This window comes from Bos mutus, chromosome 11, assembly GCF_027580195.1.
Source record: "Bos mutus isolate GX-2022 chromosome 11, NWIPB_WYAK_1.1, whole genome shotgun sequence".
NCBI classification, from domain to species: domain Eukaryota; kingdom Metazoa; phylum Chordata; class Mammalia; order Artiodactyla; family Bovidae; genus Bos; species Bos mutus.
In genome coordinates this window covers 103556110-103617057 of record NC_091627.1, presented here as the reverse complement: position 1 = coordinate 103617057, position 60948 = coordinate 103556110, and the positions used below count along the sequence as shown (strand labels likewise).

General features: G+C 54.1%; 1 protein-coding gene across 1 annotated transcript; it reads right to left on the bottom strand.

Moving 5' to 3' along the window:
• Positions 1–632: 632 nt before the first annotated feature.
• On the bottom strand, positions 633–24625 carry FAM178B (family with sequence similarity 178 member B). Its single transcript, XM_070380007.1, has 5 exons — positions 23822–24625; positions 21786–21911; positions 4886–4963; positions 4435–4587; positions 633–2580 (listed from the first exon to the last, which is right to left on the bottom strand). The coding sequence occupies exons 1-5, from the start codon at positions 24083–24085 to the stop codon at positions 2548–2550; spliced, it is 654 nt and encodes a 217-aa protein (XP_070236108.1). The 5' UTR covers positions 24086–24625; the 3' UTR covers positions 633–2547.
• Positions 24626–60948: the final 36323 nt, after the last annotated feature.

Genomic DNA, 60948 nt, shown 5'->3' with positions numbered 1-60948 from the left:
AGCCACCCTTCAGGGATCTGGGGGCCTGGGGACCGAGGTGAGTGGGGACAGAGGAAAAGGACTTCCTCCCTCCACTTCCTCCTGAAGGAGGGTTATCAAAGCTGTCCACCTGGGAAGCTCTTCCCTTCCAGCCCCTCCCTGCCACCATCACCGAAGGAAGCAGGAAAGCATCCGTCATCACAGCCCCGGATGCTGCGTTTCCAGTGGCCTCCATCAGGATATCCCCCAGCCTTTTCCCAGGCGCTCAGGGATCTGGAAAGGGTGAGTGGTGAAGTTGCCAGCATCACTGTGAATTTCTGGCCTCAAGGAGGCTGACTCTTTCACTGGTCCTGGACTGATTTTAGAAGATCTGGTCAGCTCCAAGCCAGTTCCAGAGAGGGCCCATTACACGTCCCGAGGGATACCACACGCCCTTGGGTGACCTGAGTGCACACCTCTGCTCAGGTTACAGTGGGGCCTCTGGAGGGCCTGAGCTGGCACCCACACCTCCTCCCTCCTTGGTGTCTGTTTCTCTCTCGGGGGTGAGTGTGCTTGAGGGGAGGGGGCGGTGCACAAGAGCCCGGCCTGGAGAGGACGGGGTCCTGAGCTGGACACTCGAGCCCTCTCTCTGAGCCTAGCAGGGGCGGCTTCGAGAATTTGGAAAAATCCCCACTTCAGTTTCTTAGGCCTCCCTTGGCAGCGAGAACAAAGAAGGGAAATTTCAAAGGTGATTTCCAGGTTTCCAGAGCAAACTGAATAGCCGAGCACTAACCGTCAGGATGTGCAGTGTCAGGAGCCGGGGCCGCCCTGAAGGGGGCTGAGGAGGTGGCTTCCCGCAGCCGCCACTCTGTTATCAGAGGATCTCAGGCCTACCTGATGCTCCTGGGGCCTCAGCAGCGCCCTGGCTGAGGGGGCCTGTGACATGGCCAGGAAAAGAAACCAGAACTCCCAGGCAAGCTGCCTGCGCCTCCAAGCCTCCCTGGCAGAGAGCTTCTCCACCTCTCACCTGGCAAAGGCAGGGAGACAACCTGCATGGTGCCTGGCGCCCTGCTGTGAGCTCATGCCCTTTGAATTATAGATGCCCCTGACTCCCAGCAGCTCCCCAGGTGATGCAGTGGTAAAGAACACACCTGCCAATGCAGGAGATGCAAGAGACATGGGCTCGATCCCTGGGTCGGGAAGATCCCCTGGAATAGGGAATGGCAACCCACTCCAGTATTCTTGCCTGGAGACTCCCATGGACAGAGGAGCCTGGTGAGCTAGTCCATAGGGTCGGAGTCCGACACACCTGAGTGACTGAGCCCACACACCGGCTCACAGCATTCTGGGGACCCAGTGAGGACCTCCAACAAGCCCAGGGAGTGATGGGCTGCCCTTCCGGTCTGCAAACTGAGGCACTTGGCCTGGAAGGGCCTTTATTTTGGGGGAGTCTCTCTCCTCCTTAACCAGTCTTAACTTGGCATGACAGAACAGAGGAGAGGGACAAATAAACAGAGACAGTCACAAGCACAGCCATGGTGAATGCGGGCAGACGCTAGGGGCTGAGCTGGATCATGGGCACGGGCCCAGTGCACAGGGCTACTTCCTCTTCAACTCCTGTGGCCCCTGCAAAACCCTTTCCAACCTAGAAAGGCTGAGGAAGGGCCAGAGACTAGCAATGGATTCTCAGGGCAGAGAGAGAAAGTGATACCCAGAGAAAGTGATACCCATGGATATCCTGGGGGTGCCGAAGGATACCTGCTCTCAAAGGGAGCAGGTCGAAGACATCTAGCGCCCCTTTAGGGATCAGGGCCCACAAAACCTGATCTTGGGTAAGGCCAAGAGAAAACAAAAAGTATTGGGAACTAACCAACCCCGCTCCCAACACCTAAGTCTGGGAGTTGATTTCAGAGCTCAACAATAAACCGAATTAAGGGTAATTACAGCCCTCATCTACCATTTCACCCCATGGCTCTTCCCCAGTGGCAGCAGGGGGGTGGTTTCAGACTGGTCCAAACGGATGTTCCCCACCCCTGCTCCCAGGGTTTCTGACAGCTTTCAGGCCATAGCCAAGACTATTCATAAACCCTGAAGGTTTAATAAACAGTCCTCTGCTGCAGGGGGCAGGGCAGGGCCTGAGACCCAGTCACACAACTGGCCCCGGGTGAGAATTCTGCAAAGCACAAGCGGAGAAATCAGGAAACTGGACGCTGGGCACAGGCCCTCAGTAAAGGATCGGAGGAACTCTTCTAAACCACTGATGCTGAGACTTTAGTGTGCAGAAAGAACCCTCACATAAACAACACAGGGAGAAGTGGAGGAGGGTGGGGAGGATGGTGGCTGGGGGCTTGGGAGGCCCAGGGAAACCAGAGTTTTGGAGACGATGGTCTTGGGGAGCAGAGACAATGGGGAAGGGATGGAGACGTGCAAGGCAGAACCCTTGCCCAGCGGGCCTCAGGGCAGCGGGGGAGGCAGGCGCTCGCTTCGGCTGGTTGGTCTTCCCCTGGCCTCCATCCTCCATGACTCGTTACCTAGGCCGTGTTCAGTTCTTGCGAGCCAGAAGCACCAGGCCACCCTTGCCCTGCTCCATTAGACACCTTCCCAGAGGCTGAAGTACTGGGCCTGCGGCAAAGAGAAAAACATGGTGTGATGGCCTGGGCCCGTGGGGCCCACGGACCTGATGTTCCCTGACTCTCCATTGCCCCTTGAACATCCACCAAGGCTTCCTCCTGCCACTCGCTAAGCCCCAGGGCTCCGGGGGCTCCTGTGCAGGTGAGAATGCGGCAGGTCAACAGGCCGCCCGGCCACAGCTCTGCCTTGCTTCCCTCTACTGCCAGCTCGCAGGCCCAGGCGGTATGAGGGGAAGCTGGGGCCTGGCCCTGGCTCGGCCAGGCCGCCAATCATGTTTCCTTCTTCTCCTGACAAGCACACCGCTTCCCACCAGAGACCAGTGTGATCTAGTCCCTCAGGGGTGGAGGGTGAGGCTTGCTCTCCAGCTTTCTCAGAGACTTGTGCAATCTGAGACCCAAGCCACAGCTTGTGGCTGATGTGTCAGCCCCAAGTCAGAGGTTACGGGCCGCTGGGGGGTGGGGCACGGAGGGGAAGGAGAGCTGGGGGTTCAGGGGCAGTGGGAGGGGAGTTGGAGACAGAGTTCTTAGGAGACCCAGCTCATCTCTATCAGGGGCTGGGGGTGGGACGGCTGCTTATTGGCAGAACCGACAAGAGGCCAGAAGCCAGGCTGCCAGAGGGGCTGGACCGTGCTTAATTCTGCAGGCGTGCAAGTCAGGCTGGCTTGGTGCCTTGGTCTTGATATTTGCAAGCCACAGCCTGCGTGATGGAGCAAGCTGTTTAACCTCTCAGTGACTCTTCGCTAGCTTGACCATCTGTAAAATGGGATCGCAACAATACCTGCCTCATGGAGGGGGGCGGTTATGTGGATTTATGTAGAAGAGGATCTTTGTTCAATAAATACTAGCTATGAATATTATCACAAATCAATCCTAAAGGAAATCAACCCTGAATATTAATTGGAAGGACTGATGCTGAAGCTGAAGCTCCAATACTTTGGCCACCTGATGTGAAGAGCTGACTCACTGGAAAAGACCCTGATGCTGGGAAAGATTGAGGGCAGAAGGAGAAGGGGGCGACAGGATGAGATGGTTGGATGGCATCACTGACTCAATGGACACGAGTTTGAGCAAACTCTCGGAGATAGTGAAGGGTGGGAGCGCCTGGGTTGCTGCAGCCCATGGGGTCACATGCAAAGAGTTTGACACGACTGAGTGACTGAACAATTATCACTCCGAGAGTCTGAAAAATCAGGAGCGCAGGATCATTGCTACAAAAATTAGGAGGGACCAGAGCTGCTAAGAGTCGGGCCCGACTGAGCAACTTTACTTTCACTTTTCCCTTTCATGCATTGGAGAAGGAAATGGCAGCCCACTCCAGTGTTCTTGCCTGGAGAATCCCAGGGACGGGGGAGCCTGGTGGGCCACCGTCTCTGGGGTCGCACAGAGTCGGACACGACTGAAGTGACTTAGCAGCAGCAGCAGCAGAGCCGCCTGGGTGTGTTCCTCCCAGCAGAGTGGGAGGCCAACCTCAAGCCTGCAGGACAGCTGGGCAGAGGGTGGACAGCTGGTGCCTCTGGTGTCCCTTCCTGGCACCGCTCTCGACAAACCGGCCCTCTGGTCTAGGCGCCTCCCTCTCTCTGGGGTGAAGTTTCTCTTTGCCTTTCCCCAGGAGTCAGCTTGTCTGTGTCCCCCTCACTGCACCCTGCCTGCCCTGGGCACTTGCCCCTTGGTAAGAAGGACGACGGTCCACCAGGGATGCATCTCCCCCACCCCCACTGCCCTCTCCCATCTCCCAGCCAGGAGCCTGGCAGCTGCAGAGGGGGTAGACACTCTGCGGGCTCTGGTCAGTCAACTGACCACTTCCCTCCCCTTCCAAGCCTGGGGGCGAGTGGGGTGGGGGCACCACCTGGGGCTGGCAGTGTGCCAGCAGCTCCTGCCAGCGGATGTAGGTCTGGGCAGCTAGGTCCTTGAGTGTGGTCTGATGCATGGCCTGGGGGCTCTCCCGGATATGGGTGTTGATGTGGCGGTCCAACTGCATGCAGAGCAGCTGCAGCTCTCCCTGCAGAGGCCACGGGAGGGCAGGGAGGGCGGGCCACAGGGTAGGGGAGGGGAGCACGGAGTTAGAGAAAGAGGAGGATGGGTTTGAGTGACTGCTCAGCAGTGGGGCAGGAAAGGGAGGGGAGGCATGGGCGACTGGGGGCATGGGTCAGTATCCCTTCAGAGGGCCTGCTGGGAGGAGGATGAGGCCGGCTCCCCCAGGCCTGCTCTTTTCTCAGCCTCCCACTCTTTCCAGTTCCTGGCAGTGGGCTGGGCTCCTCCACCGCCAGCCCCAGCCCAGCCTCTCTCAGGAGACTCACCCACTGGTCTGGAGTAAGGTCCTGGCAGCTGACCACCACCCCGGCCAGGGTCAGGAGGCTGTGGCACAAGTAGCAGACCTGGGGAGAGACGGGCTTCCTTGACTCCACTGCTGCAAGCCCAGCCTGGGTTTCCTGTGCCAGCAGTGTCTGGGAGGCATCTTCCAAGAGGGGTCTGGGCCCCACTCACTCAGCACTCTCTAGGGCCCTGATGAATGACCATCCTCTCCTGCTTCAGTAAAGGAAGAACTCTCTGCCACCTGGAAATTCACACTGTCCCCCAGCCCTGGGGCTCCCGTGGACACCCCTTCACAGACAGATGTGCAGGTCAGTCTGGACACCCTCGCTGTGCTGACCTGAGGAGGCACAGAGGGAAGGAAGTCTGGTTGAGCATTTGCCCCCTCACCCACCTACTCATGCCCTTGCTCTTGCCCCCTGGACAACCAGGGGTGAACTTAGGACCAAGGCCAGTTCTATCTGATAAGAGGATGCTTTGATCCCCTGGTCCCCTTGGAGGCTGTTGGGGCCCATTCGTTTATGGGACATTCACCTGCTACACAGAGGGAATGAAGGGCAGGGCTCACCTGCCCCGAAGACGGGCGAGGCTCCTGCTGTGAAGACAGCCAGCTCCTGGCACCCAGCGGGCACACCCCTCCCCCACTCAGAGGCTCCCACTGCCTCGTCCCCTTCAGGCTCCTTCTAAGATAGGAAGGGTGGCAGGAAACACCCCACCGTGGTGCCCCGGGCAGATAAGCCACCCCGAGGCTGTGCTGGGAGGGGACAGACAGGCTCCAGAGGTGGCCAGCCGGGCTCCGGCTTGGTGATAATGAGGTGGGAGCTCAGAGTCAGCCGAGGTTCCCCTGTTCCCCCACTTCCCCTGCCCTTATCACCCTCCCCCTTTACAGCATCTGGAGGTGCCCCAGAAATAGTGACAGCCTCTTTGCACAGAGTCGGCGGCCTCCTAGGGGCAGAAGCTGGAGCCATGTTTGAGGACAGCAGACACTGTGGAGTGTAGACATTCTTCTCCCACTCAAACACCATGTGCAAAATCCGAGGACACAGGCCACCTGCCCCGCTCCTCCAGCAGCACCTGTGCTGCCCAGGCCCCAGCCTGCTCTTTAGCACAACGTCTGAGGCCTGCAGGTGGCCGATGCCATGGGCTGGCCGGGTTGGGACTTGACACCTGGCAGCAAGGGAAAAGTAGGAGACCACTGGGTGTGCCTCCAGGCCATGATGCCCCCGGGGGTGCTGGGGAACGATCCAGCATCCCTAGCCAGCTCCATCTGCAGGATTCCCCTTCCCCAGCCTGGCCTTGCCCTCGGAGGCCCAGGGCATTTGGAACTCCTGAGCTCTGCAGTCCTGGCAAACGGCTCTTTCCCGCCACCTCAGCCCCAGAGAGCAGGCTCAGGCCTGTGTACCAGACGCTGTACCCTGACTAAGACACCGCCACAAACACCCAGACGCTAGAGGGGAAAAGGTACTTCAGGAAGGCAATTGTCTGGTCCATGAATACTGAATGAATCTCAGCTTCGCCTTGGCCGGGAAGGAGAAAGGGTCCTTCCACCTTTCGGGGAAGGAGGTCGCGGCGATGTGTAGTAGTTCTGAAGGCTTCAGGGAGGAAGTGACTAAACCCAACCAGGCCCCAAAGGAGCAGTAGGATTTGAGGTGAAGATGGCCCTGTGGGGGCAGGAATCACACCAGCAGATAGACCCCAGGGGTTGATGCAAGAAGCTGAGGCAGGGCTCACTTCTGGGAGACCGATCGCTGCTGGGGAACCAGCTGAGCTGGAGCAGAGGGAGGGAGGGGCACCCTGGAAACAGCTGGCTGGCGGCACAGGGGTCAGACAGCGGGCAGTGGAGGCCACTCAGAGCTGCTCTGGAGCAGGGAGACCAAGCAGTGGGGGACAGAGGGGGTTAGGGGGCACGTGGGGAAAGCAGACACTAGAATCTGTTGGGATAGAATCCACCCAAGTGGAACCACCAATCTGAGAAGAATTACAGCTCCTCCTTCATCTTTTTTTTTTAAGATTATTTCTTTACACTGTGTGTGCTTTCCTCATATAATCAGAATATAATGAAAAAAATTTTACATTAATTTTAAAGGAGACAATGCCAATTATAACTGACCATGTCCAGTTCGGTCTGGGGTGCGTGTGGGGCGGGGCAGAGGGCGGAGACCTTGGAAAGCACCGAGCCCGAGGCTGGTCTTGGAGAGGGGCTTTGAGCAAGTGGAGGGAGAAGCTGAGAAGGGGGGACGCCAAGGAAAACATCCAGGGGCAATGACTGCAGGGAGGGTGGCTGGGAGGGGCAAGCTTGGGAGTGTGGCAGAGGGCAGAGAGAACCTGAGGCTTGTAAACATTTACTTGTTTACAGGTGACATGCCAGCTGGACCACTGGCTCAGGTGGAGGCTCTGGCCCGCCTTCCCCTGGCCCCTGACCCCCAACTCCTCTCAGAACTATCTTCCTGGCTGGGAGGCGTGGTGAGGGTGGGCCTGGGATCTGAAAACAGCCCTGGAGGGAAGTCTGTGCAGTGGGGAATTACTGAGAAAAAAAAAAACAAAACAGGTTTCACAATTTCATTCTTATGCCGATTCCCATCATTGAATCTGGAGGGAAAATCCCAGGAATACGATCCTGAATATGGGGCTTTTTTTTGGCAGGGGGAGGTGAGGGATTGGAAGGAAAGCTGACCTTTTCCAGTCCTGTGGCCACTGCTGAGTTGTCCAAATTTGCTGGCATATTGAGTGCAGCACTTTCACAGCATCATCTTTTAGGATTTGAAATAGCTCAGCTGGAATTCCATCACCTCCACTAGCTTTATTCGTAGTGATGTTTCCTAAGGCTCACTTGACTTCCCATTCCAGGATGTCTGGCTCTAGTGATGTGAGTGATCACATCATCGTGATTATCTGGGTCATGAAGATCTTTTTTGTATATTTCTTCTGTGTATTCTTGCCATCCCTTCTTAATATCTTCTGCTTCTGTTAGGTCCATACCATTTCTGTCCTTTATTGTGTCCATCTTTGCATGAAATGTTCCCTTGGTATCTCTAATTTTCTTGAAGAGATCTCTAGACTTTCCCATTCAATTGTTTTCCTCTATTTCTTTGCGTTGATCGCTGAGGAAGGCTTTCTTATCTCTCCTCGCTATTCTTTGGAACTCTGCATTCAGATACTTATATCTTTCCTTTTCTCCTTTGCCTTTATTGTCACCCTGCTTATTTAACTTATATGCAGAGTACATCATGAGAAATGCTGAATGAAGCACAAGCTGGAATATAACCTCAAATATGCAGATGACACCACCCTTATGGCAGAAAGCAAAGAACTAAAGAGTCTCTTGATGAAAGTGAAAGAGAAGAGTGAAAAAGTTGGCTTAAAACTCAACATTCAGAAAACTAACATCATGGCATCTGGTCCAATCACTTCATGGCAAATACACGGGGCAACAATGCAAACAGTGAGAGTCCTTATTTTTTCGGTTCCAAAATCACTGCAGATGGTGACTGCAGCCATGAAATTAAAAGACGCTTGCTCCTTGGAAGGAAAGCTATGAACACTCTAGACAGCATATTAAAAAACAGAGACATTACTTTGCCAACAAAGGTCCATCTAGTCAAGGCTATGGTTTTTCCAGTAGTCATGTATGGATGTGAGAGTTGGACTGTGAAGAAAGCTGAGCGCTGAAGAATTGATGCTTTTGAACTGTGGTGTTGGAGAAGACTCTTCAGAGTTCCTTGGACTGCAAGGAGATCCAACCAGTCCATCCTAAAGGAGATCAGTCCTGGGTGTTCACTGGAAGGACTGATGCTGAAGCTGAAACTCCAATACTTTGGCCACCTGATGCAAAGAACTGACTTACTAGAAAAGACCCCGATGCTGGGAAAGATCGAAGGTGGGAGGAGAAGGGGACAACAGAGGATGAGATGGTTGGATGGACATGAGTTTGAGTAAGCTCTGGGAGTTGGTGATGGACAGGGAAGCCTGGCATGCTGCAGTCCATGGGGTCGCAAAGAGTTGGACAAGACTGAGCGACTGAACTGAACTAAGGTGTGGGAACAGCAAGAAGGAATAAGTAATTCTGAAGAAAAGCCCTTTAAATCACCTTTTATAAGTCGATTTTCCAAAGGACAACACCTACCTGGAAGGATGACTGGGAGCATGTGAGGGTGACCCCTGCAGGTGGGCCTAAGTGAGCGGAGGCCCTTTAGGAAAGACTGCTCTGATTGAAGGGAATAAGGTACCACCTGTGGTCAGAAATCAGGACCCAGACAGCAGTCTTGACAGTGGTGCTTTAGGAAAAAGGGGGCTTCCCTGGTAGCTCAGACAGTAAACAATCTGTCTGCAATGTTGGAGACCAGGATTCGATCCCTGGGTTCAATCCCCGGGCAGGGCATGGCAACCCACTCCAGAAATCTTGCCTAGAGAATCCCATGGACAGAAGAGCCTGGTGGGCTACAGTCCATAGGGTTACAAAGAGTCAGACGTGACTGAGAGGCTGAACACTCTAGAAATAAGGACTTTGTTAGCAGCAGAGTCGCGTAGACCATTCCTCCACTCATACCCCCTAGACCCGCGGTCTCTGCTTTGAGGGGACGAGGGGAGGTAAGGCAGTGTGTGTCCTCTGGTTCAGACACAGGGACAGACCAGGGCACTGGGGGCCTGCCAGGATTCTCCTGAACCCCCAGCCTCCCCCAGGCTCCTCTCCCCGGCCCTGTTTCTGTGAAGGTCAGAATGTGAGCGCAGAGGGGGCTCCGGGAGGCCCTCGGGGAGATGGGGTGGTTCGGGTTGGGCAGGAGACAGTGAACAGCCAGGTGTGAGGGCTGCGTTTCCTGCTCCGTTTGAGCTGTGACCAATTCCTGAACTCAGCAAGCCCCATCCTGTCCTGCTGGCACCACAGAGACGTAGGGAAGGGAAGCTGGGCAGAGGCCAAGCCTTGGCAGGCCAGGGCCGCAAGCGCTTGGTGGCCCTTCCTCCAGCCCGCGCTCCCTTTGTTGTTGTTTCATCGCTCAGTTGTGCCTGACTGTTTGCGACCCTGCGGACTGTAGCCTGCCAGCTCCTCTCTCCTTGGGATTCTCCAGTCAAGAACACTGGAGTGGGTTGCCACTTCCTTCTGCAGGGGGTCTTCCCAGATCCAGGGATCAAACCTGAGTTTCCTGGGTTAGCAGGCGTGTTCTTTAGCCCTGAGCCACCTGGGAAGCCCAGGTCCTCAAGGGCAGGTGTGTTTGTGTATGCGGGGATAGGGGTCGGCGTGGCTTCAGGGTCACCCAGCAGTGCGGGGGGCATGCCCCTGGTAGGGGTTCGTGTCCCTCCAAGCCTGGACATCTTGTCTGTAGAATGGGCCCCTCCCCAGCTCCACAGCTCAAGCCACCCAGTCCCTCCAGACTGGCCGTGAGTGGAGGCTGAGAAGCCCCCATGGGAAACAGGGCCTGGAAACCTCAGTCAACAACTTGGGGAGAGGCAGAGTCTGAGACACGGGACGTGCCTGAACCCAATGCTGACAAGAAAGGATGGTCCCTTTCCACCGCGGCCAGCGGAGCCTGCGGCTTCCATCTTCTGGGTCTGGTGGGCGGGCTTTTCTGAGAAGAGCTGTGCTGGATGCCTCCTTCCCGGCTCCAGAGCCTGGAGGCCGCCCTGTCCTCCCCCTGGGGAAGGATGACAAGGCAGAGAGATAGGAGACAGGCCCGCAGGGCTTGTCACCGTGAGGGGCTGGGGGAGGGGAAGGCCACTGCCTCCTTTTCTGGCCCAGCTAGTTCCAACCCGGGAACTGCTGGCCAAGTCTCCGTTTGTAGAGCTTTCGTCATAAGATGAAGGGAGAAAGGGTGGACGTTTCCCAGGAAATTCATGCTTTAGAAAATTCCCCTCTAGCTAATGCCAAGGGAGCTGGCTGTGCGTTATTTACCCTAAGAAAGGGCAGAGAGGGGGAGGGAGAGGATGTCCCAGGAAGCCTCGAGAACTGTGCAGTTTCTCCCACCTCGGATCTGACCAAGAGCCTAGGATCACCCGAGGTAACCCTTTGAACCCAGCCCCCTCCCCAGACGCTGCCAGCCTGGGGCCCGGGTGAGGGTGGGGTATGGGAGACCTTGCCCTTGGTTGGGGGATCCTTCAGGAGCAATCCAGCCAGGCTCTGGGGTGGCTGCTGTGGGGGGTGGGAGGTGGGAAAACTCAGGCTGACCAAGGAACACCCGCTGGGAAGGACAGACTGACTCAAAGGACCTTCTAGCCAGTCTGCCGGGGCCCAGGAGCACACGATGCACAGGCATGGTTCAGCAAGCTGGCCTTCAAAGCCGACTGCTGCCCGGGCCCCTGCCTGGGGTGCCAGGACCCCAGAGCAGCTCCCCTGGGCTCGCCGCTCCATGCTCACAGGCTCTGGGAGAGAGGCTGTCCTGGGGCCACAGTCCACTCTGCTCTCAGCCCCATTTGGAACACCTGTGCCATAGGTCCCATCGCTACCACCTGTGGGTCCCCTCGGGGGGTTTGATCCCTTGGAGATGTTAGGTAGGTAGAATAGGGAAAAGGAGTCCAAAATGGCCGTGGCTAAAAAAGACAAGGAAGGTCCGAGGACCAGAGTGAAGACTTCAGGCAGAACAAACAGAACAAACAGCACTCCTGGCTAAGCCCAATTTGCATAGGGCAGGCCCAGGTGGAGGAAAAAACTTATAAAAGGAGGAGCCAAAGCGCTTTCTCACGGACTCTCTCTCCCGCGTGCATGCGCGTGTGCTCTCTCTCTCTCTTTCTCCCTCCCCACGCACTCCTCCACTCTCTTCTCTTTGAGTCTTGGATTCTCCTGCTATCTTCTAAATAAAATGGAGCTGTAACACTAATTTGCCTAAGAGCTGTAACACGGTTTGTCCAAGACCCGAGAGCTGTGATGCACCGAGGGCTTTAATGTCCGTTGCTCCAAATCTTTGTTGTGACAAGACAAAGAACCGAGGAACATACACTCACATGACATCTATAGAAGATAGAACATACACTCGCGTGACAGAGACACACACATGCTGAAGGTTGGTTCTAGTACCAGTGAAGTCTGGGAAAGACTGAACCATTTCAAGCCCAAGGCTAGAGCTGGGTCCTAATGCATTCTCTTCCTTGCTTTCTCCATTTGTCAAACTGAGCCCTATAGCCCCACTGCACAGTACCCTGACCCAGCACACTCCCACAGAGGCCACAGTAGATGTGGAAGCTGAGCTTAGAGAGGTCCCCTGACTGCATGACTACCTCCAGTAAGGCTTAGGAGTGAAACCGATGTGCGTACATGCTCCCTTAAGCTGGACGAGCTGTGAATGTTTCCTAACAGATTTAACCCTGGGGGCTGCAGGCCAGAGCCCCAGGAGAGGCTGGGCAAATAACAACAAAAATAACTAGTCATGAATAATCCTGAAGTGGGCCTCCCCGGTGGCTCAGTGGTAAAGAATCTACCTGGAGTGCAGGAGATGTGAGTTTGATCCTTGGGTCAGGAAGATCCCCTGGAGGAGGAAATGGCAACCCACTCCAGTATTCTTGCCTAGGAAATCCCATGGACAGAGGGGCCTGGCAGGCTACAGTCCATGGGCTTGCAAAGACTGGACACAACTGAGCGACCCCAGGGGCTCATCAGGTAAAGAATCTGCCTGCCAATGCAGGAGACACAGGAGAAGGGGGTTTGATCCCTGGGTTGGGAAGATCACCTGCTAAACAACAACTAGAGGAGAAAATGGCACCCCACTCCAGTACTCTTGCTTGGAAAATCCCATGGACAGAGGAGCCTGAAGGGCTATAGTCCACCAGGTCGCAAAGAGTCGGACATGACTTAGCAACTAAACAACAGTCCTGAGGTAGGGTACGTGCGGGGTCCCAGGCCAAGAGCCTCAGTGTGGTGACAGACAGATAAGAGGGGATGCACTTCCCTGGGCAAGCTGCTTCTGGACCTGTCCTGGAGGGTGGTACCTTCCAATACCTCTAGGATGCTATTTCTTCCTATCTTCTTCCATCCCACAAGTTAACTGCATGATTTATTCTTCTTGCTCAGGCTGCTCCTGCTCCAACATCACACTCTCTGACCTTGGCTTCAGTAAGCCCCAGAAGCAGCAAGTGGAGGGCGGTGCCCAAACGAAAGCCGAGTTTGAAAGTGACTGACCAGGGCAGGTCACTGGTCACAAGTCCCAGAGAGAAGGAAATGACAGGGACGCACGCAGCATCACCAGGAAATGACATGATGACACAGCACCTCTTCCCAGCCCAGGGTCCCTGAGAGCCCAGGCCACAGAGGCCAGAGAATAGACGTCACAGCCGCAGGCCTGCCAGACTCAGCCCGGGGGCCTGCGAGGCCAGACACTCAATGCTGTAAATGAAAGCGCCTCTTTAGGCAAGGGCGTGGGCGGAGCCCTAAACAAGGAGCAGGATGAGGCCGACAGGGTGATGGGAGATGGGCTGGCAGCCTCCAGTGGGACCAGGACTTCTGGCTCAGCCGCCAGGAACGGCCACCTCCTAGACAGCTGCTCTCAAAGCCCCAGCTGGGCGGAGAGATGTGATATGACGTCTCTGTTGAGGCTGTGAGAGGACCCCGGGGCCCAGCCTGGGTCCCCCTCTACAGATTCCTCAGAAGATGAGCCCCTCACCTGCTCTTTTAGCTGTCCACAGGAAGTGCGTTCACAGACCTGAGACCCTGAGCTCACTGGAAAGGGACGGAGGGATTCTTTTTCAGCTGTATCCTGAACTTGGAATTGGACCTGGAGTGGCCCTGGTCCCTGGGCTCAGCAGTGAGATACGGAAGGAACTGGGTGCCTTGGTGGGGCCAGGTGGGAAGGAGATGAGTGTGTTAGACGCTCAGTCGTGTCCGACTCTTTGAGACCCTATGGACTGTAGCCCGCCAGGCTCCTCTGTCCATGGGATTCTCCAGGCAAGAATACTGGAGTGGGTAGTTGTTCCCTTCTCCAGGGGATCTTCCCGACCTGGGGACTGAAGCTGGGTCTTCCGCGTTGCAGGCGGATTCCTTACTGTCTGAGCCACCAGGGAAGCCCTGTGAAAGAGATAAGCTGAGGCAAAAGCAGGAAGGCTGAGGGATTTTTGTTCCTGTGGATCTGCTGCAGGGGGTTATCTGGGAACATCTGCCCCGTCCAATGTCCACGGGTGGGAGGAACCAAGGGGCTGTAGGCAAACCCTTGTGAGCGCGCTCCCACCCAGCCTACTCTTCCTTTCTGGCTTCCTGCTGGCCATGGGGTCAGGGGAGATGACAGGCAGGGACTGACAGCCCTTTCTGCTTCTTGGCTGGGACAGAGACCCTGACCCCAGGGGGATCTGGAACCGAGGCCCTGCTCTGCCGGCTGCCCTGAGAGGGATGGGATTCTCAGTGCCTCTGTCTGGGAATCTATGTCTGGGTGTGCGCGAGCACATCAGTGCATGGGTGCACTGCAGGGAGCCCCTGAAACTAGCCGGGGTGCGGGTAAAGGCCTCCTCCAGGAGAGGAGAGGCCCCTTGGAGCAGTGGCTTCCTGCTTTCTCTTTCTTATCTTTCTTACTCACTGAGTTGTTGGGAAGCACTTCCCTCCTTACATTTCCCAAATGGGGCTCTGAAGACCAGAGGGATGCTGTGGACACTCAGGTTTCCCAGTGCCCAGGATCCCATCCCCTCCTTCTGTCAAGTCCCAGCCTCCTGTCCCCAACACCCAGGCCAAGGTGCCCCATAGTGGGGACTTCAGCCCTGACTCCAGGTGAAGCCCAGTAGTCTAGGCCTGCCAATCACTGTATGCCTGGCTATGTGACTGGCTGAGAGGTGAGCACACGACTCAAGCCAAGCCAACCACACTCAACTGTGGGACTCTGTTAGGATCTAGCACAGAAGCTCTTTCTTCTCCCTGGCTAGGGAGTCGGCTTAAAACTCTATATTAAAACAACTAAGATCATGGCATTCGACCCCATTACTTCATGGCAAACAGAAGGGAAAAAGGTGGAAGCAGTGACAGGTTTCTTCTGCTTCGGCTCTAAAATCACTGTGGAAGGTGACTGTAGCCATCAAATTAGAAGACGACTGCTTCTTGGCAGGAAAGTTATGACAAACCCAGACAGTGTGTTAAAAAGCAGAGACATCTTTGCCGACAAAGGTCTGTATAGTCAAGGCTATGATCTTTGCAGTAGTCATGTATGGATATGAGAGCTGGACAATAAAGAAGGCTGAGCACTGAAGAATTGATGCTTTTGAACTGTGGTGTTGGAGAAGACTCTTGAGAGTCCCTTGGACTGCAAGGAGATCAAACCAGTCCATCTTGAAGGAAATCAATCCTGAATACTCTTTGGAAGGACTGATGCTGAAGCTAAAGCTCTAATACTTTGGCCACCTGATGAGAACAGCTGATTTATTGGAAAAAACCCTGATGCTGGGAAAGACTGAGGCAGAAGAAGAAGAGGGCAACAGAAGATGAGATGGTTGGATGTTGTCACTGATTTAATAGACATGAATTTGGGCAAACTCCAGGAAATGGTGAGGAACAGGGAAGCCTGGCGTGCTACAGTCCGTGGGGTCGCGAAGAGTGTGCTCTCACTGCTGGGCCCTGGGTTTGCTCCTTGGTTAGGGAACTAAGATCCTGCAAGCCGGCCCTGCTCCCCTCCACTGGCCTTCTCGAGACTGGTGGGTGGGGCTGGGTATACAGAGATGGGGAAGGGTTCCTCACCAGACTGTACCTGCTCAGGGCAGGCATTTTAGTGAGCGCATTAGACCCTAGCCCCTGCCCTCAAAGGCGACTCTGTTCAGGCGTGTGAAGAAATGGGCGGACAAACCAAGGGCTGAATAAACAGACTGCAATGATCACCAAGGACAGAAGAGACGGGCCAGGCATCACCAGGAAGGAGGACCAGCAGGAGCAAAGACAAAGGCCGAAGAGCAGCAGGTTTCTGGGAAGGGCACCCGTTGCTCGGAATCAAGTGGAGTGGTTTGATTCACAAGAGAAGAACTGCATGGATGGAGCAGGGTGAGCTGACAAAGCCCTTGGATGGTGGGGTTTGAATGTGATGTGACAGGCGCTCAGGTTCACTTTTTCCTAAGAAAGAATAGGAGGAAGACGATCACAGAGTTGTCCAGGAGGACTTGAAGGAGGAAGAGATGGAAGTGGGCTGTTAGGTCAGAAGCCGATGAGTCACCCGCCTGGGATGAGGACTGAGCTTAAGGAGGGACCCTTGAAGGGTCCTCAGGAGAACTGAGCCCAGGGTGGGGCAGGGCAGACAGCAGGCCCAGAAGCTGCCGAGGAGGCCAGCTGGCTGGGCTTAGCAACAGCTGCCTGCAGAATCCACGCCTCTCCTCCCAGCTCAATAACATCACTTGAAGCCCGGCTCACACACTTGCAAAGAAGCCAGAATTCCTGGGAGTTGGAATTCAAAGTTGGTCTCAGCCCTGGCCCCCTGTGCCTTCAGATGCTCAGAGGTACCCGCTCGGAAGAGGCCTGCAGCCACTCAGGTGGCTGTGACGTGTGGCTGGGGCACAGGCCTCCCCTTAGGGTCAGCTGCCCAGAGGCCACCTCTTCAAAGTTTATTTCAAAAGATGTCAGATGTTCCTCGTTTTGGAGGAAGTGAGGAGGAACCCACAACAGACTAGCCAGGGAAGGGATTCAGGAGTCCAGAATAGCCACAACCCATTCTTCAAAACCAGCCAGTTCTTCCCAACCCTCCTCCTCTCGGCCTGACCAAGGTCCCCAGCCCTGTGGGCACAGCTCTCCCTGTGGTGCAGGGCAAGGGGCAGAAAGTTCAGGGAGAGGCAGAGAGGGGAGGGAGAGGGAGGGCTTCCCCCTCCACCTGCCCTTCTAGGTGACACGGGGCTAGATGCCTGTGCCCCAGCCAAGCCTGAGAGACTCCTCGTCCCCTTGCTGGTGCTGCCTGCCTGCGCGAGAATGTAGGGTGCAGAGGCGGCTTGGAGAGCCTGAGGGCAGCGGCACCCTCCCTTCCTCTCTCCAAACTCCCCAACCACACCCCAGTCACTTAAGGCCGCTCTTGGCAGGGTCACCCGACACAGGGACAGGCCGGCGCAGGAGCAAAAGTGGTATAACTTGTCTGTCAACTCCATGAACACCTGGGCACACCATGAAGATATACACACAGGGGATGCACAGGACACACACACACACCCGCGCACGCATACACAAGACATATGTGCACACGCATGTGTGGCAGGCCCGTGCCCTTTGCAGAAGATGTGCAGAGATACGCAGAGGTGCAGAAATCCCAGCAGTGAGTTCAAAGGAATCCATGCAGTCGGGTGGGGTTCACCCCAGAGCTTTACCCGACCTCAGAGCACACCCCGCCCCTTCACCTCTCCATGAATGCACTTCTCCTATAAACAAGCCGTCCCAAAGCCTCGTGAGCACAGATACGGGCCAAAGGCCCCGTGCCCGGTGAGGACGCTGATGGGGGCTCCTGCAACTGCCAGGCTCAGTTTGGGTGGGGTGGCTTCTTGCAGCTGGGCCCTGGAGGACAGGGACCACCACAGAGGCAGAACCTCCAGTGGGTCCTAGGCTGTCTGTCCCGTGAGGACACTGTCAGACCATGAGGAGGATGCAGCCTGGAGGCAGAGGAGACGGGACTGGCTCCACACAGCCCCAGCCTTGGGACACCTGGCTCCATGGCCTTTGGTCTTCTTTCTACACAACGAGAGATAGTTAACTTCTCGAAATCTCCAAGTTCAACCAAACCGAGGGGTAAACCTCCACCCTACCATAAAGATCCTGGTTCTACATGTGGTGTGTGCTAAGTCACCTCACTTGTGTCCAACTGTACACCCCTGTGGACTGCAGCCTGCCAGGCTCCTCTGCCCATGGGATTCTCAGGCAAGAATCCTGGAGTGGGCTGCCACGCCCTCCTCCAGGGGATCTTCTCTGCTTGGGGATCGAACCTGCGTCTCTTACACCTCCTGCACTGGCAGGCGGCTTCTTTACCACTAGTGCCACCTGGGAAGCCCTCTTGGTTCTATAGACTTTCCAAATCCCTAGGGGAAAAACAGAACCCCAGATTCCTTCATGGTAGCATCGGTGAAGAAGATAGCCCTGGGGAGAAGCCAGAAAGGGCAGGGGAATGCCATCAATAGGAACATCACACGTAGCGGAGTTTAACATGACCAAAGCATCAGTCATCTGGATAAAAGTGAGTAAGTCAGTCTGGCCAAATATGGTTTACACATGTCGGCTACAAGAAAACAGAAAGCCCCCAGGAAACCCTTGGTTCCAAGCTGTATGGCTGAGCTGGCTGCTCTGAGTCCAGTTACATGAAGTCTGTCTGCACAGGAGCCGAAAGGACAGCCTCACACACATGGAGGCTGCTTGCTGACCTGGTGCCCATGGACCAGAGGGAAGCACCTGGAGGCCAACTCCCAGAGCACACACGTGCACTGAGACACCCGCTCCCACCTGCAGACCCGCAGGGCCCCGGCCCATGCAGGTCCCCAGATCATCACTTTGACCGCAGTGATCCTTCTCTGGGAGACCCTGCCTTCTCAAACCAGGCAAGCCCAGCCCCGCCCCGCCCCCCCTCCCCCCCCGCAAAAGCACCCAGGGGGCTGAGCAGCTTCTTTATCCAAAAGCACTTTAAATATCGTATGACATCACGTATATGTGGAATCTACAGAGAGATGATACAAATGAACTTACAAAACAGAATCAGACTCACAGACTTGGCGACCTTATGGTTGCCGGTGGGGAAGGACGGGGGAAGGGATACTTAGGGATGGACACGTACACACTGCTATATTTAAAACGGATAACCAACAAGGACCTACTGTGCAGCACAGGGCACTCTGCTCAGTGTTATGTGGCGGCCTGGATGCGAGGGGAGTTTGGGGGAGAACGGAAAGATGTGTGTGTATGCGTGAGCCGCTCCGCTGTGCATCTGAAATGATCACAACACTGCTGATCATGCTAAGTCGCTCAGTCGTGTCCAGTTCTTTGTGACTCTATGGACAGTAGCCCGCCTGGCTCCTCTGTCCATGGGATTCTCCAGGCAAAAATACTGGAGTGGGTTGCCATTTTTTATTCTATGGGCTACCCGGCCTAGGGATCAAACTCATGTCTCCTGTGTCTCCTGCATTGGTAGGTGGGTTCTTTACCCAACTGAATCACCTGGGAAGCCCTAGGCAGGAATCTTACTAGCTGATAATTACAAACATTGGCTGTGATTGGTTTTCTCATAAGCTGGTGACACTTCTGAAGTCAAGGGCCTCCCACAGAAGAAGCCCAGGCCATCAACCCTTGTAGCCTTAATGAAACGAGGACATTAGAAGACAAGGAGGCCTGCCGGTAAAGGCTGGTCTGAGGGCAGAGGGCATGCAGAGGGAGGGTGCTCTCCAGCGGAGGGGTGGGAGGCCCAGAGCGGGTGGAAGAAGAGAGTTTAGACAGGGAGACTTGCAACTGCATTCATTCACTTCTTCACTCATTCCATCATCTAGTGCCAAACCCAGCAGGCGATGCTGGGACAGCAGCTGTGCCCACAGTCTAGCCAGGGAGACAGACAAGTCAAAGGACAACTGCAAAGCCAGGGAACCCGAGAGGAGACAGAGTCATGCCATGGGCATCTGAGCACCCAGCCTCTCGGGAAGCAGCTTCCCAGGGGAAGCAGGAGCTGGGCCAAGGCCCCAGGCAGAGACAGGATGGGGGAGGTGGGATGGAGGCTGGCACGAGTGTTTATCCGCAGCTGGAGAAGGGCTGTGACCCGGCAGCCTTGGGCAGGAAATCTCCTAGACAGAAGGGAGTGGGAGCCCAGGGGATGGGGCCCAGCGCTGGGAAGGGCCTGTCCCCCTTTTCTCCAGGCTGGGTTGCCTTGGGCCAGCCTCACTCTGGCCTTAGTTTCCCCTCTGCACCCCAGGGAGAAAGAAGGCAGACACTTTGAGCTCTGCGGATAAAAGCTCAGCGAGCCCCGACCACCACTCCCTGTAAAACAGGGCGGATGACGCCACTGCTTCTTTTGGCTGGTGAGCAGCCTGATCACCTTTGAAGATGAAACACGCTGGGGCCTAATGAGGAGTCAGTCAGCTGAGTGGGGAGTGGGGCTGGGTGGCGGGAGTCTACTTACCTGCCCCACCTAGCCCCTCCCAGTCAGAACAGTCCCCGGCCCAGGGAAACAGGATGCTTCACATTGCTGTGCAGACCCCGTGTCCCCCCACCAGCCCTGCCCCTCCTCTGGTGTAGGCTCCCCACCTCTTGGGCCAGGATCAATCCCATGGGCTCGCGCTGCCACAGAGGCATGCAAGAGCTGCCTTGGCCTCCCTAGAGCAGCATACCCTACATGTGTGGGGCGCCTGGCCGAGACATGCCTGCCCCTTTCAATATGGCAGCCGACCAAGGGGACACTTCACAGCATCCTTCACATGCGTGAGTGTGTTAGATGCTCAGTAGTGTCGAACATTCTGCGACCCCATGGACTGTAGCCCACCAGGCTCTACTGTCCATGGGATTCTCCAGGCAAGAATACTGGAGTGGGTAGCTGTTCCCTTCTCCAGAGGATCTTCCTGACCCAGGGGTCGAACCCAGGTCTCTTGCATTGCAGGCAGATTATTTACCGTCTGAGCCACCAGGATTACATGCATGAAAACAATCCTCAAGAATAAAAGGATACCCTGAGCCTGCTACTCCCCTCTGTTCCCAGGCTTTTGAAGGGACATCTCCTACCAGACGAGCTCTGGAATGCAATGAGCCAAATGGCACCCTCTGGCCAGGCAATGACACCACCTCTGCGAGGCAGATGAGGCCCAGGGGTGGCCCCAACGTGCCTTGGCCAGACCCAGACACAAGCCTCCACTCTCCTCTCTCAACCTTCCCTTCTTCCTGTCACTTTTCCCATCTCTAGCCCAGGCCTGGGGCCTGCCCACTTGTGTTCTGCTCAGACGTACCGTCCCCATGGGCTGACCCCACCTATGTTCTCGAGCCCCGCACCCCTCATCCCTCAACAACCAGACTCAGTCTTCGTAACAGGCTCCAGATTCAGGGGAAAGGGACAAGAAAGAAGACAGGCTCTCCTGGGAGGCAGCAGCCTCATAAGTGTGCTCACGTCAGGCTCAGCTGAGAACCTTCTCTCCATGTTCCAGGAGAGGAACGTACACCTGGGGGTGATCACATCTTCTTAATAGTTCCTTTGTGTTCATTAAGTAATTAATTCCTTATCTGATTTTGAGAATGATGCCCAAAGGCTGGCCTCCTGATCGTTAACATCCAACCTCCAGGAGAGCTTTAGGAATTAACCACCTTCCGAAATTAGGAAGATGCCTATCTGCATCCTTCATCCCCCATTCCCCAGGGATGGAGGGATGGGGGTGCTCATTGAGGGAGCACAGCTTGGGAATCCCAGCCTGAAGGCCCTACACAGTCACCCCGGCTTGACATTCACCCCAGAGGCCACAGGCCTGACCATTCCAAGCCCCACGACCTGCAGGCTCTGGGGCTCCTTGTTGCTCCTGACTTACTCCAAGTGTAATTTTCAGGCAAGCTGAGTGAGGTCTGGGAAGCCACTTTGGAAGAACTGGGAAAGCTTAGGACTCGGCCTTAGTGAGGACCACAGGCATAGGAACAGGGAGCTAGACTCGGCTCTGATAGCCAGAAACAGGCAGCTTCGTGCGTGAGAATGTTCCCTGTGTTGCTTGTCTACGGCACTCCTTCCCACCCCACTCCCCTCACCAGCAATTCAGTTCCTGTGTCCTCTCCAACAAAGCCACGCCAGGCTGCAAAGGACGCAGCAAACCCCACAAGCCTGCGTGCCTGTGCCCACAGCGCGCCACCTCTGTGAGGGGTGCCAGGGACAGGCTCTGTGGAGGTGGGTGGGAGCAGCTGGTCGGGCGTGGTCCTGTGCGGCAGGGGTTTTGGGAATGGCAGCCTTAAGCTCCCGAGGCTGTGACGTGTGGACAGCCCTGCCATCCCTGGGGTGGCGCCCTGGTGGAGGCGGGCAGGGGCTGGGTGCTCACCTTGTGGTCGAGCTGGGCACTGGCTTTTGGCTGTTGCTCCTGGCCAGGCAGCACGGTCTCAGGGCCCAGGTACCGCCTCAGGGATGATGGCCTCATGAGGCTCAGGAGCTGGCAGAGCGAGGACAGCTGGGGAGGAGAAAGGGGGCGTCACTCACGAGTTCTTGGGGCGCTTCGGGAATGCGTGGCGGGGATACTCCGGCTGGCAGGAATATGGGCTCTGGAGCCAGACCGTTGGCTCCTCTCCCTTGGGAGTCGTGTGGCCTCTTGGAGCCTGTCCCCAGCTGTGGAGTGGAGACAAGCTCCCCCATTCTTCCTGGGGAGGAGGCTCACGTGCTCATAGGTAGTGGCCCAGGGCAAGCATCCTTGAGACCAGGGGGCCCCAACCTCTGGGATCTAATGTCTGATGATCCGAGGTGGTGCTGATGTAATAATAATAGAAATAAAGTGCATAATAAATGTAATGCGTTCAAGTCATCCCCAATCCCCGCCCCTCCAATTCAACCAGTCCATGGAAAAACTTTCTTCCACAAATCTGGTTCCTGGTGCCAAAAAGGTTGGGGGCTGCTGCTTCAGACAAGTGAAGGAGGACACGCAAGCGCTTTAATCCACAGCCCGGGACTGAGCAGACACTCGGTTTAGAAGAAACAAGACCAGAAAGAGGGTCTCCGCCGCCGCCGGACAAGACCTTCCCACTCTGAGCTGCTGCTGCTCAAGCCCACTGGTTACTATGGGGGTTGTCAACCCTATAGGAAATCAACTCAATATTCATTGGAAAGACTAGTGCTGAAGCATCAATACTCTGGCCTCCTGATGCAAAGAGGTGGCTGACTGGAAAAGACCCTGCTGCTGGGAAAGATCGAAAGCAAGAGAAGACGACGCAGGATGAGGTAGCTGGATGGCATCACCGACTTGATGGACATGAGTTTGAGTGAGCTCTGGGAGTTGGTGATGATCAGGGAGGCCTGGCGTGCTGCAGTCCACGGGGTCGCTAAGAGTCAGATGTGACTTAGAACCCGAACAACAACACAGGGCTTTCAATGCTCTTGAAAGAAAAGAGGCTGAGAACTGCCCCCAAGCCCATGTCTGAATGTGAATGATGACTGCACTCATCACATCCTCCCCAACCCCTCCAACCTTTTTCCTTCCAGAGAATTTAAAAGCAAATCTAAACCTCAGATCATTTTACCCACAAAGATCTTCTAACAGAAAAGGATAAGGACTTTTTTCCCCTTGTAAAGTAATCACATTATTTTCTTGCCCAACACAACTAACAAGCATTCCTTACACGACCCCACACCTGTGCTCAGGTTTCTCTGATCGTCTCAACAATGTCTGCACGCAGTTGTTTTGTTGGAATAGGATTCCCCAGGAGGTCCACACGGTGCCCTTTGGTTATTATGACACTGGGCCTGCTAGCCGCCCTGCCCTGCACCTAAACCGCCCACCCTCTGTGAACGTGGGCACACGCAGCTTCCTAAGTCAGGGGTCTGCAGCAGGCTACCCTTCCTGCCCAGCCCTTGCACCTGGTCTCGGCAGTCTCGACTGGGCCCCAGCAAGGACAACCAGCTGCCCCAGGGTTGACTGAAGGCTGGGGCTCCAGAAGGCAGGCAAGTCTTGGGCCCCTCTGAGGCTGCCTATAGCCCTGGGGAGGGAGGACCCAGAACGAAGGTGTGGGGCCAGGGAGGTTCACAAAGGCGCCATCTCTTCAGATGTAGCAGGTGTGGGCTGGCCCAAAGGGCGAGGGCTAAGCCCTGGGCCAGCTCCCGCCTGATCACAGCCCGGTCCGGCACACCTGGCTTCCTCCCCAGCTCAGCCGCAGACACCTGCTCAGCACCTCGGCCAGTCACGGGCTGAGACAGCCCACAGGAGCAGCTGGGCTGGGTGAGGGCTAGGAGTCAGGCCCGGGGCCCTTGGCTGCTGGAAGGCGGCCAGGGCTTTTTGGCTGAGCGTCTGATCCCTGCAGAAAGGGAGAGCAGGCAGCAGGGAGACAGAGCGGGGAGGTTCTGGGCAAAGACAGGCACCATCTGGATTCTCACCAAAACCAGGGCTGTGCTGCCTTGCTCAGGCCTTCCAAGTCTGTGGATAGTTTCCACAACAGTCCTGCCTGCTCCAGGCTCACAGCTGTGCACGCACAGGGCGAGCTTAGCAGCCCACAGCCCCAGAAGCAGCCCTCCGGCGGGCAGCTCCACCCCGGCCAGGACCCTGGGCAAGGGTGGGGGCAGGCAGGGGCCCACAGGGCAGCGGGCTGGCTGCTCCCATGTTTTTCCTCTCCAGGAAAACAGCTTCACTCTGCTCAGCATGGCAAGCTGCTGCCTTCTGATTGCTTATTCTCTTTTGTTCCCAGCTCTGGCAGCCCCAGCCGTTCCCTCTCCAGCAGACACACCCTTCTCTGGGATGAGGACTTATTTGGGCCGCATGGGTCCCCGGCAGGGCCAGGCTCTGACCAGCATGTATCCCCGCTCCACCCCTACTGCTGAGAGCTGTCTCTGCAAACAGTCAGCCCTTCAGGACAGACATCCCCCGGCAAGAAGCAAACTATCACCCAAAAAGGCAGGCCTCCGCTGGCCTCAGCGGTTCGTCTGGCCAGAGGCAGCAGACCGTTCCCAGCCAGGCAACTGTCCACACAGCGGTCACTCCTGTGCTCAGACCCCAGCATCTACTTCTGTTAGCTCAGTGGAGAAGGCCAGGACATGAACATATTATTGACCAGAGATGTATTCGTATGTCTGTTGATACCCGACCTTTATGAGCTGCAAAAGTTTCAATATTCACTTATCAGAAACTAAGGCCACAGGTACTAGTTTCTGCAAAAATCCTCTAGTCAGTAATGAAAGTGTCTGCAAGGCCCAAAGTGCCCCTACTGTTCCCCGGAGCCTGTGCCCTGCGTGGACCTTCTGACTCGACACTGCGTGGCTGCCCCGACCTTCTTCCAGCCTTCTGCCGCCTCCCCCTCCCGTCTATCCTGCGGGCCCACAGCACCTGCACTTGCTAATCCCCTTCCGGCATGACTTTTGTTTTCCAAGCAGTTAGCACCTTCTGACACTGGACAGGAGGCAGTGATCAAGATCATCCCCAAGAAAAGAAATGCAAAAAGGCAAAATGGTTGTCTGAGGAGGCCTTACAAATAGCTGTGAAAAGAAGAGAAGCAAAAGGCAAAGGAGAAAAGGAAAGATACACCCATTTGAATGCAGAGTTCCAAAGAACAGCAAGGAGAGATAAGAAAGCCTTCCTCAGTCATCAATGCAAACAAATACAGAGAAACAATCGAATGGGAAAGACTAGAGATCTCTTCAAGAAAATTAGAGATACTGAGGGAATATTTCATGCAAAGATGGGCACAATAAAGGACAGAAATGGTAAGGACCTAACAGAAGCAGAAGATATTAAGAAGAGGTGGCAAGAATACACAGAAGAACTATACAAAAAAGATCTTCATGACTCAGATAACCATGATGGTGTGATCACTCACCTAGAGCCAGACATCCTGGAGTGTGAAGTCAAGTGGGCCTTAGGAAGCATCACTACAAAGCTAGTGGAGGTGATGGAATTCCAGTTGAGCTCTTTCAAATCCTAAAAGATGATGCTTTGAAAGCGCTGCACTCAATATGCCAGCAAGTTTGGACAACTCAGCAGTGGCCACAGGACTGGAAAAGGTCAGTTTTCATTCCAATCCCAAAGAAAGGCAATGCCAAAGAATGCCCAAACTACCGCACAGTTGCACCCATCTCACATGCTAGCAATGTGATGCTCAAAATTATTCAAGCCAGGCTTCAGCGGTATGTGAACCATGAACTTCCAGATGTTCAAGCTAGATTTAGAAAAGGCAGAGGAATCAGAGATCAAATTGCCAACATCCATTGAATCACTGAAAAAATGAGAGAGTTCCAGAAAAACATCTATTTCTGCTTTATTGACTATGCCAAAGCCTTTGACTGTGTGGATCACAACAAAGTGTGGAAAATTCTGAAAGAGATGGGAATACCAGACTACCTGACCTGCCTCCTGAGAAACCTGTATGCAGGTCAAGAAGCAACAGTTAGAACTGGACATGGAACAACAGACTGGCTCCAAATAGGAAAAGGAGTACGTCAAGGCTTTATATTGTCACCCTGCTTATTTAACTTATATGCAGAGGACATCATGAGAAATGCTGGACTGGATGAAGCACAAGCTGGAATCAAGACTGCCGGGAGAAATATCAATAACGTCAGATATGCAGATGATACCACCCTTATGGCAGAAAGTGAAGAAGAACTAAAGAGCCTCTTGATGAAAGTGGAAGAGGAGAGTGAAAAAGGTGGCTTAAAACTCAACATTCAGAAAACTAACATCATGGCAAATAGATGGGGAAACAATGGAAACAGTGAGAGACTATTTTGGGGGGCTCCAAAATCACTGCAGATGGTGATTGCAGCCAAGAAATTAAAAGATGCTTGCTCCTTGGAAGACAAGTTATGACCAACATATTAGACAGCATATTAAAAAGCAGAGACATTACTTTGCCAACAAAGGTCCATCTAGTCAAAGCTATGGTTTTTCCAGTAGTCATGTACAGATGTGAGAGTTGGACTATAAAGAAAGCTGAGCACCGAAGAATTGATGCTTTTGAACTGTGGTGTTGGAGAAGACTCTTGAGAGTCCCTTGGACTGCAAGGAGGTCCAACTAGTCTATCCCAAAGGAAATCAGTCCCGAATATTCATCGGAAGGACTGATGCTGAAGCTGAAACTCCAATACTTTGAACCACCTGATGCGAAAAACGTGTCTCATTTGAAAAGACCTTGAGCTGGGAAAGACTGAAGGCGGGAGCAGAAGGGGACAACAGAGGATGAGATGGTTGGATGTCATCACGGACTCAACTGACATGAGTTTGAGTAAGCTGTGGGAGTTGGTAATGGACAGGGAAGCCTCGCGTGCTGCAGTCCATGGGGTCGCAGAGTCGGACACGACTGAGGGGCTGAAGTGAACTAGCACCTTCTGATATGTGATGCCATTTACTTGTTTGCTATGTTTATTATTATCTGCTTGTCCGTCCCTACTAGGATGTCAGCTCCACGAGGGCAGGGGTGGTCCCTGCAGTGTTCCCAGAGCCGCGTATAGCAATGGCGCCTGGCACAGCTGTGTCCCCTTATCCAAAGTTTCACTCTCCATGGTTTCAGATACCCGTAGTCAACCAAGATCTGAAAATGTTAAATGGAAAATTTCAGAAATAAATAATTTGTGGGACTTCCCTAGGGGTCCAGTGGCTAAGATGGGGTTCTCAATACAAGGGGTGTGGGGTTTGATCCCAGGTCAGGGAACTAGATCCCATATGCCACGAGTAAGAGTCCACGTGCTGCAACTATGACCTGGCTCAGTCAGGCGCCCACAAGCAGCCTGCACCGTACCTCCCGTGGAGAGCAGGGGCTACTGTGTGTGCTTAATACGTGTTTGCTAAATGAGTGAACAGATGAACAGCAGGTCAGGTCTGCAGCTGGTCTTTCCACAATAGATGCAACTCTTTGTCCCCCTTGATTTCAGCCATTTGAAGCCTATATTTTCCAAACTCCAGACTGGAAGGCACGGCTTGACAAAAGAGGCTTATGGTGTTGCAAGAGGTGGCCTGGGATAAGAAAGAAACTCCCAATTTCTCTCCAAACCTGTTCTGCCTATATCTTGCCTGTCTTAGTAAAGGGCTTCTCCATCCTGCCAGTTGCACAGGTTCTGGAGCCCTCCACGTCTCCTTTCTCTTACATTCTACTTCCCGCTGGCTGTACTTGGGAAATGCGCCAAGAACCTAACCTGCTCACCACCTCCGTCACCATCTCCCCAGGCCACATCGCCAACAGCTCTTACCAGGATTACTGCAACTGTCTTTTTCTACCCCACCCTAGGGGCACTAGTGGTAAAGAACCCACCTGCCAATTCAAGAGACAAAAGAGATGCAGGTTTGATCCCTGGGTCCGGAAGATCCCCCGTAGGAGAGCATGGCAACTCACTCCAGTATTCTTGCCTGGAGAATTCCATGGACAGAGGAGCCTGGTAGGCCACAGTCCATGTAGTGACATGGAGTTGGACATGACTGAAGTGACTCAGCATGCATGTACCCCACCCCTAACAGTCTAGTCTCAATGCAGCAGCCAGTGTAATTGTAAAAGATTTTTATGAATCAAGTTATGTCTCTCCTGTTATCAACACCTTCCTGCAGCTCTCCACTTTGGCACGGAAGTCCAGCTCTCTCCTGAGTCCCCACTTACCCCTCTGGCCTCAACGCCTCTTACTCCACTCTCAGCCCTCTGCTGCAGCCACACTGGCCTTGCCTTTTCTCTAATCTAAGAGGCCTTTGTCTGCTCCAGTGCCTTTACACATGCTGTTCCCTCTGCCTGGAATGTCTTCCCCCCAAGAAACCTGTGTGACTTCTTCAGGTCTGTGCTCAGATGTCCCCTTCTCTGTTCATTACTATAAAGCAGCGTCTTCTCCCAACACTCCCTTCTCCTCCCTTCTCCTCTTTATCAGGCTTTATTTTTCTCCACAGCACTTAGCACCATCTGGAATGCCAAAGATTTGCTTCTCTCCTGGTGCCTGTGTCTGTCTCCCGGAGAGTTCTAGGAGGGAGGGACTGAGCTCTGTTCAGGGCTGTGTCTTCCACACCCTGAGCTGTGTCTGGAGCACACTGGTGCCTGGAGTCCAAACCCTGCTGTTTCTGGGATATTCTCAGGATTCACAGGAGCAACAAGAAAGAAGCAGTTTGATCCTAAGACTCTCCTGGAAGATGCAAGCCTTGGGGCTGGTGTGTTCCAACCACCTACAGAAGTCCTGTCCCTCAGATTCAGTTCTCCAGCACCCGCTTCTGCTCCTGGGGCCTTAGGCTGCAGCCTCAGACAGAAACGCAACCCATCCAGGCCCTGGGGGCTCCTCCTGCCCAGCAATGCCCCGAAAGCCCCTGCCTGGGCACTCACCCCAGACCTTCTCCTCTGGTGAGCCCGTTCTCACCCCTTGAACTGCCCTTCACGGTGAGTCAATTGCTAAGGTTTATCAAGCAAGTAAGACAGAGATTCGATCCCTGGGCTGTGAAGATCCCTCGGAGGAGGAAATGGCAACCCACTCCAGTATTCTTGCCTGGGAAATCCCATGGACAGAGAAGCCTGGAGGGCTACAGTCCATGGAGGTCACAAGAGAGTCAGACATGATTTAGCGACTAAACAACAACAGCAAAAATCAAACCTGTATATATGGATGAAGGAAGTGGGAGGGCTGGCCCTTGTCCTCCTGTCTGCCGTCTGGGACCAAAGTTCAAGGCACCAGCTGGGTGCATCGGCATGAAGCAGCAGGTATGGTTCAGGCTGTCCCCACAATGGGAGCCGAGGAGGAAGGGGCTGGACGAGCAGAGGCGGCACGCTGCAGGGGTCCAGGGCACAGACTCTGCAGTCAGGGCACCTGGGTTTTGCATCCTAGCTTCACGGTTCTTCCACCTCGTGACCCTGAGAAATTTCCTAGTTGTACCTGCCTCCATTTCCCTATCTGTAAATGTGGATGGCATCACTGACTCAATGGACATGAATTTGAGCAAAGTCCAGTAGATGGTGAAAGACAGGGAAGCCTGGTGTGCCTCAGTCCATGGGGCTGCGAAGAGTGGGACGTGACTGAGCGACTGAACAACAGCAAAGCGGGGACAAGAGAACCAGACCTGACCACTGGGCCTGCTGCAAGAGGCGAGTCCTGTACAGGGCACCGGGGCTCAGCTGTGCTCCGTGGCACGTTAGAGCCAACACTCTGGTTGGCATGTGATGGGTGGAAAGGAAGAAGTGCCCTGGGCACAAAGCCGCGTGCAGAGGGCGGCCAGGCTGGCCTGTGAGGAAGGCGGGGGCAGCCCTGGCAGCCAGGGCTTCGAGGAGAAGTGGGGAAAGGGGGCATGTGGGCGGGACGTGGGTGGCTCTGGGCTTGAGGCGACCCTTTGAAGGCGTGTCTCCTAAGGAACCGTCTGACAGGCCCAACTGGAAAGGGGAGCGCTTGCAGCCCGGAGACCTGGGAGGAGGCCGTGCGGCAGTCCTGGGCTTGCAGGGAGGACAGACGGGGAAGCGCACGGGAGGGATGGCTGAGGCAGACCCCAGCCGGTCCGTCCTCCCCTTCCGTCTGGCGTGGGTCTGCACGCGCTGCACTGCCCGCCTGCTGATGGTCTCAGCTCCTCTGCACAAGCACTGACTCATCCTTCAGGACCTGGTTCAGGACGTCTCTGGAAGCCACTTGGCTGCCTGGGCCAGAATTAGTCATTGTGTCCTCAGCCTGGCTCGCTCACAGCCTCTCCTTTGAGGTTGTCTCCGGGTGCGGAGCCTGTACACGAGAGGTGCACCACTGGGGTTTCATGAATGCATGGTGGGCATGCGGGCAGGTGGGTGACTGGTGTGGCAGGACAGTCCTGGAGCTGGGACCCACCGGGCAGGGCTGGGCCTGGCCGGACAGGCTGGGAGCACCCAGGCCAGCTCTCCCTGGGGGAGGCCTGCCTCCCACCCCCGCCAGCCCTGCTCACCTGCCTCCCCTGCGGGTCCCCCCCAGGACCAGACCCCCGGCGCTCCCCCTACACCACTCTCCTCACCCTCTCCGGCCTTCATCACGCTCCCCACACTCTCCGCTGCACAAGCTCCAGCCAAAAAACAAATCAAAACAAAACCCCAAGCCTTGACCTGGCCCTGACGCTCTAGCCAGCCTGTGTTTTCCTGGTTGCTGCCAAGTGCCGCCAGAAGGTGGCTACTCCCACCCCCCACCTGCGGCCGGTCCTGCCTTTTCCGATCTCGACACTCTGGCCTCGCACCTGCTCTCGCTTCTCTGCAGAGTTCACAGGTTGCCCTGCAGTGCCTGTCTGTTAGGCTGCCCCCGTCGCCCGGGGCCTCCTGGGACCACTGGTCTCGCTCCCACCGCATCTCTGCCTGCCCTGCACCTGTCTGGTCCCTCCGTCCTCTTTCTCGCAGAGGCTCTGTCATCAGGCCCAGTGTGCAGGCCACCCCTCAACTCCTCACTGTCCTTCCCAAGCTCTCTGCCTGGGGAACCATCCTTGAACACCCTGGAGCTCAGCCCTGGGTTCCCTCAGCCCACGAGTGTGTGCTGAGGTCCTGTGTGTGCCAGGTACTGTGCTAGGAGCTGACAAGCAAGAGTGAGCATAGACCATTTGGTCCTTGCACTCAGGGAGCTGCTCTTGGGTGTGTGTGTGTGTCTCTCTGTGTGTAACATAGACCCTGAATAAATTAAAAAATTATTCAGGAGGTGAGCATCATGTGCTGTGTGTGCTTAATCGCTCAGTCATGTCTGATTCTCTGCGACCCCATGAACTGTAGCCCACCAGGCTCCTCTATCCATGGGATTCTCCAGGCAAGAATACTGGAGTAGGTTGCCATTCCCTTCTCCAGGGGATCTTCCTGACCCAGGGATCAAACCCAGGTCTCCTGCAGGTGAATCCTTTACCAGCTGAGCTACCAGGGAAGCCCAGTGAGCACCATGAGTACTTTCAAATAGGGTGCTGATGCCAGGGCACTTTGGGTTGGGTGGTCAGGAAAGGCTTCCTGGAGGAGGTGACACTTCAACTGGAACTGAAGTGACCAGAAACTCCTGCCAAGCTTGCCCTGCGCCTTTTGCAGGGGAAAAGCGTGAAAGGCAGAGGGGGCAGCCGGGGCAAAGCCAGGGCCCACTTGGATGAGCCCACCCAACCAGTCACCTTTCTGAGCTCCTGCACTGGGACTGTGGTCTCTCAGGCCACCCCACCCCAGGAGGGTCCAGAACATTCTCGGCACTCTGGCCAAGGGGTGATGCTGCCGTGCCGTGTGCACCTCCAGTGACTAGAGACTCAGCCTTTCCCTGGGACTGCCTCGCCTGGCTCACGCGGCGGAGCTAGATGGCTCAGCTGTCCCCGGCAAGTCTTATGGGTTCCAGGGAGACTACTGGGGTTGGAGGCAGGTAAGAGCATTCTCACCTTCCCCCCAGGCCCCCCAGGCCTCCCCCCACCCCACATCCTGGGCGGTTGTGACCCACGCTGCCTCCAGGGCCCCTTAACTACTGCTCTCTGAGCTGCAAAGAGATTGCAATCAGAGCTTCCTGGAGAGAAGAGGGAAAAGGAAAGAAGACCCTTCCTCCCCGCTGCGCCCAGCACGCTGACATGGGAGAGCAAGGAAAGAAGGCCCTTCCTCCCCGCTGCGCCCAGCGCGCTGACATGGGAGAGCAAGGAAAGAAGGCCCTTCCTCCCCGCTGCGCCCAGCGCGCTGACATGGGAGAGCAGGCAGTGCTCACAGCCGTATTCGTTTTCACCTTCGTCGTTCTTCCACCTATAAACGTCACAGATGCTGGGGCTGGGGAGGAGGGAACGGGAGTCGGAGGCCAGCAGGCGCAGTTTCTGTTTGGGAGATGGACAGTGGTCCTTCAGAATGGTTAGAGCTCTGCACTTAAAACTGCTAAGATGGGGACTTCCCTGGTGCTAAGCGGCTAAGACTCCAAGCTCCCAAGGCAGAGGGCCCGGGTTCAATCCCTGGTCAGGGAACCAGACCCTGCATGCTGCAATTAAAGATCCTGCATGCAGTTGCTGGGGGGAAGGGACAGTTAGGGAGTTTGGGATGAATTTGTACACAGTGCTATATTTAAAATGGATAACCAGTAAGGACCCACTGTGTAGCACAGGGAGCTCTGCTTAATGTTATGTGGTGACCTGGATGGGGGGCGGCTTTGGGGGAGAATGGGAACATCTATATGTGCGGCTGAGCCCCTTTCTGTTCACCTGAAACTACCACAACATTGTTAAGCGGCTACACCCCAATACAGGACAAAAGGTTTAAAGTTTGGAGGAAAGAAAGATCCAGCATCCCCAACTAAGGCCCAGTGCAGCCAAATGAGTAAATATTCCTTGGGGGCCCTGATAGTTAAAGACTCTGCCTGTGGTGCAGGAGGCCTGGGTTCCATCCCTGCGTCAGGAAGATCTTCTGAAGAAGAGAATGGCAACTCACTCCAGTATTCTTGCCTGGAAAGTTCCATGGACGGAGGAGTCTGGCAGGGCTGCAGCCCATGGGACACAAAGAGCTGGACACGACTGAGTAACTAACGAACACACACGAAAATTGTTAAGGTAGTAAAAAAAAAAAAAAAAAAGTCAAAATAGTAAATTTTATGTTATGTATATTTTACCACAGCTTTAAAAAAAGCAATACCGGCTTCCAGCTCATTGCTTTATCCTCAGTGGCTGGCACAGAGTAGGCGTGCAGAAAGCGACTGTTAGATGCAAGGATGTGAGCAGAAAAGGCAAACCCACCTTGAACTTCCCTGGCCTGAGGCTCCCAACCTTCAGGAAAAGTGGCAGGAGGGGCTGGCCGGCTTCCCCCAGCCCCCAGAGGATGCTGAGGCAAACACTTACCTGGGCCTTCTCCTGCCAGAGAGAGAGCCTCTCTTGCTGGTTCAGCAGCCGTGCCATGACCAGGAGGCTGAGCTGGCCTCGAAGCTGCCTGCGGGAGAAGGGGAGACAGGGACTGAGGGCATGCACTCTGCTGGGCTTGTGGGGGTTAAGGTCGGGGGATGGGCAGGGAAGTGTAGGACACACACCGAGAGGGAGCAGAGCCCCTCTGTCTGGGGAATTTTAGCTTTCTCCTTTGGTTTCCAGCATTTATGATTTATTTTAGAAGTCATAAAAAACATGCCAGATGGGAAAGTTTAAAAATAAGCAAAAAGAAAATAATTAATGAAAAAAAAGGTGGTGATTTCAGAGGCTAGCATAGTAGTGTTTTTCTTCTTAGTTTTTTCTTTTTCTCTATAAGTCTGTGCTACACAGAGATACCGTTCAACCACTTCTGTACAGACCATCGTCCTTTTTTTCCTTTGCAGCGTTAAGATCTTTCAGCCTGTGGAAGGTGGTAGAAAGTGGGTGATCGGGGCTGGTGAGGCCACATTTTGTTGTTTTTTTTTCCACCCAGTATCCAGTGATTTTTCTTTGGAGAGTCCCCTCACTCCCACCCCCAGCCCAGATTCGGGTTCCCAGGCGAGCATGTGAGCCGGGCCTGGCCCATCAGCCCTTGTGTTCAAGCCACTGCGAAGGGGCCTCCAGGTCTCGACTGGGACCAGTGGAGTGAGTGCTCTTCCAGCAGGGCCACTAATCTGTTGGGAGGGGCTTCTATAGTCCCTGGTGCCCACCCTGCCTCTCTGGGGGGCTGGGGCAGGGGTCGAGGAGGCTGGAGGATGAAGCAAGTAGAGATAGAGCCCTCCCTGCCTGAAGCCTCCAACCCCCAGACCTATGCAGTCAGCGGATAAAGCCCCCTTTGCTTCTTCAGCAAGTCTGAGCTGTGCTCCTAAGACTAGCGCCAGTCCTGACTGATTCCCTCAGGGTGGAGTGGGTACTGGCTCTTCTACAGTAAAGCCTTATAATGGGGATTTCAGATGCTAATGTTTATGGCTCTGATTTTTTCTTTCTATTTTATTTTTTAAATTATGAAAATATGATAACACACTTACAGGAGACTTGGAAAATACAGAACAAAGTTACACATAGCTCCACGATATATTTGGAGAAGGAAATGGCAACCCATTCTAGTCTTCTTGCCTGGAGAATCCCGTGGACAAAGGAGTCTGGTGGGCTGCCGTCTATAGGGTCATACAGAGTTGGACACAACTGAAGCAACTTAGCAGCAGCAGCAGCAGCAGCCACGATATATTGGGGCTTTCCTTGTAGTTCAGTAGTAAAGAATCCACCTGCAACGCAGGTGACCAGGGTTTGATGCCTGGGTAGGGAAGATCCCCTGGAGAAGAAAATGGCAACACACTCCAGTATTCTTGACTGGAGAATCCCACAGACAGAGGAGCCTGGCAGGCTACAGTCTATGGGGTTGCAAAGAGTCAGACACGGCAGTGACTAAACCACCACCACCATCACTATGTATTACAATGATTTTTTAAGTAGATTAAGATTTTTAATTCGAGTTTCAATATCAAATTCTCAAAAATTAATAGAATGGATATACAGAAAAGTAGAAGGATACAGTAGGCCTGAAAAGCACCACAAACCAATTCAATAGCATTAAGATTTACATAATTTTCACGCAAGTAGGATACAAATTCTATTCAAGTTTCCATAGACTATTAACTAGGAGATACTGGAACATATCCAGGGACATAAAACAAGGTGCAAACTTTTCATGGTCTAAAGGTATTAAAATCATAGAATCTGTTATCAGTGGAATTATATTAGAAATCAGTATTGAAAGATAAGTGAAAATAACCCACATATTTTCAAGTGCAATGTGACATTTACCAAAAGAGACCTTTGACTTAGTCGGGCTCTGGCTTTCATGGGTCCCTGAGGGCTGGGGTGAGTAAGGGGAGAGAGAAGAGGGGAGTAGAGACCAGAGGATGGGACTGGGGGTGGCAGTGGCCAGGAGGGGCTGGAGGGGGCGATGGGAGGCGGGGTGGGAGGGTTACATCTTCCTTACACTTCGACACATTTGTGGCCCCCACGGGCAGCAGAGGTCAGCCCCTGACATGGATTCTGCTGTGGCCACAGTCTCTAATTCCCACAGAAAGCTATCACCAGAAAGCCCGGCGACCGAGGTGGATGTGCGCGTTTGTGTCCCCTAGAGCCGGAGGAAACCGAAGGAACATGGTGGAAAACACTTGGGTCAGAACCAGCTCCATAGAGGAGACATGCCCTCGAGCAGCAACACTGCCGGAGGGACCCCGCGGGCGCCCCCGCCCCCATCCCGGAAGGACACCACAAGGAACAGAAGGGTGGCACAAGGGGACGGCAGGCTGCAGGCAGTCCTCGGAAATGGCGTCTCCCCAAAGAAGTACTTGGGGGAGGCAGGACTGAGCCTGGCGCCCCCTCAGGGGGGCTGAAGGCGCCCCTGCAACTCCCCCAGGGCCTGCACCCATCCTGGCTTCATGTGGCGGGGGTGGGGAGCTCCTGGGTGGTGGGGAACGGAGGTGGGAATGGCCTCCTCCAACTTCCCATGGGGCTGAGCAGATGGTACCTGAAGCAGGCACCTTATTTATATTCTTATTCAAGAAAATCAGAGGAATCAACAATGCAAAAAGCTCTTGATCTAAAAAAACAAACAAAAAACAGCATCAGGCAGCAGTGCCCCTTACCAGAAGGGCAGCCGTGAGAAAGAGCAGGGGACGCTCCCACACAGCTGGTGGGGACACAAACGCGCACACCCAGCTCGGTCACCTGCCGGGCGAGACCTGCTCACCCACAACCCAGCAGTTCTCCTCCCTGGCACAGAGATACAACGCAGGAAAAAACAGAGAGGCAGACGTGCAATGTCGGTGCACGAATGGACAGACGACTGGACTCCATCTGCAGCACTCAACAACCATGGATGAGCCAGGATTCCTTCCACCCAGCAGCGTGGGTGACCTCACAGCGCTGTGCGGAAGAAGCCATTACAAAAGAGTACATGTGTATGATTAAGTACAAAAACGGGGATCCTGCTATCCTTGGTGGGGGCAGGTTCTGTTCACGTTTCATTTTATTTCCTTTTTTTTTGGTCGCACCACATGGCTTGCAGGATCTTAGTTCCCCGACCAGGGATTGAACCTGTGCCCAGCAGTGAAAAGAGCCCTAACCACTGGACCGCCGGGGAATCCCCTCCTTTCGTTCTGGGTGCTGCGTGTGTTGGACTTGTGAAAACTCGCTGAGGACACACTTACAGTCGGTGTTTTGTTTGTATGCTGCAATTCAATAGAACGATTACTTAAAGAAGTTCAGCTGGGTGGGGGTGGGGGTGGGCTAAGGATTGCCCAGTTTAGCCAATAAAAATACAGGTGGTGGTTGTTGTTCAGTCGCTAAGTGGTGTCCAACTCTGCGACCCCATGGACTGGCAGCATGCCGGCCTCCCTGTCCCTCACTATCTCCCAGAGTTATAGGATGATATAGGATGCCCAGTTAAATTTGAATTTCTTATAGATAAGGAATAATAATATCCTACAGACAAGGAATAATTCCTTAGCATAACTTCCTCCCATGTGATCTTTGTGTTGTATCTGGCGTCCCTGAGAGAGATCAGCCATCCTGGACTGGCAAGAGCTGCCATTAGGCAGCGCAGGGCCCTCTCTGACCCTGGTTCCCTCTGCAGAGCGCGTCAGTGTTCCCACCGACCACCTGAGTCCTGGGGAGAGGCAATCCCACCTGGACTCCGCCAAGAGACAGAAAGCAAGAGCCCCTCATCCAGCGCCCCGCATACCAGCCTTCTGCGGATGAAGGCAGGCAGGGCCCCGCCCCACATCCGGAGCTCCACCCCGTCTCTCCTTGGGCTCCGCCCACCACCGCAGCACTGTCTGCCAGAACCTGCTCTCCAGCTGTTCCCCGCCAGCCCGGCCCGGCAGCAGCTGGGCCGGAGCACAGTGGGAGGTAGACGGACCCTGCAGCCCCTCCAGCCGCTGCTGCAAGGCGAACTTGCAGCGGGAGTCAGAAGTCCAGCATCTGGGCTTCATTAACCCAAATCCGAGCCTTCGGCAGCGCTCTTGCCCACAGCGGGAGGGGAGGGGCCGACCCTGGACGGGGGTGCAGGCAGAGCCAGGGCTGGTTCCAGGAGAAAGAGGCGGACAGAGCTGTTGTCCGGGGGTGAAAAATAAAGAGCAAAGCGCTAGAAAGAGCACCGAGGGGACGAATGGATGAAAGAAACCCACATCTGCGGGCGGCGTTCCCTGCTTGCCCACTGCCTTTCATCCCCACGGCCCTTCTCTGCCTTCTAAACACAGTCCCCTGCCCTCTCAGTTCCCACTGGGACACAGACAGGGAGACAGGACCGGTTTTCAATTTTACACTGAGAAGTTACTGGTCAGAGGAGGAAAAGCCAAGACTCATCCCAACCACCACCCAAACTGCACAGGGCGCAAGCAGGGGCGGGGGCAGGGAGGAGGGTGGGAGTGGGGCGAGGCCTGCGGCTCGGGTGGTTGACCCCACCCGGGAGGCCTCCCAGGAACTCAAAACCAGGCGGACAAAGGAGGACGCAGAAAGCCCTGGAACCTTCCCAGCTACTGTCATATAAGGCAACGGGCTCAGCCCACTGCGCTCACACCAGGCCAGGCCCCTTCAGCGGCCTGCCCCCTCCACCCCGCGGGCCGCTGCAAGACCAGGACGCTGGATCAGCACACGGAGGGGCCTAAGGCGCAGGGAGGTTTGGAAATGACTTTTCCAAACCGACAGCAGAGCCCGGTCAGACGTGGAGCACAGGCGCTCAGTTTCCCAGCCTCCAGCCTCTCTCCCACCAGGTCCTGCAAGGGGCAGCCTGCTGGGGCCCTGGGGGCAGCAAAGGCACCATGCCCGCAAGGGCCAGGAGGGTGCCAGGACCACCACACAGGTCAACGCAGCCCCTTCAGACGGGAACCGGGCCCTGCCGAAGCTGAACTGCCCAGAAAGGCCATCAGGCATCTGGCCAAATGTGTGAGCGGCCTTTTCCATGTCTCCAGGGCAGTTCAGGAAGCAACCACTGCGGCTGGTTCCCGGTGGAAACACTGCCCAACACCCTGCCCCAGGCCAACAGCGGGCCTGCCTCTCCTGGGCCGCTCAGGCCCCCTCACCCGCACTGCCTTCTCTCAGCCACCTGCCCCCCGGTCCTTCCCCTGGAGTCTCCTGTCTTGCATGTGAGCACGTGTTACCCGGGCAGGCAGATGGGGGCCTGGGCTCAGAGGTGCGGGTCACCTCCTCAGACGTCTGCCCGGTCAGACGTCTGCCCGGTCATCTCACACCCGCTGGGGCACAAACGTGAACACAGCACAGGGCTGACAGGAAGAGAAGGCGGCATGCAGCCAGCCTCGGACCCACACAGGGGGCTCCCACCGGGCAACGTGAAGGAGCTGTCTATGATCGCTGGCTTTGCCATGACTTATGCCCACAAGTGCTGGCCATGCCAGGGGAGCCAGATACGAGGCAGAACACTGTATGGTCCCACTGGGACCCGAGTCTGAAGCTCAGCACAACAAATCCATGGGACGAAAGCTGCCGAAGTGGTTCTTTTCGCAGAGCGAATGCCTGGGAGGGGTCCAGGGACCTTCTAGGGGAGCAGGTGTTTCTGGCTGGTGGCGCAGTGGTGGCTGCACAGACCTGGCGCAGTGCCCAGTGTCCACCTCTGATATGTCCTCTCCAGCATGTACATTATAACCAAACAAGAAGGTGACTGCCCTTAGCAAACAAAGTTCCCATCGACAGTCACATCTGGACTGCCATCCTCCTCTCTCCCTTCCTCCCTCCCTTTCTCTCTTTCTGGTATTATGATGAAACCTAGACCCCTAACAACACCTGAAAAGTCACCTGGTCTCGTGTCCCGGGACCCGCATATCGGTCCATTCAGTCAGGGCCTCCGCATACTTGAAGAGAAGCCGCCAGGGACTTCCCTGGTGGTCCAGTGGCTAAGGCTGCGCTCCCAGAGCAGGGGGCCCGGGTTCGATCCCTGATCAGAAAATTAGATTCCACATGCTGCAACTAAGACCCAGCACAAATAAATAAATATTAAAAAAAACAGTTGCCATACTTCGCACACTATCCCTTCCCTCTAGTGCAACAGCTACTCTTCTGTCTTTTGGAATCTTTTTGCCATTCTGGGTGGGTTCTTCTGAAAGCCCTTGAGGTTGTTGACATTCTTTCTCATCAAGCAAGGCGCTCAGAACTGAAGTGGACCCTTATTTTGGGGGGAGCCCCTCGACGATACGCTCTTGACAGGTTGAGCCCAAAGTCTAGTTCACACACCTGACTGCCCAATCCCGTTTCCTAGATCCTGTTCTTCATTGTGCAGCTCAGTCTTTCTCTCCCACTCAGCCCATCATTATGGTCTTTCGAGATCTTCGGGGATCTTCACTGTCAGTTGCCTTCATGTTATGTATGAACCCGACCACTGTTCTGTTAATGGCCTCGTCCAAGACCTTGGGTCTGTGCTGGCCCACCTGTCAGTGGAGACAGAGTTCTGGGTGGTGCCCAGACCTGTCCTCCAGGTGGACTCTGATGGCCAGTGGCACCTTCTGACGACGAGTCCGTCTAATTGGACATCACTCTTCAGCCCACGCTTCTGTGTGTTGTGGCAAGATAGGAAGTGCATCTCCATCAAATGCCCTACAGAATCCAGACAGCCCTCTCCAGGGTATTCTGGTTAGCCTATCAAAAACTAAATGCGGCTAGGCTGGCATGATTTATTCTTAGGAATCCTAGAGAGCAGGGCTTCCTTTTCTATGTATGCGCTCACAAGCTTTCCCCTGGGGAGTTCTGTTGAGGAACACGTCAAGTCCACAGCGCTGAGTGAAGAAGGACACTCTTCTTCTTCACCCCCGGGGAGCTCTCCCTTCCCCAGAGGTCTCTGTGGAGTCAGGGCACCCCCACGTCGTGCAGGACGGACGTGGAGGGGACCTCAACTCATCCCACCCAGTTAGATGCTGCCATCCCGTCTCCCCCTGCTATTACAGGCTGCAATCCCCTTTGATCAATATTCTAGTCCAGGTGAAAAATTAGGCTCCTTCACAAAGAAGACAGAAACAAAACAGGAATTACATGGTGTTGTTCTCTCTTCACCAGGGTTATCATTTCCCTGTCAGCCCAGAAGAGTGCTCCTCGCACCAAAAATAACTACACAGGGGACATCCCTGGCGGTCCAGTGGTTAGGACTCCACGCTTCCACTGCAGGGGGTGTGGGTTCAATCCCTGGTCAGGGAACTAAGATCCCACATGCCTCTCAGTGTGGCAAAAAAAAAAAAAAAAAAAAAAAAAAATATATATATATATATACACACACATACAGAAGCTCCTTCCGTGGGCTTTAGCTATTCCCAAAAGAACTGTCAGCGGTTCATCTGGTTCATGTTATTTTTCCATGTGCCTTGCCTTCTTTCTCTCCTGTATCTTTCAAGATCCGAGATCATGCATGATGAGCTCTGGGTGCAGACCTTGCCGTCTCTAGATATTAATACTTCCTGCTTTTTCCTTCGCTGGGTCCATTTGCAATCCATGTTCAAAGTCTTACTGTAGGATCTTCTGGCCCACCGGAGCCACTCTGTCTTTGGAATCTGCTACTAAAAAATTCTCGCTCTCTCTGCTTTTTGAAATCTGCCCTTCAGAAGCCAGCTCTCCACCAGCAAGCTCCCTCTTCTGTGCCAGGATTCCAGGGACCCAGAGTGCAAAGTCACAGCCCCTGTCCTCAGGACACTCACAGCCCAAGGCGTCAACCAAGGGCACCAACAACCAGGATTCTGCATCCAGAGGTTTCTACAAAGCGGAGCTGCCTCCTCGGAGCCTAGTCTTGGGGTTGAGGAAGCACCGACCAGGCAAAGAGGCTTTTCGGCGAAGAGGAAACAGACTGAAACGTTCGAGACAACTGCTCCTCATGGGTTTGGGTAGTGGCACAGCTTCTGGATAGGGCTGGAGTGTGGAAGCCTGCAGGGGTTGAGGGGCTGGGGAACATGGAGGGACATGGAAGGTTCTGGAAAGCAGGCAGGAAGGCCCTAGCACACCAGGCAGGGCTGTTTGAATTTCATCCTGGGCACAGAAGTCTGAAGGATTTTTAAGCGAAGGAGTGACAGGGCCAGATGTGCACCAGGAGCAGGATCCCACTGCCAGACAGCATGGGGACGGTCACAGTGGTAAGAGATTGGAGATGGCGAGCTTCGGCCAGCCTTGGAGGGTGACGTGGAGAGGCAACGGTTGTGGGAGATGGGGCTGCTTGAAGGACACTGGTTTGTACTCTCATTTTTCACTGCTACGCTCCACTTTGCCTTCAGCTTAACACCGCATCCCTGGTTGAGGAGGTTGGGGAGAGCGCGGGCAGCACAGCAGTGTTGGTGAGTTGATCGTTTGCGCTTAACTAGTCGGCAGACAGAGGCAGTGGCAGCCCCTCACACAACAATACGCCCTCCTTCCCGGGTCGGTCTGGGCACCGAGCCCAGTGGCTCAGCCGCCAGCGAGGGAGGGGGGACAAGGCCACCAACATGGGGGCATGGCGAGGGGAGGGGGCAGCCAACTGAGACCACAGGAAACATAGGGCAGCTGTGGAAAAGAGTTAGGGGCTCTTTCCGATCCAGTTTGGAACGGCTGCCAAAACCCACGCTGAAGTGGAAAGAGGGGCGGGGAGGACAAGCTGTGTGCAAGAGCAGACGAGAAATGGGGACAGGCTGGGTGGCACAGGCGTGGGGGAGGGGGATGGGTGCGTTTTCTAGAGGCACTCCCTGGTCCTTGAATTTTGTCCAATTGGAGTGCTTTATCTATTCAGAAAAAAGAAATACAACTTCTAAATAAATGAATAAATAATATCCGCCCCGATGAGGAGCCCTCTTTCTCAGCAAAGTGCTCAACAGCAGGGTTTACCCTATGTGGTGTGTCTGTTCGAAAGCAGGTAAGTCTGTTCCACGATATTCACTCCGAGTATTTAAGGAGCATCTGCCAAGGGCACCGGAGCCCCAAAAAGACACCCTCTGAAAGACACTGACTCCTGGAATCCGAAATCGCAGCTTGGCTAACAGATGAAGGGTGTCTAAATTCAGGATGTGACAAAAGCAGTTTCAAATCTTTTGGGAAGTGACGGATTATTAAGACTGAAAAGAATTGGTATTGGGTCACTGGCTCTTTGAGGGTGGGGAAAAACATCAAGTTAGATCCCTGTTTCGTACCTACAAAAAATGGATTCCAGATGGGATTAGGAGCCAAGAGAAACAAAGTTATATAAGTACTGAAAGAAAATAGAACACAATATTTTTATGCTCTTGGGGTGGGGAAGGCCTTCCTTTTTAAGCTAGAAAGATTCAATTACAAATCAACCCTCTGTACTATGTACAGTAACTTTTCTGAAAGTCTGAAACTATTCTGAAATGAAAAGTTTACTGGAAAAGGAAAAATAATCATTTTGTGAAAGGATAAACACAAAGGTTTAAAAAGGACAATTTACAGGCTTAGGAGAAAACATGGTGCCCCAAACATACGTAATAAGCAACTTACAAATCAATATAGTTAAGAAGAAGAGGGACTTCCCTGGTGGTCCAGTGGTTAAGAGTCTGCCTTGCCATGCAGGGGATACAGGTTTGATCCCTGGCTGGGGAACGAAGATCCCACATGCTGTAGAGCCCCTAAGCCTGACGCTGAACTATTGAGCCTTCACACCACAACTAGAGTCCGTGAGCTGCAGCGAAAGGTGATGCAACGAATATCCCACATGCCTCAGCTAAGACCAGATGCAGCCAAATAAATAAATATGTAAAAAAGAAGAAGAAGAAAAATTACCAGATAAAAAAATAGGTTAGGAATATCAAGAGATAATTTACACCAAAGGAAACACAGAAAAAGATTCTCAGTTTCACTGGCAACCAGGGAAATGAAAATCAGAATCACAGGATGAGACTTTTCACTTACCAGATTAACTAAAACTTAAAAACAACATTGAGAATGAGAGTGCTAATAAGAGTGTGGAGAAACAGGCATGTTCATGTCTATTATTGATTAGTATGGCTTCTCTTTTGGAGACCAAATTTTAAATATTCATACTTTAGGATGGCAGTTTCAAAGAACTCATCCTATCGAAGTATTTGCAGAGATGCACAAGCTTGCATACTGGACAAACATGATAACCAGGGACCGGCTGCACGCACAGCCGGGGAATACTGTGCGGCTATGGAACATGAGGCAGTTCATCACACACACGTGTGCAGGCACACCTAGGAGGAATTACAGGTTTGGTTCCAGACCACCACAATAAAGCGAATACTACAATAAATCAAGTCACATGAATCTTTTGATTTTCCAGTGCATATAAAAGTTGTACAGACCAGGAGAAAATATTTGCAAATGATGTGATTGGCAAGGGTTTAATTTCCAAAATATACAAACAACTATAATTCAATTAAAAAAAAAACTCCCAAACAATCCAATTGACAAATGGGCTGAAGATCTAAATGAGACATTTCTCCAAAGAAGACATACAGATGGCCAATAGGCACATGAAAAGATAATAAATATTGCTAATTATTGGAGAAATGCCAATCAAAACAACAATGAGGTACCACTTCACACCAGTTATAATGGCCATCATTAGCAATTTTGCCAACAATAAATGTTGGAGAGGGTGTGGAGAAAATAGAACTCTCCTACACAGTTGGTGGGAATGTAAATTGGTGCAGCCACTATGGAAAACAGCATGGAGGTTCCTCAGGAAACTAAAAATAGAGTTGCCAAATGATCCATCAATTCCATTCCTGGGGATATATCCAGACAAAACTATAACTGGAAAAGATACATGCACCCTCATGTTAACGGCAGCACTGTTTACAATAGCCAGGACAGGGAAGCAATCTAAATGTCCATCAACAGATGAGGCGATAAAGAAGATATGGCACATATATACAACGGATACTACTCAGCCGTAAGAAAGAATGAAATGACGCCATTTGCAGCAACATGGATGGTCCTAGATTTACCATACTAAGTGAGGTAAGTCAGAAAGACAAAGACAAATGCCATATGATATCACTTTATGTGGAATCTAAAATATGACACAAATAAACATATCTACCAAACAAAAACAGACTCAGACACAGAGAACAAACTTATGGTTGCCAAGTGGGAGGAAGCTGGGGGGAGGGAAGTACTGGAAATCTGAGATTAGCAGATATAAACTGTTATATGTGGGATGGATAAACAACAAGGTTCTACTGTATAGCTCAGTATATACATTTAATATCTTGTGATAAACCACAATGAAAAAGAGTATGAAAAAGAATATATATATGTATAACTGAGTCACTTTTCTGTGAAGCAGAAATTATTAAATAAATAAAATTATTTCAAAAGTTGTATTAATTCTGTAGTCTATTAGTGTGCAACAGCATTATGTCTGAATAATAATATACCTATCTTAATTAAAAACATTGCAGTGTTACAAAATGCTATCATCTGAGCCTTCAGAGAGTGAGTCCTAATCTTTTCACAATAGTAACATCCAAGATCACTGATCACAGGCCATCATCACAAATATAATAATAAGGAAAAAGCTTGCAGTATTTCGAGAATTACCAAAATGTGCCACAGAGACATGAAGTGAGCAGACACTGTGGGGAAGATGACACTGGCAGACTTGCTCAATGCAGGGTCGCCACAAGCTTCACTTGCGAAAAACGGAGTATTTGTGAAGCGCAATCAAGTGAAGAAGCACAATAAAACGAGGTCTGCCAGTACACAGACACATTTCCATACATGTAAATATACATACACATGAAAGTGAAAACAACAGCTACAAATCACATGGCCTGGCTGGAGCAAACGGGAAATTGGGGCTGGGCCACAAGGGACCCGGAGGCCAGGCTCAGCCCTCTGCGCTTCTCAGCGCAGGTGACGGGGAGCAAGGCCGGGCAGAGACAGGACAATCACGTGCAGCCACAGAACAGACAGGCTGCGGAGGAGGAGCTGGAGTGTCTGTGAAGGCGTCGGGTCCCCCTGGAGGGGATCCAGGACAGCCTGGCTGGAAGGTGGGGAGAGGTGTCACTCTAGGTGGTGGTGTTTAGTTGCTGAGTCATGTCCGGCTCTTCGCCACCCCATGGACTGTAGGCCGCCAGGCTCCTCTGTCCGTGGGGTTCTCTAGGCAAGAATACTGGAGTGGGGTGCCATTTCCTTCTCCAGGGGATCTTTTTGACCCAGGGATCGAACCCAGGTCTCCTGCACTGGCAGGCAGATTCTTTACCACTGCGCCACCAGGGAAGCGCCATTCTAGGTAGTAGCAGCTGCAAACAGAGCTAGAGAGGAGAGGAGGGGACGCAGGGAGAGGCCTGCACAGGGAAGGGAGAGGGACTCCCTGGGGCTGTGCCCTCAAGTAGGAGAAGGAAGGAGGGGCGAAGGGGAGCCTGGAGTGGGTACAGAAAATTGGTCCTTATCTTCCTGCAGGCTGAGTTTGTTTGTTCAGCACATTCATTCACTCAAGAAGAATTTACAAAGTGCCCACAGTGTGCCAGGCTCTGTTCTGGATGAGGGGTGATACGACAGTGACCCCAGTAAAGGACCTGTTCACTGGAGGTGATAAGGAGGAGAGGCAGCCATGAACAAGGAACACACAGGACTTCCCTGGTGGTCCAGTGGTGAAGAATTCGCCTGCCGATGCAGGGGACATGGGTTTGATCCCTGGTCCGGGAAGATCCCACATGCCTCAGGGCAACTATGTCCATGTGCCGCAGCTACTGAGCCTCTGAGCTGCAACTACTTATATCTGAGCGCCTAGAGCTGCGCTCTGCAACAAGGGAGGCCACCGCAATGAGAACCCCGCTCACCGCAACCAGAGAAAAGCCCTCACTCAGCAAGGGAGACCCAGCACAGCCACAAATTAATTAAACGTTTAAAAAAGGGAAACAAATATCAAAGAAATTTCTGGCTGAGATCAGCGCCGTGTAGAAAATAGAATGATTAACGGAGAGTTTGAGAGGAGGGTGTCAAGGGGATTGATGAGGGGACACTGTACAGCTGATGTCTGAATGGCGAGGAGGAGCCCTACCTCCACGAGGACTGGGGGGAGCAGTCTGGAAGGCGGGTAGGGGTGCTGTGAGTCTGAGGCTAATTGCACAAGGCAATTGTTTTGCTAATAAGACCGTGTTAAGAAAATGAGGCTTTTTTTTCCGTTTGGTAATGAAGTCATTAGTGAGTTGTATTTTTAGTTCTTGCTCCTGGGTTTATGACACTGGGCGGGAGGAGGAGGTCTGTGGGGACTGATGGGGCAGACGGTGGTTCCTCCACACCCCACAGGGTGTCACGGGGGCGGGGATGAGCCTCAGAGGGCGGGGAGACGGAGGTGGGGCAGCACCCACCTGCTCCGGGGGCTCACGTCCAGGAAGAGCTGCACGAGTGCCAGCAGGTTGTGGTGGTGATCAGAGGCCCGACTCAGGGCGCAGCACAGCTGCCGGAGCTGCGGGGCACAGAGGGCATCCAGCTGGGCTTCCAGAGGCAGGGCGCCTCCTACCCTGACCTCCCATCAGCCCACTAAGCAGGGAGGCCTGGAGAGCAGAGGGGAGGACCGCTGGAGCAGCGTGGGCCCCGCTGGGGGCCGAGGGAGCAGCCTGGCGACCTCACAGGTGAAGCCGGGGGCTTGGGCTTTGACTCAGGGGTCCACAGTACCTTTTCCGGCCACTCTCGGATGTTCTCCAGGAGCTGGAGCAGAAGCTGCTGGAGATCAGTCTTGGGCAGTAGGCGGAGTCTGGTGTCCAGGCCAGCTCGGCATAGCAGCTCAATCAGGTCCAGAAGGTTCTGGTCAGTGTAGGCCCCTGGCTGGGCCAGTGCGCACAGTGTCAGGAACTGGAGAGGAGAGAGCGCTAGGGCAGGGGTGCCTCCCTGGCACTGCGAGCTCCCAGCTGTGCTGGGAAGGAGCTGAGAAAAGTAACATGGCCTGAAGTCGAGCCTCCCAGGGTCGTCAGGGGCAGGCACGGGCGTGGAGGGAGCCAGCTTCAGTAGCATCCATCCTGGCAGCCAGCAAAGCGCCTGTGATGGTGCCCAGTGGGACCCCCTGAATTAGATGATGGGTGGGTCTGGATCGAGAGCGGGCACGGGGATGGATGGGACTCACCTTACAGATGTAGTTCAGGCTGCTGTCCAAGGCCACCTCCTGGAGGGCGTCCTGTTGCTCACTGTGGCTCAGGCTGGCCTCGCTACGTAACACAGAAGCACAGGAAGGGAAGCAGTCAGAGGCAGGCACAAGGGAAGAACTTAGGCGGGGGGAGGTGGTGCCTGCTGGAGAACAGAGTTCTTGGACGATCCATTCAACTCAGGGCCCTGGTGCCCTGTGTTTGCGGGTCTTTCTCTTGTTGTTATCGTTCAGTCGCTCAGTCGTGTCCGACTCTTTGCGATCCCATGAATCGCAGCACGCCAGGTCTCCCTGTCCATCACCAACTCCCGGAGTTTACTCAAACTCATGTCCATTGAATCGGTGATGCCATCCAACCAGCTCATTCTGTCGTCCCCTTCTCCTCCTTCCTTCGATCTTTCTCAGCATCAAGGTCTTTTCAAATAAGTCAGCTCTTTGCATCAGGTGGCCAAAGTATTGGAGTTTCAGCTTCAGCATTAGTCCTTGCAATGAATATTCAGGACTGATTTCCTTTACGATGGACTGGTTGGATCTCCTTGCAGTCCAAGGGACTCTCATGAGTCTTCTCCAACACCACAGTTCAAAAGCATCAATTCTTCGATACTCAACTTTCTTTATAGCCCAACTCTCACATCCATGCGTGACTACCGGAAAAACCACAGCTTTGACTATAAAACCACAGCTTCGGATCTTTGTTGGCAAATTGATGTCTTTGCTTTTTAATACACTGTCTAGGTTTGTCATAGCTTTTCTTCCAAGGAGCAAGCGTCTTTTAATTTTGTGGCTGCAGTTAACCGTCTGCAATGATTTTGGAGCCCAAAACAATAAAATGTCACTGTTCCCATGAACACAATGTCACATGTCACATGTCATGAACGCAATGAATAGGTCATTCACTGCTGCGTAACAAATTACTCCCCCCAAATGGAGAGGCTTAAAAACAACAAATACGTATTATCCTGTGCAGTTTCCGAGGGTCAAGAACCTAGAAGCAGCTTAGCCAGGGAGCTCTAACTCAGGGTCTCTGGGGAGGCTGCCCCCAAGGCTTTCGTGGGGGGTGCCTGCTGTCAGCATAGGCTTGACTAGCCTGGAGGAACTACTTCTTAGGTCACTAGGGGGTCACCAGCCTCAGTCATTCCATGAGCTTCACCCCAGGGTTCCCTAACTTGCCCAGACTTTCTCTAAAGTGAGTGATCTGAGAGAGAGGAGATGCCCGCCTAAGATGGAGGCTGCAACCTTTTAGAACCTAACCCTGGAGGTGACATTGCTTCTGTGATCTCCCCTGGTCACATGGGCCAGCCTCACTCAGGGTGAGAGAGCTGCACAAGGGGGTGAACACCAGCACGTGGAGCCACCGGTGCCCCTCGGGGGCTGGCACCCCAACACTGGCACTTCAGGAGGGCCCCTAGCTTTAGTTTTCTGGGGCTTGGAAGCCTGAAAAATCATACTCCAATGATTCCTGCCACGTATTCCTCAAAAGCATTGTTTGGAGTTTCCCTGGTGGCCCACTGGTTAAGAATCTGCCCTGCAATGCAGGGGCCAAGGGTTCAATTCCTGGTCTGGGAAAATCCCACATGCTGCAGAGCAATTAAGCACCACAACTACTGAGCCTGTGCCCAGAGCCCGTGCTCCACAGCAATGAGAAGCCTGCATCGGCAACTACAGAGTAGCCCCCACTCGCCACAACTAGAGAAACCCTGCTCGCAGCAACAAAGACCCAGTGCAGCTAAAAACATAAATAAAAATAAATAAACAACTAAAATAAAGAAAATCCATTTAAAAGCGTTCTCTGTGCACACAGGTATGGTGAGTCTGTGCATGCACGGAAAAGCATGCTTCATTGTAGCTTATGTCAGGTTAGCTTCCAAAGTCTGCAAGTAAGGTGAAATCGGACTGAGAGAGATCCTCAACAACTCCCCCAAAGGTGTTCCACGACCATGCTGTCCACAGACAAGCCTGGCACGAACAGATTCCTCTTAGACAGCAAACAGCCTGGACGAAGACAGGCCACGGTCACATTTAAAACACCCTCTTTAAAGACCAGAGTCACACACAGTTTGGCGAGGGCACCCCACTCCAGTACTCTTGCCTGGCAAATCCCATGGATGGAGGAGCCTGGTAGGCTGCAGTCCATGGGGTTGCAAAGAGTCAGACACGACTTGAGCAACTTCACTTTCACTTTTTACTTTCATGCATTGGAGAAGGAAATGGAAACCCACTCCAGTGTTCTTGCCTGGAGAATCCCAGGGACGGGGGAGCCTGGTGGGCTACTGTCTATGGGGTCACACAGAGTCTGACATGACTGACGTGACTTAGCAGTAGCAGCTACAAGAAGGGAGGTGCTGGCAACACAGCAGACTCACATCTCTGCACAGGCCTGCCGGGCACATGCTCCCCGGGTGAAACCCTGAGCTTGGGTGTCCTTACTAAATGATGCTCTTTCTCTGGCCACGTGTATATCACTGGCATCAAATAAGTGAGGTGGCTTTTTAAAAATTAACGTGTTATTTATTTTTGGCTGTGCTCGGTCTTCCTTGCAGTGCATGGGCTTCTCATTGCAGTGGCTTCTCTTGATGCAGAGTGCAGGCTCTAGGCACAGGCTTCAGGAGGTGCAGCCACGGGCACCGGCCCAGCTGCCCCATGGCATGTGGGATCTTGCTGGACCAGGGATTAAACCCATGGCCCCTGCACTGGCAGGCAGATATCTCAACACTGGACCACCAGGGAAATCCAAGTAGGATGACTTTATGACAAGGCTCCCTGTGCCGTCTCTTCCGCTGCTGCAGTCTTACTAACTAGCTTGGAGTTCCTGATAACAAGGGACTCCCTACAAATGAAGTCCCCCGTGATGACAACGACACTGCCGACAGCAACAGCCTCTGGGGCCGCCGCCCTGGCCACGGTTCCCAGACGCTCCAGAGAAGAGGCTCCGCTCTTTCCTTCTCTATGCTGCTTCTCAGAGAGGGAAGAAAAATGCCATCTCTAGGCACCCAGGAAGTCGGTATCAACAAATCACTGCTGGAGTGGAGGAGTGGGGCCAGTGCTAGATAGGCCTGGGCTGGGCCTTTCTTCCAGGCCATTCTTCCTTAGCATTCGTGAGGGCCAGAGAACACGAACAAACGGTGGAAACTGGGGCTCACGCACTGGGCCTGGGTCAGAGTTGCACGGGAGTCCTGGCTTACACCAGTCCATGAGCGTGCGCAGGGCCGTGCAAACATGGGAGGCAACGCTTTTAGATTGCCCAAAGAGGCGGGGAGCCTCAGAGCCAACTTTGTGACTCTGCCTAAGTGGAGGGAGCTCTCAGACAGTTTCGTGCTGCTAGTGGGAGAAAGAGGGCAGAAATTGTGAGCTGGTGACTCATCTTCTCAGAGCTGGGGAGGGGAAGTGTGTCTGTGACAAGAGTCTCTCCTCCTGGGGATGGACAGAATGCCAGGCTTTCCAAGTGGGAAGATGCATGGCCTCCCCCTACTGCTGCCCCCGCCCCCGCCACACTGCGCCCCAGTGTCTCCCCAGGCTTCCTCTGCTGAGAACAGCCAGCAGGCAACATAACGGGTTCCCCTTCCCCACCTGCCTCTCTAAGGAGCCGCTCGCCTGGAACGTGGCATCTGAGACTGCTATTCTGGGAAGTGGCATCGGCTGATCCCCAGGCCTCCGCCGCGAAGAGGAATTCATAGTCTAAGGAGCCCACTCCTCTCCTGGATTCAGCAGGTTGGAATCAAGTTGAGGGTCCCACCACCAGCCTCACCAGCAAAGCAGCTTTCCCCCACCCCCACCCCCAGCCTTGACACTGGCCTGGCAGAGTTAGGGTTCCTGGCCCGTGGCCAGCACCCAGGAGCTAGAGTTTGGGTTGCAAAGGCATTGTTCTACACTCTTAAGAGAAGCGTGTTGGCTTCTAGCAACTGATCTGATTATTATTTGAGAAAAAAAAAATTAAGTGAAAGTGACCCTCTGCTCCTTTTCCTTGGGAAGACGGGAAAACCGAGGGTCTAGTTGGGGGTCTGGGCCCACCACACATTCCATGGGCAGGGCACGCTCCCAGGCTGGCACTGCTAAACCAGACCAGCGCTGTCAGCTGGGCTCTAGTGACCGAAGTCAAGGCAATGAAGAGGAATCGATGCTGAGCTAATGGGGGGGCGGGGAGGCAGCAACTTTTACCTGGATCCAATTACTCTGTCCCAAGGCCACCACCCCCACACTTGACAGGATGCCCTTTCAGTGGACTGATTGCCATTTAGCCGACTGGCCTCTGTATCAGGCCTCCCTCTCAGAGAACCCAGTGGGTGAAGGCCACCAGCAACAGGCAACAGCAGCAGGCTGCCAGTCCTCAGGGGCTGGACCTGCGGTCTGCGCTTCCCAGGTGGCACAGTGGTAAAGCAACTGCCCGCCAGCGCAGGAGACACAAGAGATGGGCGTTCCATCCCTGGGTCGGCAAGATCCCCTGGAGTAGGAAATTGCAACCCACTCCAGTATTCCTGCCTGGAAAGTTCCATGGACAAAGGAGCCTGTTGGGCTACAGTCCAGGGGGTCGCAAGAGTTGGACACAACTAAGCGTGCACACACACCTATGATCTGACCAGGGCTCTTCCTCTGGGCTTTGCAATCAGGGAGCAGCCCAGGAAGATCAGCCACTGCTCCCTCTCTTTCCAGGTGAGACCGGGGACACCTGATGAAAAGTCTGTATAGCTGAGCGTGGCACTGGTCCCCTCTGAGGATGCTCAGGCTCTCATCTGCTTCCTGTCCAGCGTTCACACTCTGGTTCCTCCTCTGCTGGCTGTCTCCCTCCTCAGGCTCATCACAGGGCAGAAGGCAACTCTATCTGCAATAAGGCAGACGTCAGATGATGCACGTGGTCCGGCAGCAGCAGGGCTGTTTCCTTTTGGAAGGAAATCTTGAAGCATTCGATGAGATGGTGATGAGTTTCAGGGAAATCTGGGATTAGGAACAGCTGGCGAGAGACCTGTCTTTCTCACAGCGACTGGAGAGATGGCAAGCCGTGGGCCCACACGTGGCCTCATTTCCAGTCTCGGCCACTGACGGCACGTGAGTGCCTCAGAGGAGCCCTAGATGGGGACATCCCTGGAGGTCAACACAGAAGCACCTGATGTGGAACCAACTGACATGGGACGAGCCTCTGAGGACGAGGACGATGGAGAGAGGGCACCCTGTCCTGAAGATGCTCTTGTGGCCCATGGAGCTGTGAAGGCTGCCACCACCTTGGTAGAGGAGATGCCAGAACTTTCTTGATGTTCCCTGAGTGCTCTAGAAGAGTCTTCCAACCCTGAGACACCCCGAGTTTCCCAAACACAGAAGCAAGCCAGCACTTCACCATCCCCCACCCCAGGGAGGTCACGGGAGAGGTCTCTCCTGGACCTGTCTGCTTCTTGAAAGGAGGCTATACTCCCAAAAGAACGTCCCTAGACTGAGTGGTTTGGCGGCTGGTCCCAGCCCCTCTTATAGAGATGCAATCTGTACAGGGGCAATCTTAAAGGAGCAATTCATCGGCCAGATTCTCTGGGCCAGTTTTGAATCCTCGGTGGAGAGCGTGTGCCAGCAGCCATCCCAAGGTGGGGGGCCCAAGGAAAGAGGCAGGGGTGTCAGAACAGCCGTCTGGGGCCGCGGCACTCTGGGCCTTGCCCTAGGACCACGGGGCTCTGCCTTGCTCCCACAGGGTGCTGAGAAGCGGGAAGCCTTCGTGCTGGGGGTTTGTGCTCTCAAGTATTTGTGCTAGCGTGCTCAGTTCCTCAGCTGTGTCCAATTCTTTGCCAACCCATGGACCGTTGCCCGCCAGGCTCCTCTGTCCATGGGATTCTCCAGGCAAGAATACTGAAGCAGATGCCCTTTCCTCCTCCAGGGGATCTTTCCAATCTAGGGATCAAACCCGGGTCTCCTCAGTCTCCTGCATTGCAGGCAGATGTTTTACCGCTCAAGTGAGCCACCCTCAAGTATTTGAAGTGATGAATTTAAATGGCCACACTTCTACAAATCACCTGCCCCTGGGGGAAGGGGGAAGTTAGGGGAGTGTGGCTCTTTGCAGAGTAAATGGGGAGGTTAAGAGCCTCCAGTGCCACCTCCCACTTTCCAAGTGGACACCAGGTGCGCACCACTTTCCAAGCGTTCAGAAATAGCTCCTCTGAATCCTCAGGCCCTCCGGGCCCTCCCCTTCATGGACTTTTGTTTTTCTGAGTGTAATTCTCTCCCTGATTCCTCCTAGAAGGTGGTTCAATTGAAGCTCCGTGTTGGGGAAGAGACAAGTGACTTATTACACCTGGTGTGAATGCCAAGGAGGGGAGGGGCAGGCGCAGGGCAGGCTGGCACAAGCACAGGGTATTTATAGCAGAGCGAGGGTGGTTTGGTCTGGTTTGGCTTGGCAGACAATTACCAAACACAGTGGTGGAACAGGTTCTTGAGAAAGCTCGGGCCGTACCCTAGAGGGATGTCCGCCCACCACAGCCGGCCCCAGGGCTACTTGGCAGGAGGGAGGGGGCTCGGCCTGTCCAGCGTCCTAAACACTCGTGTACGCGTGTGTGCTAAATCACTTCAGTTGTGTCCGACTCTCTGCGACCCTATGGACTGCAGCCCGCCAGGCTCCTCTGTTCATGGGATTCTCCAGGCAGGAATACTGGAGTGGGTTGCCATACCCTCCCCCAGAGGATCTTCCCGACTCAGGGATCGAACTAGCATCTCCTATGTCTCCTGCATTGGCAGGTGGGTTCTTTACCACTAGCACCACCTGGGAAGCCCCCTAAATAGTCAAGTCTCACACGGACTACTCAGAGAAGTCTCAACAAAAAGTTTGCCTTTACAACCCAGATCTAGTCCACCATCCATCCAACAAGAGTCGTTTCTGTATTGCACCAGTTAGCATCCCTGTCCCACCCAGCCCGAACCCAGTGCACAACGGGGCTGCAACAACACAAAACGGGGCATTGCAGACTTTCCACGCAAAGTGTGCCCGGCTGGCCACGAGCTGATGTTAGGTCATGTGTCAGGAGGGGCTTGGAGACAGACCAAAGGGACTGGGACACATCTTGGAAGAGGAGGGGCAGCAAGCGCTCTGAGTCAGGAAGGGGCAGGAGCAAATGTCAGCCTCCAGGGCAGTAAGACCTGGCAGTGCCTGGTTCTTCCCATCGCTGCCTTGAGCTGTGAGCACAGGGACTCACACACCGATCACCCGTGGTAAGACGCACAGTTCACTGTGGCCCCTCAGACTCTGTGCTTCACTCTTTGGGCTGGAGTCTGGAGTCTGCAGTCACCAGCCTGATGACTTTTTAACTTAAAAAAAAATGCACATAATTTCCAATAATCATCAGAAGAAATCTCTCCTTTATCTAACTAGTAAAATGCTCACTGAGCCCCAGCTATCGCCAACAATGACGACAATGGAGCTTTGCACAGTGACCGGCCAGGTGTATCACATTTATGGAAGAGGAGCTACTTTAGTGTTTCCAAGCAAGAATACGTGGGCTTCCCAGGTGGCGCAGTGGTAAAGAATCCACCTGCCAGTGCAAGAGACACGGTTCGATCCCTGGGTCGGGAAGATCCCCTGGAGGAGGGCATGGCAACCCACTCCAGTATTCTCGCCTGGAGAATCCCATGGACAGAGGAGCCTGGTGGGCTACAGTCTGTGGGGTCACAAAAGAGTAGGACACGACTGAGCATTAGGTGCATGGATGTATTCAGTTGGCTGATAAGTTCATTCAGGTTTTTCCGTAAGATGTAACACAAAAACCCCAATGAACTTTTTGGCCAACCCAATATGTTTAGAAGAGCCTCCTTTTTGTTTTTTTTTATATATATATATATTTACATTTTTCCTGAGGTGTAATTGGTACTGCATGTATTTAATGGACACGATTAGATAGGTTTGAACTGCTTTCAGTGGCCATGGCCGTGTGAGTAAGGGTACCAGGGAGGGGCGTACTCACCTCCCAGTGTGCTGTGTGGGCCCCAGGGGCCGCAGAGTAGGGCTGTGGGCTCCGAGGTTGTGGAACGTGGCTGAGACCTCTCGCAGTGAGGGGCACCACAGGTTCGTGTTCCCATCTGTCAGACCAAAGAAGGTGCGGGGGTTAGGGGGCAGAACAGGACGGGCTGCACTGGGCCCACGGCAGGGCCACGGGGACCAGCCGCACTCCTGGGCAGCACAGGTGTTTCCTGGAGGGTGAAGCCTCCAGAGGTTTCAGACACTTGTGGTGCTCTGGGAACCTGGATGCTCATTCTCCTGTCTTCAAGCTATGGCCAACTTGACGTGTGGGCCTGGGGAGGACGGCTCCCTCACCAGCTCCATCAGCTGCCCTGAGCTGAGCCAGGTGCTAAGTCCCCAACCAGAGGCCTCCAAACCACAAGACAGGAGACACAAGGCTCCCCAGCCGTGCACTCTCCGCCACCGAGGCCTGAGTCTGGCTTGGCACCTACTACGGACTCTCAATAGTGTCCTTAGGGCAACGTCTGGACGTTCCCAGGTCTACTGATCCTGCCGGAGGGCCTCCTCACAGTCCCGGAGGCGTTTTCTCAGCAAGCTCGAGCTTTGAGGACCATTCTCTCTTGACAGGAGCAATCATCTGACCTCCTCAACAAAGGGGAAAAACCTTACGGACTGGAGGGCCTTTCTTCCTTCAGACTGTTTAAGGATATTTTCCGAACTAGGAGAACAGAGAAGCAGAAGACAACGGGGTGGAGTGTGCTTCCCAAGCTGGCTGCACCTCTGCGGCCCCAGCCCCACGCTGGCCCCTCTCTCTCCTTCTTCTCCCTCTTCTGCATCATCTTATTTGCTGATCTGCTCGCTGCTCGTCTGTGTCTCCCCATTAGAATGTAAATCCCGTGAGGACAGGGGCCAGGTCCATGCTGTTTCTCCCTGCACACTCAGAGTGGCCGGTGTGTGGAGGAAGCTGAATGGATGGAAGGATGGATAAATGATGAAATGAATGAATGCATCCTACATAAGCCTGACCAAGCAGCAGACGGCTAAAAGGGAGACTGGTAACAAGTCACAGGACAGGCTGGCAGTGTTTCGGAACACAAACGAAGGGTCTGATGGAGGGTGAGCTGCAGGAATGCAGAACCAAGAGCAGCGCCGGCTTGAACCTTCACCGGAGGGCGAGCCTTCCGTCCTAAGGGTACCCCTTGATGGACCCCACCGTGTGTAGGATGCATGCCAGCTGCCAAAGACTAAAAGGTGACCCAGTAGATCCCTTGACCTCAGGGAGCTTGTGGTCTAGGAGGCGGAGAATCCAGGTGGATAAATCAATACAAAAGAGTATGTTGCTGTAAAACCCAGAGCTGGTGAAAGGTGGGGAACCTGCTCAGGCGAGAGAGACTTAACTGGGGGCTGGGGCAGGGGGCAGACAGCACAGGTAATTGGAAATGAAGCCCATGCCTAGCCAAGGGACGGAAGTGGCAGAGGGCATGAAACAGCGTGGGCGCATCTAGCCAGAAACAGGGCACTGAGATGTCTTGGCCACGGTCCCTCGTGGCGGCCAGCTGAGGGTCTGAGTCCCAGCCAGGGCCATGCCTTCGGGGATGGTGGCATTGAGTGTCTCTCTCTGGAAATACATCTCAGTTGAGGCTCACCCAACAGTAATGAGACTCTGGGAGGAGGAAAAACATTCTTGTGTTTTTTTCCTCTCGGGCAACTTAACAAGTCAGAGAATGGTAATAATACCCCTTGCCCAAGTCGCAAATGAGCTGGGAAGAATGAAGGCTGCAAAACACAATGAGAGAGGGCTGTCTGCCTGAGCAGAGCCCGAGCCGGGAAGTGGGTGGGAGCGGGGCTGTATGGGAGGCCGGTGACCTTGCCAGGGCGGGGAGGACTGTGTGGCAGGAGAATCGCCAAGGGCGAGGCCCCAGGGAGGCCCGGCTGGGTGGGACATCCTGCCCGGGCGGCCTGCAAGCCCCCTCCCCACGGCGGCCCCCGCAGGTGCCTCGCTCCAGAAAAGCCCTTGACAGCATCGCAGACCCCACTGGCCTGGGGCCCAGTCAGGCCTCACCCCTCTCCGTGTGCCTGCCCGGCCATTTACTGCACACCCCCGCTCCCCTGGGGCTGAGAGGCCAGAAGTTCCAGAGAAAGGGGTCTGGGTGGCCCCAGGATAAACCAGTCCCGTCAAACTGACAGCCCAGGAAGCTGGTTAAGTGACAACAGGCCTCCGGAGCCCGTAATTAACGCTGCCTGTAAGTAGGCCAGGCACTCAGCTTTTCCCGAGCACCGTGCGTCCCCAGTGAGGGTTTTCTGGAGAGCTGACACCGAAGAAAAGTCTCGAGAACTCGGTTTCTGTACGCCCACGGCGCGGTCATCTGAGGTGATCCCCCGGGGGGAGCACCGGGGCCCTGGGCTGATTCCAATGCCAGCCCCAACAGCCAGCGCATCTGGGCTCGGTTGAGAGGCTGAGTCTGAAAGCTCTCCTGGGGTGGAGCGGAGGCTTGGGCGGGGGCGGGGAAAAGAGGCACAGGCCGGAAATAAAAGCGACTTTTCCATCTGCGCCTCAGCAGCCTCTTCACTTCATGTAGCCACCCTTCTTCTGGCTCCGTCTGTGCACAATGGGGGAAACCACGCACATCCCTGCAAGCCTCTCAGTCCCCCAAGTTCCAGCCCCTCTGCGGGGGCTTCCTTGCACCTTCCTGACACCTGCCAGGACCCACCCGGGGCCTCAGGGGAGCAGGGTCTGCAGACATCTGTCCTTGTTCATGCCCTCCCCCGCCCCCAATCAAGCTGCTAACGCGCACTCTGAGTGTTGCTGTGGGGAGACCCAAGTGACATCATCTGATGGGGTCCCGATTTTCAGACATGGAGACCCCACAGGGCCACAGCAGGGGAGCCCCCATCAGCCTTAAATGGGAGTGCTGATTCCCAAAGGAATGTGAGCTACTGAACCATCACACATCTGAGCATGGGGCTCATGACTTTTTTTTTATTGTTGTTTCAATGGACGTGAATCTGAGTGAACTCCGGGAGTTGGTGATGGACAGGGAGGCCTGGCGTGCTGTGATTCATGGGGTCGAAAAGAGTCGGACACGACTGAGCGACTGAACTGAACTGAGTCACTAAGTCGTGTCTGACTCTTTGCAACGCCATGGACTGCAGCCTGCCAGCCTCTTCTGTCTATGAGATTCTCCAGGCAAGAACACTGGAGTGGGTTGTCCTTTCCTCCTCCAGGGGATCTTCCCCACCCAGGGATAGAACCCGCATCTCCTGCACTGCAGGCGGATTCTTTACCGATGTGCCACCAGGGAAAGGGAGGCTTAAAACCTTACTCTTTTTCATCCTCCCAACTCAGATTATTTAACTTCCCTCAGCATTTTTGTATTTAAATTTAAACTTGCTCTGTATCACAGGTTTTAGCCAATCAACTCTAGCCTTAGTCACATAAAATTGTTATTCAGAGGACTTCCCTGGCGATCCAGTGTCTTAAGACTCTAACTCCCCATGCAGGGGGCCCAGGTTCAATCCCTGGTCAGGGAACTGGATCCCACATGTTGCAACTATTGAGTTCACCTGTGGCAACTAAAGATCCCGCATGTAGGAGCCACAACTAAGACTTGGTGCAGCTAAAAAAAAAAATTGTTATTTAGTCAACAAACATTAAGTGAACACCAGGTGACTGAAGTTCTGGTCTTGTGGAGCTGAAGGTTTGATAAGGAAACAAACCATGTGCGTGGAAGTGAAGCATGCCACACCAGGAGGTGTAAATGGCATGGAAGGCGGTGGGTGGAAGGTCAGCGTGATGCAAGAGTGATGTAATGGTCAGGAGGAAGAGCCCTGCAGACCCTGGGTCCAGCCAGGAGCCCGTGGTGCTGGAGCTGGTGCCAGGCCCAGGGGTGGGTCAGGGTTAGGGTGAGGTGGGGACGGGAAGACACGGGAGGGGAGGGGACAGGCCTGTCCCCCGTGGGGCCTGGGCAAAGAACAAAGGGGATGTTATCAGAGGAATCTGCCATGTTTGTGGTAGAAACATAAAATCCCATCAAGTCCACATTTCACAAACACGAACATTTCATTGCCTTCAGGGCTCACCACAGAGGACCATGCCCCAGGGCCTTGAGGAAGCCCACCCAGACCCATGCCACTCACATCCCTGTCTCCCCTCCAGACCCGCTCTGCTCCGGTCTCCTTCCTGCTCCTCCTCCGCTCTGCAACCCTCACGGCCCCTTCACCTGCCCTCTTCTCACCGCGCCCTGGGGCTCAGGCCCTCTCCCCCTATGGCCTCCTTGCATGTAACACAGCCTGCGCCTGCCCCTCCACACACACACACACCCATCCATCCACTCACATACTGCACAGACACACACAACTCACACACACCCCACCACACACACACACACACCCATCCACACACACACACCACACACTGCATAGACACCATTCACACACATCCCCACCCCACCACACACACATACACTCATCCATTCACTCACCACACACACATACCACACACCGCATTGACACACACCACACCACTCACACAATCTCCATCATATACATCCCTGTATCCACTCACCACACACACACCCCACACACGCACACCCCCCCAACTATTTACTTATACCCATCTATTTACTTATCACACATACACATCCCCCCCCCACCATGCCACTCACACATCTCCACACATATGTGTACACACCACTTATTCACACACACATCCCACAACACACACACACACACACACACACACACACACACAGGGCTCGGTCAGCTCCTGGTCAACTGATCCACGAGCTGAGGGGGGGTGTGGGGTGCGTGAGGCCGTCCCCAGGCCACCTCTCCTCCCTGCTGCCCTCTGTAACTCACACCACTGTCACTGCCATCTAACACTATCGAGCCTTCCAGGCCCGTGTGTAGGTCAGACCTGCTTTGTGCCAAACCACCGAATCCCTGGTATCTGCTAGAATTAGCTTCAGCTGCAAATAACAAAGAGCTCCAAAACAAAACAAAAAACCCACCTGGGCTTAACAAAACTAGAGTTTCATTTCTTTCTGATGGAAGAGAAGTTTGGAGGTGGGTGGGCCACACCGTGCAGGAACCCAACTGATGAGTGGGATCATCGATGGCTCTGCTGCTCTGTTGTCCTCTGCAGGTGCCTCTTCTTGGGACCACCTGGTGGCCCAGGATGGCTGCCGGAGGCCAGCCTTTGCATCTCACCTCCAGGCAACCACTTCCTCCCTTTGCCACTTCAGTATGCATCCCTGGGCTGTCTATAAGGATGCCAGGCCCCCTCAGTGTGAGTCAGGAAGGCACCTGCAAACTGCCCTCTTAAATTTCAAAAGCAAGAATTTGAAACTTCTCAAACAAAGAGCTTCCCAATAACATCCCTGAAAGCACGGCCCACCAGTTCTCTCTACCTTTGGATTTTGGGAATGGTCCTGAGGTCTAGAACAAAATGAAGAAGACAGCAAATGCTGGTGAGCATGTGGAGCAACGGGAACTCTCAGTCGTGCCGACAGAACAGCACGGCAGTTTCTTACAAAATGAAACGTACTCTCACCGTACCACTCAGCAGTCGTGCTTTGTGCTATTTATCCAGATGAACTTAGAAACTGAACGTGAATAAAGCTGCAGCTTTATTCATAACTGACACACCAAAGCCACCAAAATGTCCTTCAATAGGCAAATAAACTACATCCAGACAATGGAAACCCATTGAGCAATAAAAAAAT

What these genes read in the sequence shown, in the direction of transcription:
- FAM178B (XM_070380007.1), bottom strand. Translation starts at nt 24,085, where the DNA reads ATGCTGAGCAGAGTGAAGCTGTTTTCCTGGAGAGGAAAAACATGGGAG. An exon ending in GTGCCCAGCTCGACCACAAG is followed by an intron (nt 4,964 to 21,785) that starts GTGAGCACCCAG and finishes GTCTCTCCCCAG; the next exon opens with GTCTGCTACTTGTGCCACAG. An exon ending in TGGCACACTGCCAGCCCCAG is followed by an intron (nt 2,581 to 4,434) that starts GTGGTGCCCCCA and finishes TCTTTGCCGCAG; the next exon opens with GCCCAGTACTTCAGCCTCTG.